This window comes from Nothoprocta perdicaria, unplaced genomic scaffold (genome assembly GCF_003342845.1).
Source record: "Nothoprocta perdicaria isolate Ctin4 unplaced genomic scaffold, notPer1 scaffold_147, whole genome shotgun sequence".
NCBI classification, from domain to species: domain Eukaryota; kingdom Metazoa; phylum Chordata; class Aves; order Tinamiformes; family Tinamidae; genus Nothoprocta; species Nothoprocta perdicaria.
In genome coordinates, this window is record NW_020454616.1 from 1,279,281 (window position 1) to 1,351,199 (window position 71,919).

Consider the following 71,919-nt stretch of genomic DNA (forward strand, 5'->3'; position numbering starts at 1 on the left):
GATGATGAAAATGATGATGGCAATGATATTTATTTTCAGCAGTGCTCTGAGAATTCATTCAATTTATATTTACTTTTTTTTTTTTTTTTCAAATTCCTCTCTGGAAATCACTGAAAACATTAGGGTCCTACCACTACCCCACCACATTATTAGCTGTAAACCAACACAAGTGCGTTGGACCCAAGCTTCAGCCCTACTGCACTTATTATCACAGAATCACAGAATGGCTGAGGTTGGAAGGGACCTCTAGAGATCATCTAGATCCAGCAGGGACACCCAGAGCACGGGGCACAGGGTGGCATCCAGGCGGGTTTTAAAGATCTCCAGAGAAGGAGACTCCACAGCCTCCCTGGGCAGCCTGTGCAGGGCTCTGTCACCCTCACAGTAAGGAAGTTCTTTCTTTCCGTCTTTCTTATTCTCACTATTTGTTCTGTCAGAAAACACCAGACCATTGGGATATGAAAATCATTGTTCAAATCACAGAATCACATACAGAATCAGAGAACGCTTAAGGTTGGAAGGGAACTCTAGAGATCATCTAGTCCAAACCCCCGGCACAGGGCGGCATCCAGGGGGATTTTGAAGATCTCCAGAGAAGGAGACTCCAGAACTTCCCTGGGCAGCCTGTTCCAGGGGTGGATCAATCAAAAATCAAAGTGCAAAATTAAAGTGCAAATCAGTCAAGTACAGGAGAATATCAGGAAAACCCAAAAGATTGGCTAGGTGCAGTAGCTCTCTAGGCTATCTACTTTGCATTTATATTCCTGACTTTCATGCCTTGTTTGCAGTATTAGGTTAGTCTCTTTGACATAGTATGGCTTTTCCTATGCAAAATTAGGCTGTAGCTTTTCGGGGTTCCTTATTATTTTGTATTGTTACTTGTCCAAAGAACTGGCCATGGAAAATTGCATCCTGTGTAGCCACTAATGGATTCCGAATTAAGAACGTGTTGAAGACAGTGGAAAGATTTTACACATCAACCTCAAATAAATACAAGTTTCCTGTTCTGCATCCTCTGAAAAGCTGTTCACTGGCAGACAAGAAATAATGAGGAGTATCATGATTTGGTATTTGGTAACCAGTACCTCATTACCGTGAGGAGGTAACCAGTAATGAGGTACTGGTTACCAAATTAGGGCATGTGCCACATGTTGGGAACTATTGCCTAGAAATCTGAATTTCCAAGGTTTGATCAGGAGTTGAACAGGTTGAACAGGAAATGAGGAGACTCCAAAGGGCACAACTGCCCCAAAGGCAGGATAGCTCCAGAAATAAGCGAATGTCACGGCTGGTGACCTGGAGCAAAAATGGGAGCAGAAGTGTCAGGAACATTGAGTCTGCTCAACACGGTGCATCCATCACACCTCTGAACACCAAGGAGCAAAGAAACACACGCAGAAGATACTGAGGGAGCAGACAGACCACCAGAAAGCTGGCGTAAGAGTCAGTTTTGAAAAACGCAAGCTCATTCATATACGTATGGAAGACACCTGGGAACCGGCTGTTGAAGAGGAGCCTAAGGGGTGAGGGTGGGCAGAAACACATGCTGCGAAGGGGAAAAAGGCCTGTGTGGTTTTTGGCAGCGCATTTAGGAGCGGAGATCCAGAAGAAGGGCGCTCAGAAGCGTGTGGTCAGACAGTAAATTGTAAGCTGTAGACAGCAGAGTCGCTTTATTTTATTCTTTTTCCCGCACAGCTGCACCTTGCTCTGAGGGAACCCAGCCACAGGCCAGGCCGCTCCAGGCGGTCACAACCGGTCAAGAAAAACAAGACACAGGGAAACCAGTTTCAAACGTGAGGAACGCAAAGAGCAGCGAGGCTGCCTGTAAGCAAATGAGCAAGCAAAGTAGCCGTAGCACGGTCCAGAAGCTGGGGGGAGGTGACTCCTTCAGGAGGCAGGATTAGGAAGAGCGTAGGGGCACTCTGCAGGCCGGAGCCCCTGCGGACACCTGCTGCTCCTCCAGGAGGCCCAAGGGAGCCCGTCCTCGTGGCAGCGAGGGCCGCGCAGCGGGGCGCGAGGCCGCGACGCCGTGGGGCAGCGCGCTCTGCTTGCAAGCACCTGCAGCGCCCCATGCCGCGCCAGCCTCCCCTGCGAGCGCCGGGCCGCCCCGGCCCTGCTTCGCTGGCACCCACACCTCGGAGCGCCCTGCTGGGCCGGGGCCAAGGCCAGCGCCAAGCGCCGTGCCAGACCTCGGAGGTGGCTGCGTGCGGGGTCGGGCTGGATGGCGGGGAGCAGGGGCCGGCATCGGCGGGAGACGCGGCGCGTTGGGGCCGGGCTGCCGAGGCCGCCGTGCGGCCGCAAGCCAAGGCGAGCGCGCTCACACGCTCCGGAATAAATCTGCTTGGTAGGGTGGAGTCTGCCTTGTCCTTGCACTACATGCAAATTATATCCCCCGCAACCTCGCTGCAAATATTTTCTGGTTTCTCACACCCTGCCCCGGGCAGGAGCCGGCTGTTTTCACTGCCGATCCGCTGGCTTCTCTCAGAGCTCCGAGTCTGGGCTATTTTGGCTTTAAAGACGCAAGAGAAAGTTGCAGGAAAGGGGCAAGTTGCAACGAAAACAACCCACGAGAGACGCCGAGAAGGGAGGCAGGAGCAGCGGCGCAGCGAAGCCCCGCGCTGCCCGTGGCCGCGCCGCGGGTCGCAGGCAGGCGCCTCCCGCGCTCCAGACCCCGCAGCCGCCCACTCGCTCCACAGAGCTGGCCGCCGCTCCTACCTGCTTGCCCGTGGCGGCCAGGCAGAGCAGCACGAGCCAGCGGCCGGCCGGGACGGGCATGTCGGGGAGTCCGTCTCTGCCTCCTCTTGTCGCTCCTCTTCCTGCCGCCAAACAGAAACTAGATCCTTCCAACCAAGTCCCCAAGCGCCAGCAAGAGAGTAAGGCGCATTTGAGCCGGTTACTTCTCCTTCTTCCTTTCCTTCCTCTCAGCTACACGAGGGGAGAAGAGAGAAGAAGAAAAAAAAAAAAAAAATAAAGCCTGGCTGTAGTTCCCAGAGCATTTCCTCAGACTTGACATGCAGGGTTTTTTTTCCCTCTTCTTGTCCCTCCCTTTCCTTTCTCCTCCCCCTTTTACAAGAAGTTTAGTCACGGCGCCCGCGTTCCTCCTCCTGCCCACGGCAGTTCCCTGCCCTTCTCCTGCCCTCCGGGGCCATCCACCTGCCTGCCGCCCCACGCATCCTCCCTCATCCAGCCTGGTCCTCCCTTGATGCAAAGAGGCACCTTCTGTCCTGCTGTCCGGACTCTTGATACTGAACTGCCCCTTTCCCCACTCTCCTTCCAGGGGACAGCGAGGTGAGAGGACCCAATGCCACACACTGGGTCAGTCCCAAGAGATGCCTTGAGCTAGTGCAGAGTGGCCCCCCCGCTCCCCAAAACGAGCACACTGAGGGCCCAGTGCCCGCAGTGGCAACAACCAGCTCCATGTGGGGCAGCCCGCAATGTCCCACGCCTGCTGGGAGCCTCGGTGCTCGTTCCCAGGAGACAGGGGAGCACAGGGCCACGTGGGAGCGCGGGTGGGAGGCCGGGCAGGCAGCCCCGCGAGCTTACACACCACGTTGAGGTAGGTCAGGAGTGCGCGGCCAACTTGAACTGTGAGTAAGTTGGGCTTTCAGCCATATATTTAGATTTAACTTGATAAAAAAAAAAGTTGTTTATAAGTTATCCTATGCTTGTAAATAAATAAATAAAACTGAACACAAAAATGAAGGGGTTGAAAAGCATTTGGAACTACTCTGCCCTGTTCTCTGCTCAGAGGAGGGATCTTCAAAGCCAGTGAAGATTCAGGACAAACAAAACAGCTGCTGGATTCCTCCCTCTTTGAGCTAACGAGAAGAGCTCACCTACACACCAAAAGCAAGCCCTGGCCTTCACTTCTACACCATATTTGGAGTTCAAAACATCAACTCTTTATGCGCGGCTCGTCCGCTGGCAGGTTCCCACCCTGCCCCGTGCAGGCCGGGAAGGGCTCAATGCCCACGTTCCCATGCGTCCCATGCCATGTCCTGGCGGGCTGGTGGCGCTGGCCCCGGCTTCACAGCGGGACACGGGGCACATTAACCGTGCTGGGTAACGTGCCGGGCTGTGGGCCAGGCGAGGGGTTCTGCTGCACATCCACTGCGAGAGCAGGTGGGCGACGGACCTGTTGGGGATTTTTAGCAAGCTGCAGAGCCCACTAACGTCACGGAACTGTCGCGAGGGCGCGGGCGGCGAGGCTGGCAGGGCCCGGGCGGCGCTCCTCGCGGGAGCGGGACGCTCGCCCCGCGCTGCAGCCTCGCGGCCCGGCGCCGGCAGCCGCGCACAGAAAAGCCTTCGGATTTACAGTACAAGGAAACGTTTCTTTCTAAATAGAACAGCCTGTTCTGTCTCTTCCTCTTTTTGCGTTCAGCACAATAGCGGGACTATGAGCAGTGCGTGTTTACCAGCTGCTGGCCCCCGCCGCAGATTTACAGGAGCAAAGGCAACGTCACGAGCATTGCGTCGGTTATTTTCCTCGTCTTAGCAGGAAGGTGTGGAGTGAAGGGAATCGCTCTTTGGTTCGCAAAGGGAATTGTGCTGCAGACAGCCCAGGCCTGCAGATCAGCTCGCTCGCTGCTGCCTTCTGCCTCCCCGTCGCACCCGCAGCGCTCGTTCCTCGGGCTGAAATTTCTCTGAATGTCGTCTCCCACTCGGTGAAAACAGCCTGTTGTTGAAAGCTCAGTCGTTTTCTTCCGAGCTAGAATTTGAGTTTTTGAGTCCAAACCCACAGAAGCCACTACTGGGTGCTTGGCAGTCTTAATTACAGATTGCAGCAGATTGTCAGAAACTGAAACACAGATACTTGAAAATATGAACAAAGGGAATCTATAGGAAAAAGCTCTTGCATTTTTCACACACGTTATTCTATGCAGTTCAAAGTTTTTTTTTTTAAGCTGTCAAATTCCTTTTACAGCTTTTTCTGTTGTGGATTTTTTATTACAGAATATCATTTTTTTTCTATAAATAATTACAGAATATCATTAACTTTTCAAAAACACACTTTTGAATAAAAATGGAACACTTGAATATTTCAAAGTCCTGATAGCGTGAAGGGGCCTCCCATTTCTGTCGCTCCCCGTGGCGTGCCCACCCAAACCACACTATCCTCTGTGGTGCTCTTTTTAGTGGAGAGAGATGGAAAACCATGTACTGCCTTACAGATGCAACAGATTCGATATGAGGGCACCTTCCTTGGTGCATTCTGCTGTGGAAAATAAATAGCAAACTTTTGATAACTTAGCAGTTCTATGGTAAATATGCATCTCTTTTTAGATATTAAAGCAGAAACTGCAGATAATATTTTAGAAGAAGTAGGTCAAGCAACAAAATACTACAACCTTTGTAACTTTCTGAAACCACTTAAGCGTCAGGATAAAAATACCCCTTTTCCAGGAGCTTTGGAAAACAGTGACTAACTCCCAGACAAACAGTGGATTTTCTGCCTGCCTTTTAAAACCTTTCAACACGAAAAGCAAAGATCAAAACCAGTTTGGTGGACAGAGCAATGCCCCGGGATGCGGAACAGCTTCACTTGAACCACGCCACTAAATTCCTCTGGCCCTTCCTGCACGAGAAGCGGGGAAGACGTTTTGATTCCTCAGCCTCCTGGCTGCTGTGGATTGATGGGGGGCCAGAGATGAGGGATTGTGTTGGATCCAGATCAAGGCACTAGGTTGGGATTTGGGGCTCTGAGCTAAGCGCAGCCTTTGCCAATACCAGCCCTTGCCTCTCGGCCAGGATGGGCAAGGGATGAAGCTGGAGCTCGGGCACAGTCAGCACTCCGGGAAGGAGCCGTGTGGGGCAGGGGCCACCTTGGAGGCTGCTGGCCACCTCGCAAGCAGCGCCGCTTCCGCAGCACCATCCGTCATGGGGCCAGGGAGAGCTGCCCCACGCGGCCTCCTGACCCACCGCAGGGGACAGCCCCGCTCTGCTATCAGTATATGGAGCTCCGTACGCTGCATTAAAGGAAAGAAAAAAAGTCAAGAATATTCACATATTCAGCACAGAGGCTTTGAGTTGAGGTCTTCAGTTATTTTAATAAGTGCATTAAAAATCTGTTGCTTATCTAGACAGATTCATGAACCAAAACATGCCATCAACTTGAAACTGTTTTTTCTTCCTGTGAAGGGCACATTTCCATAGCAGGCTATTGCCAAATCTCCTTGAGATTTGCAAGCATGCATATTGTTTTTTTTCAGGGCAAAGCAACCTAACCAAGTCTGGAAGTAACACTTGGTGCTGTTTACATGCAACACACTTTTGACAAGCCCACAAAATGTGTCGGTGTTAAATGCCTGTCCAAACCCTGAGATTTGCAGCATTCAGCAGCAAAGAGTTTGCTGCCAGCCACCACTAGCATGCAGTGTTTGAAGAGCAGGCACTGAGCTGATTACAGCATTACAAGCGCACATTGAGCCGATACATTATCCCCCACCGCAGTGGCAATACCTGCATTCTCCTACAAGGAAACACAAACTCATGGTGAATTTTTAACCCTGGGCATTTGTTGGTGCTTGTGAGGGACACGAGCCTGATGATCCCAGGGGGGACTGTCGCCTGCTCCCCCTCAGGACGAGGGCAGCACGGACAGGAGTCAGGGAGCTCTCCTTGCACTGCCCCAAAGCAGCTCAGCCTCTCGCCTGGCTGCAGAGCTTCTTTTGGGCCAGAAAAAGGCTGGCAACCTCCTCCCACAGAGAGCGCCGAGCCCCTGCATTCCTTGGGACACACCAGCTCCCAAGCCACCCAGCTGCTTCATCTAACAGCACACTAAACCCACGGTGAACTCTGAGAACTCACCTGAATGCTAAGATGACTCAGATTCAGATCAATAGCACGTATTCATTCTCCAGCAAAGGTTCAAGTTCATACGGAATCTTAGTGCCTATTAAAAATTATAGCTGCTCCTTCCCAGTTCCCATTTCCCAAGGCCCTCGCTGGTGTATTTGAAGCCAAAGAGCAACAAGTTCAGCCCATCGGTGACCAGCGCTCCGCAAGGAGCACACGCTGTAACCTCTGCTGAGGCGTCATTGCAAACACCATGTGTTGTCTCCAGCGGCCACCCAAGCCAAAGAGGATTGTATTCCCTTGGAATAGGGAAAATTCCCCACTGAAGTGAAGGATGAAGACCAGCAGCACAAGCCTACCACGTTTTGGGCATTAACGTGAGTTAGCAAGGACCCCACGGGCAGCACATGCAACAACAGAGCTGCTAGGAAAGGAACTGGGCAGATGACTGTCATCGTGCTGGTCCCTCACCACAACGCCCAAGTCATCTCGTTCAAGTCACCGATTTCTACAACAGAACTTCTCCTTCTGGAGGTTTCTGGAAACTAGACATCTTCGTTCTAAGGAAACATTTCACTGCATTGGAAGGATGATACTCACGAGTTGACAGCTAGCAAGTAACACGGCTGCCTCCAAGGAGGTGGGCTGCTTACCACGGATTGAACGAACACTGCAAGCAACGTCATCCTCTCCCACAAATTACCCATCACACGGAAGAGCACTGAACGTAAAGTGTGTGAAGAACCTAAAAAACACCTTAGAAACCACTTCTTTGGACAACAATTACTCATTCACAGGCGCTTGTTGAGATTAGTTAGAGCTTGGTGTATTATCATACAGCATTAAAATCCAGGACCTGATTAGCCAGTGACTACACGCTTCTCGCCTTTCTTTAACAACCTTCAATCTTTACAGTCTAAAACAAACCAGCTATTCATATCCTTTTCCTGATCTGAACTGGGGGGAAATTTATCCTAATGCCCTCAAAACCCCATTTCCTTGAAGCGCTGTTGCTCAGCACTATACACGCAATCCTGTAATCCGCCAATATTGGCATTTATGGAAGACAGTGCACCCCGAATCGCTGCCATGCCCATCAGCCAAGGACACGGGCACGTTACGAACTTCGCAGCCAACGAGGCACTGCTCCTCGTTTGTGGCTTGCTTACACGTCATCACAGAAGTTTACATGGGCAGTTACTCAAAACATGTTGACTGCAAGCTACTCGCTTTTAGAAATCGCGCTGATTATATGTAAATAAAGCTGCTAATCACAGCAGCTACTCGCAGAACAGAAAATGCCAACGATAATGCCATTGCCACAATATAGAGAAATATTGAACATTTCAGCTTTCTGTACCCTTTTAAATCATTTCACCATCCCTATGCATCAACTATCTTGATTTTTTCTTCTATGTTTTTACAAAAAAGGCTTCTTGTTCTTCAATGGATTTTTATTTTTTTTTAATGCCCTCATTTTCTTCCTCATTTTCTCTAGTCCTTTGAAATACTTTCAGTTTCCCTAAGCAGCATATAGTTTACCTATAGTGACAGCTATGTAGCAGCTATATATATATTAGCATTTTTTTTTTCTCTTCTTAAAGGGAAGGGGTGTGGGAAGAGAATGGGGAAAGAGGAACATGTTGGAGTTTGTTTTAGATAGAGTTTTCATACCCTATTATTTGCATAGAGCATACATATCTAAAAGTCTTACAATTTCAGAAAATGGCCTCTTCCAGAACAAAATTTAGGTGCAGTCTGAGTGTCATTTATATCATGATCCCTTCCATGTAGGCAACCCTGTATCTTCAGCCTGTTGATCATCATTACAAAAAGAGCAAAAGAGCCAATAGTTCAAATAAAGCACCTAGATTCTCAGAATTTCATTGGGGACAGCATGAGACCTTCATCCTGTCCCCCATTTAGAAAGTAAAAGGCTGTAGAAGTTCAGACAGATCTGATGAGTTAATGTTTGGTTTTTACAGAATCCGTATTTCGGCACTATTGTAAGCACTAACACACAACCTTTGGGGATTCATTCATTTCCAGGATGGATATTTGTCTTATTTCAAGTCATCATCTTCTCAACAAAGGTTTACTTATTTTTATAATTACAGGAAAAAAAAAAAAAAGTTAAGTAAAAATTGCAGTAACCCTTTTCTTTAAAAGATTCCAATTCTTTTCCATCCCACTCCTGAATACTTTCAGTGCAACTGCTGGGGATAAGGATAAAAGGGGAGGGGGGAAAGCAACTTCTTCCCAACCTCCTGGAAATCATTTGTAAAGTAATAAAACGTTTAAAAATCACCTGCAAGCAAGGCCTGGAGTTTAGGGGCATTCCTGCAGGCTGCCTGAACAAGGTGGCTGTCCCCGCAGCAGTTTCCCTCCTCGCGTCGCGGAGGAGCTGCCCTTCCTTGGGATCTGTGCCACGTTCCTCTCGGGCCCACGAGTACGAAGGGAAGCGCCGACTCCCACACGCTCAGCTCTGCAATGGGCTGAAGAAGGGTCCGGCACGAAGCTGCTCCAAGACACTGTGTTTGCACTAGTGAACTAGACACAGTCTCATTCCACAGTCGTGCACGGTTAGCCTGCTGGCACAGCTTTGGGCTTGTGCTAATTAGCCATTTTCAAGGGGCAGGTGACGAGTTTGTGCAGGCCAGGGACCATTCCCCCAGATGCATGAACAAATCTGCCCCGCTTCGCAAGTGAGGAGTTGAGCCATTAGGGGGTAATTTTGCACCGTTTGGTGTCCGGCCTCCAGAGCTGCCTCTGGCACCCCTGTCCACTGGCACCGCCAGGGCTGAAGGGATGAGGAGACATCAGGTGAGCACGATAGCAAAGCAGTGTAACCAGAAGCCAAATGAGCCAAATGTGCACATGGATATGGAATATCGAGCAAGCTGAACTCAGTGTCTGCTGTGTAAGAAAAAGTTACAGCTAAAGAATTTCTTGTGCTACACTTCTCTCCCAAAATACCCGTTTTGATGCAGTATATACGTATTTTTTGAGAGGACTATAAGAAATAAGACGAGGCAGGTATACAAAACTTTTTATTGACAACAGAACAAAAGAGAGGAAAGTCACCACTTGCCATTCCTCAGGAATGTCTCCATTTCACAGTCAGTCTGCTAAAAGTAGAGTCACTTCATGCTTACAAGCAACAAGGAGGCCCGGAGGCGGCTGCCACCCCAAGGAACACGAGTTTCGGCGACGTGGGAAGGGGCCGACAGTGCTCGAGCGCAGCAGGCCCTTCCCCAACACCAAGGCAGCTGCAGATGCACAGGCAGGAGGCAAAGACACAGGACAATTAGCAGCTTCAAATCATATCCATTAAACATCTCAAGTGCTACTACCCACCTTCTGTTGCAGAAGTTTATCCATTCCTCCCTCACTCCTTTGGCTTTCCCTATCCGTAAAGATCTTAGTACCTCCAGCTCAAGGGTACTGTGTCAGACAATGCCTGACCTTTTTACATTTTGCAACCTCTTTCTAGTTTATGCCTGCACTTGAATTTACTTTTAGAACTTCATACTGACAAAAAGAAAAAAAAAATGTTCCCTAAGAATAACAGGATTGGCCTGTTAATGCTTCCTTGCTAACAAAAATATTCATTATTGGTAGAGATACTGCTGGAAAAGTTGCTCTCATAAGGAAGGTAGGCAGTCTACATTACATTTTAAAGAAACTGCACTTCAATTTCATTAACTTCAAATATTCTGAAATGAAATTTGAACTGGGGTTCAATCTAAACAACAACACAACCTCTTAGCTTTAGCTGTCACAGTACAGAGTGCTGCACCACGTGTGCAGGGTGCAAACATTTTTGTCTTGCAGATGGAATTGAGACCCATTTGCTGTAGCTTATACCATTTCATGGTTTATCATTGATCATCTGCTTTTCCTTTACTTAGTGGATGTGCCTCAGAAAACATAGGGTAGTTGTTAAAGTGCTTTAAAATAAAATAAAAATAAAAAACCCTCAAAAATCACAACAGATGTGAAAATTTTATCTGAAGGATTTTGAACATCATTTACAATGTAAGCAATAAGCATCTGAAAAATAAGAATTCCCTGTAGACTGATGCAGTGCAAGCTGTCTCAAACATCAGCCGCTGCAAGTCCACTGAAGCTGCACACTACTTACAAAAACAACCCCAGAAGCACAGACCAATGCTGGTGGCTCTTCCTCTTCTTCTTAGAAACATAATAAAAAAAAAAATCTGCATTACTCTCTCATAATTTAAATACATAAGTAATCTCCACTTTTATTACTTCATGACACTGACTTCAAATTTACATTATTTTAAGTACCGTCATAATAGCTCCATGTATAATACAGATATTTGCTGATATCTTGTCAGAAAAAGAAAAAACTTCCACTATATAAAAAAAAAAATGCTGTAAAGACAAGAACACTGAACAGGGACTTGGTACAGACTATGATTGGAGTTTTGTATCAACCACAGTTAACCCAAAATTAACAGATACACAGCGAAATTCAAAAGCAGTGCAAATATCTTTGGAGGTTAGAATAAAATTATACTACAAGAACATAAGACATAAGAAATTAAAAGGCAAGTACTTCAAGTACAGGAACCAGTCTCTGTGAGGTCCTTCTTAGTGTTAGCTGGGAGCTCCTTTTCCCACCTTACTTCTTCCTCTGAAACACGTTAGCCAGCATGGCACCTGAGGTAGTCAGCTGGCCCATTTTGTTCAAGAACTTGGTCTTTGTGTCTTCGCTCACGAGGCTTGCTGCGATCGACATGGAGCTGGGAAAGCCAAGAGTTTAGTTACACTCTGCTGCTGTTCAGTGCTCACCTGAGCTCTCCTTGCATGATAAGGGGTTGCAAGATCATGAAAGGCCACTCCACGAAGGAAGACTGAGAAACTGCCCTTGCCAAAGCCAAATATAACACAGCGTTATGTGAATATGCCCCCACATAGAGGCCTGGGGAAAAGCTGCAAAATATTTTCCACGTGTTATTTTTTATCACCTTTGAAAGTCACAGCATTGGCATTAAACACTTCAGCAGTTGCTCTAATGACAGATACATTCATGAAAGATCAACCTGACCCTCTCGCTATAAGTCTGTCCTTAATCTCTCCATACAGTGTATAGTTATACACTGTATTATATATAAGTGTACACTTAATACTGGTTCAGATCAAGCACCTATGTAGCCTAAGCTACATCCTGCTTCAGTGGCCATAAGCAGACATACATGTAAAAGCATGGTAAGCACACAATGATCATATATATCTTCTATATATATATGTGTGTGTGTGCTTATATTTGGGTGTGTATATATACATGTGGTAGAGAGAGTATCATGCGTGTGATCACATGCATGATACTCTCTATAGGTATATATGTGTGTATATGTGTATATATATGTGTGTGTATATATACCCACACACATATGTGTGTTTATATACATACATATACACACACACACGCATGATACTCTCTCTACCATATGAGACAAATTGGTGCATATATCCCGTGTGCCTGATGCTTTCCTGGGAGCAGATTTACCCCACACTGGTGCATTACTGGTGTGTAACATCTGTGGTGCTTCCCCAGAACCATTATATTTAGTAAGGAGATCTTCCCACAGGCGAGCTGCTGTACACACCATAGAAACTGCTCTGCTGTCACATGCATGAGCCTTGTGCAAGGCAGCATGGAAGAATTCCTAAAATCTGCTCCAAATAAGCAGGTCAGTGAGGGATTTCTGGCCACAAGCCTTTGACACCAGTACAGAATATGCTCCAGAGATAAATTTTAGGCTGGATGCACGAAGAAAGAGAAGGGGAAGTCTTACCCCTGTGGTTCTTGGACGGTCTTGTTTTCCACTTTCTGTTCACACTCCTTGATCATGGAGCTTAAAATAACCTAAAACACACGACGAAGAGATATGACTTATTTTTCCTTTTACATTAGCATTTTGGACTTAGCTGGGGAGCAGATTTAGTACAAGAGTGTTACACAAAACAGAAGTGTGTAAAGAATTTCTCCAGTGTTTTTCATGTGCATTTAAACTGCAACTAGCTGATAAAGCCTTGTGGCTATCAAAAAAAAAAAAAAATTCAAAATACTTAACCAATTTTTTTTTTTTTTCTTTGCAATAGTTACAGGAGGTCAAGACTCTCTCCTCCTTTCCCTCACTTTATTTTAAAATAGAGGCAAAGCAGACTCACGTGTCATGCATTTCAGTATTTTCCTGACTCAAACAATGCTTTTGCTTATTTGCAAACAACATTGCTATACATTCTACCTCCACTCAGAATTAATGGACAAGACAATGGGAAAAGAAGAATAGAAAACATGGAGAAAAACAACAGGAAAAAAATGGAAAAAAGGGAAAAGTTTGGAAAACGAGCGCAGAAAAAAAACATCATGGGGAAATGAAATCACAGAAATCACAAACATGCCAGTGTTACTTATTCCTTAACAAAATAAAAAAGAATCCCCCCAACCCTAAGGCATCTTTTTGGTTTTCAACATGATGACTTTTCAACTCTTGCTGCCACCGGCGCAGCTGCTAACAGGGACTGCTCACCTCATGCTCTGGTGAGAGATGTTCCATATCAGTTCGTAAACACTTAAGTCCAGGCAAAAAATGACTGACCATTAAATCCTCTGAAATAACTAGAACGCAGGCTGTTAAGGCATTATAAATACTGTGTTCTGATATTATACACTTTTATCCCGCTGAACACACGGACAAGCTGTACTAACAAAATCCAAGCCAATGGGCAGGATCTGACACTTCATGAGATAAATGTAATAGAAAAGAGGAAGGTAGCAAATATAATTTTTTCCACATTTCATACATCATTCGTACATACACAGCATTTTTGTATTTAAAATGAAGCCACTGGTTAAGACTGGTTTTGATTTTTTTTAAAGGTGTGGTGACAATCAGTTCTATCAGCCTCATCTTCTGTGAAGATCTCTTTATAGGGGGCCCATCATATTTTGCCTAACAAATATTCGAAGACACACTTATTTTTTTTCTCAAATATTAATCCTTTTGCCCCGAAAGGAATTAAGCGTTAAGCTTCGCCCACAAAAAGGATACAACAACAGGAAAGAGCGCTGTAAGCTTCAAACAGGTGGGTAGCAATATCCAGTCTCTTGGAATCCACAGACTGCTGGTTGTTGACCAAGGCTAACTTGTGTAAGTGGGGAATAACAACTGTAAAAATAAGTATTACAATGATCTTAAATTGCTTTCCACGCTTGCTTAGCTCTAAACAATTATTAAGTGACAATGACGGGCATGTGACACTTTCCATAGATACCAATGTGAAATAACAGCTGCAAATAAGGGCTTTTGATTGGCCTCTCCTGGGGAGATTTATCTAATCCATCATTAAAATCTGAAATAAAGCTATTTTCACTTACATCACAGGAATTCTGGAATAGTAACAATTTATAGAAAATATTTTGCAACCCTGTTCCTCCACTGCTGCTGAAACTTTCTAAATGACACCTCTCAGTTAGTGAGAGATACACAAGAGAACTTTCACAGAGGGAACCAATCTGACGATGTCAGCCAGCTAACCCAGATGCTCACAGCTGCAGGTATGGTACTCCCCGAGGCTTCAATTACAAGTAACTTTAGGCTAGTAGATGGATTTGGTTGCTGCGTGTGCTTTAAGATGTGTGGGATGCTTGACAGCTAGAACACCCACGGCAGCACGGGAGGAAGGAGAGAGGCAGGCACTGAAAGTGTCTAGTAATTCAAAGAAAGCAGCTTCAGGTTTGCTGCACAATAAACTGAGCGGTCCCTCGGAGTTCTCAAATCACCACGTGCCAGGCCCATGTAAACACCTGTGTTTGGTTAAGTAAAAATCAAACGACCAGCCTTACATATAGGAACACATCAAACATTGAAAACACGGGTTTTCATGGAACATTTCGTAAGACTAGAAATCAGAAAGAGGAAGAGGCATCTTCCCGTCGGGGCAACTTACACTCATCTCTGAATCTGGGCTCAGCATTAGGTCCAACTCTTCCAAATGTTTTTATGATTTCGGTATGTAGAGAATGTTGGTCTTGATATTGAGGGTCTTCCAGGAAAGAGGCCAGCTGCATCTTCACTCTTTCCAGAAGCTTAAATATTCCCAAATAAAAAATAAAAAATGGCAGTACTAAAAATATATATGTTCACTTCAGAATATGTATGTAAACCCTCCACATTTCAGAACATAAACCTTGAATTTTCTATTAATTAATCTGTTCTGATATATCTTTTAAGGATATTCCAGCCTCTTTGATGCAGCTCTACCTTTTAAAGATTTTAAAGTGTCTTAATGCAACCTATCTGCAGCCAAGGCCAAGGGCTTCCACACAGACAGTCTGTCATTCTGAGGCCTTCTTGATTTTACTGCTCCCAGTATTTTTCCTCCTTGATTTTACTACTCCCAGCAACTACTCCCAGTTACTACTGCTACCACTATATCACTATCCTTGGAGTTTGCTGCTTAAGTAGAACTGTGTAATCAAATCACCTTAGCAGGGTATCTGAGACTTGGGCTCAGAAATTTTCTGCAGAAGACAAATGCAACGGTAAGCACCATAGAAAGATTTCTACACTTAGAAAGATTTCGAATGAAGACCAGGAAAATGAAGCAAAATACAAATACGCATAAAACGACAAAGTTTCCTATGTGCAAATGATACAAGTTTTTAATTTACATTTGAAGTAGTAAAAGTAACATTTTCTGATACATTTTGAAAGGAGATATCACCTCTATATTCCAAGATTTACTGTAATTAGTGCAACTTTTACAACACAGTAATTTTACTGTACAGCAATTTTTAACTGGCAACAAATCAGTGTTCTTTCTAAACTGATTACAGACATGCATTCCAAGCTACAAAATTGTAACTTATCCATCTTCCGAGTACTTATGAGTCATCTTTGACTTCTTGCTCACATTTCCTCAAACACATTCTTTTAGAATATGTTGAAATTACGGGAAGAATGCAAGCTCTGCAAAAAGTTGAGACCTTTAAAATCAATTTTTTTTTTGTATAGTTATTATTATTATTACATAAAACAAAATAGAGTATTTCTAGTGATTACAGCAGAGTCATGGGTGTCTTGTTGAGAATTCTCATCTATTACCACAATTTGATTATTCAAAACCAAACATACACATGGGGAAACTGCACAGAGATCTCAAGAATAATTTCAATTACTTCGCTCTCATCTCTTTAATATCATCCTAGACATCACGGGCTTTCTGAGACAGCTGCAAAAGACCATCAGGTATGACAAGAGCTATTAGAAACCTGTGCCCTTCTAGAGTTATAGCTTGAGCCAAGGAGCATATTCTAGGACATCTCCAATATTCCTGGATTCTGCTATGAGTTTCTGATTAGCATTTTGGAGAAAAGCTGCCTATTTTGATTGGAAATATTGGATTTGGATTTCTTAGAGTAGGTTTTAAAAGAAAGTATACAACATCCTCTCCTCCGTTTTCCTCCTCTACATTTTTTTTTTATAGATAGGGTTTGATACTTTGAAACAAAAATTCCCCTTAGCAAAGAGAGTTTTAGCTTCAAAAAAGAAATATAAACAAGGGAGAAAGAAATTAAGTACTCTCTCTCCTCCTGCTCCGAGTTTGTTAGTGAATTATTACATTTTATCAAAAAAAAAAGACCCACTTCTCATGCTAAAATGAAAACCCTCTGACAAGTAGGACAATCTTACCTCTCTCTGAGTAACTGTTTCCATGATGGTCCCAAAAGCAGGAATTGTTGCAATCCTCACTGAACTACAAGAGAAAAATAAGAGTTTTAAAATATATTAAGCACCAAGAAAAAAATGAATCAAAAATAAAGCAAACCCAGATTTAGTACTTTAAGATACATTAGTCTCTAGCAATGACAAAACAAATAAATAAATAAAAAAGCAGACCAGGAAAAAGACAGACAGGATTAACTCAAGGTCTCAATCTGAAACTCACAATTCAGGATCACTGGACAAGGTAACAAGGGCCGGAGCAACCCGCTTGTCAACTAAGGCTTCACTCATGCCTCGAAGAGTCAGCTGTAAACCAGTCAACATGCAATAAAAAACGGTTTGGTAAACTGGAAGGAGAACTGGGTTAGCTGTGACTGAGGATGGGCAGGCAGACTCTTGGGTTTTTCTCGGTTTAGTCACCCACACAAGACATTAAAATGATTAAGACTCTAATCATGCTCTAGTATTCTTTGGTAATAACCTGTTAGTCAGATTAGCAAAGCATCCCTCCTTAGCTTGAAAGAAATACCACATCAGAATGCAACGCCAGACACATCCAGGAATTCGAGTACTGCGGTTGCTTCTCGGAAATTGGATCCAGCCAAGATCATTTCCTTCGGCAGTACTGCAGATACTACTTAATTTTGCAAAAGTAAGTTTGATGGCTTTACAGAATCCATTCATATTCAGCTTGCTGCTAGAGATTATTATTTAAGTGTATTTTAAATCTGAGAATATTAAACAGTTTATCTAAAATTAAGCTTTTACTGTTTACATTTTTACTTAAAAATTTATTCAGTCATTCAATCCACTTTAGTTCTAGATGTTGCAATCAAGCTCCTTATTTACAAATAAATGATTTGGAAGTTAAATGTGCTTAAAGGCACATTTACACATTAATAATGTAAAACAATAATTCACACACAAAAGTTACCCCCCCTTTTTTTTTTTCCAGCTAGAGCAGGAAGCAGGACTGATGGTTATTTCTTCCCAAGTGTTAAGAGGGATGCTGGATGTATAAAGACAGTCGGGAAACTTACATTTCAGGGTCACTGGAGAGAGTAATGAGAGCAGGAACAACTCTCTGAGCTACGAGAGTCTCATGTACCCCCTTCACCAACAGCTGAATGGTCGGAGCAGGGGGAATACCACAGGTGACGCACGCAAAGAGTGAGCACAGTATCACGGGAAGAAGAACGGCACAGCCAAGAGAGAGAAAGAAAAAAAAACACAAAAAGCAAACCAAAATTAGAAGAGCTAAGCAAATACTGCTAGGCTGGAGCTCCGGAGGTGAAGGCAGGCGGTGCGGCCTGGCGCCGGCATCGGCCCCGCGTGCTCAGCCCCACACGCTCAGCCCCACACGCTCAGCCCCACGGCCCTGCCTCCACCTGCAGCTCCCCGCAGTCCTCACTTCATGGACCTCCCTCGACTCCGGGGCTTCGGAGCTCCTTGGAAGCAGCTCCTTAAGGCTAACTGCATCCAAGCAGCAGGGGGGCAACAGTCCGCCTGCCCCTTGCAGGGCCAGCAGGTAAAAACCTGAGGAAACATGGATCGTTCACGGGACACACTTCAACTTTTCCCATGTTTAAGGAAGACATGCACTTTTTTGCAATGCCTCACAAATATTAAAAATTGAGAACACTGAAATTCGTGTTTTTACCCATGAATATCTGGAAATCATTCACATTTAGTTTTTATTTTAAAGCATTCCTTACAGATGCCTTTAACAGTAGTTACATATAGTAATATATATATAACTAATATATATATATACACACACACTAGTTATTAGTTATACATATTTTCTCCCAATTTAAAAAAAAGGTCAAATCCCAAGCTCTCCCTAGCACTGAACAAAATCTATTTTAATCTGACATGGGAAAGTGGACATATTTTCATCTTGTCCCTCGTGTAAGGAGCTCTGCACGTATTTGCCATTTCCAAAGAACAAACAGAGCTCAGCAGCAGTTTCTGGAGGGAAATTTAAAGTTTATTTTTGACTTCTTAGCAATATTTTAGTTACTCAAATTTCTTCATGATGGTAAATTAAATGCTTGCTTTACTAACTTCATGTTTGAAATGTAGATTCATTCATTCAGTTCAGAGTTTGTCACGAAAAACTGGTGAGAGCTCACATTTTCACAACTTTCTCATGGAAGGTCATAGTTTAGGTCACATATGAGCAAGTGACAGTGCATACATGTATGCACGTGCACAGTGAACATATTATGGCTCCACATAGCATCTGGCAGAGGAAACACTGGGGCAGAGCCTTGTTAAGCTGTGCAGGGACGTGGGCATTGCTGTTGTAGAACTTCTACCGGGGAAAGGCTGCAGCTTCTTGGACTTTCACAAAGTATCACAAGGGGCCATCAAACATCTACATTTTGATGTTAATAAATTTCATGATCATCTGTAGTGGCATCAACTTAAAAAGTGCTCATGTGTTCAGCTGAAAGTGCTGTTAAGGAAATAGCTTACTATTGTGATGAACTAAGGTGACTTTACTTTCCTTCACAGGTCTGTTAGTCTGCTCTTTGATCAACACGGGGAATGCTTTCTGTTTCTGTTCTGGCCAACGGGGGACCTGAGCTTTCTGGACCGATCGCAGTTCGGAAGAAGCTTGTGGCTACTTCAGCGCTCTGAGCAGGAATGCTTGAGATTTGTATAATTAAAAGACAATTTAGCATCATCTCAGCTCCGTGATTATGTAGGTTACCAGATGAGTTGTAACCACGGCAAAGCCTGGTAGGCAGCATCATTCAACGTGCTTCATAACCGAACTGCCACTGAGCAGCTAAGCGCCCCCGACCTTAAACCCGAGCAGAGCAACAAAGCCTGCGGCTCAGCCACGTGCCTCATGTTCAAACCAGCAGCAGCCAAACCTGCTTGCGTCGCCATCCCAACGGGAAGCTCCTGCCGGAACACACGAGCAGGCGGAAGGGCAAGCAGAGCTGGATGGCCAAGCTGGACAGCAGCGCGTGCACTGGCGCCGGGCAGAGGCCGCCAGGCTGCATCCTGTGCTTGGAGCTCACTCTGGCATCGCTGTCGAGCGCACTAAGCCTCCAGACAGCGCAGCGCTGCGGCTGCTCGCCCGGGAGGGAAGGGGGGAAATGCCCGAACGCACCTCCGTGCCCTCCCCCTCCTCCTGCATTGGTGGCACCGTGCAGCGAGCCGAAACGCGCGCTGTGCTGCACTGCACACACTCCCCAGCGCCGCACGGCTCAGAGCCACGGTCACGCAGCCCGCAGCTGCCTGCTGCTGGCACTCTCCTCTATCTCATCGAGCATCCATTGGCTGGGGAGCGGCCTCCGAGGTGCCAGAAACTCACTGAATGCAGGAATCTTCCCAAAGCAAAACACATCATCAGCATTTGTAGCAGCGGCTCCTGCTAAATGTATCATCATGCATAAATAGGTATGCCATGGTTATAAAGATGGCAACGTAATAAAAGTGTTTTCAAGTGAGAAAAGTGTCTCCCATGAAGCTGCCTATGCCTTGGTAACAATTAAAGTGCAGTATGAAACAAGGAGTCAGGTACCACACAGGGCTGCCTACAAATGATCCACAGCTTGAGGTGCACTGCAAGGCTCCTCTGGTGAGAAATTTGTTGCAGACTTGCAAAGACAGAGGTACGGAGTATAATATAAAAGCCATGTCTTTGGAGTATGCAAAATGAATAAAAGGAACCACCTCTTTGTTCAGGGCTGGAATACATCCTAGTGTTTCTATATATGCTACATACATATACTTTTTTTTTTTAATTGCCATTTGATAAAATGAGGGCATGATGTGGGAATCAAAGCAAACTCAATGGTTAAAGGTAACAGGCAAATTGTTCCCTGAGCAAACTTACAGATTTTAAGAGAATGCTTACATGCGTTAAAGTTGCCACTGGTACGTAGGATTTTAATTTATATTTTTACAATAGCACCTAACTGACTAAATATATGTTTTGACCACCAGATCTATCACTAAGGAATCACTAGGACTAAACAAAAACAGTATTGAAAATCCATAGCTTGAGAATTAGGCTTCCTTATATTTATTTGCAGACCTGTCAGGGATTACAGCAGGTCTGTGAGACCTAAGCAAACACTTTGACAAGAGACTGAAATCTGGTTTGAACACTTTTCAGCAATGCATTTCAGCAGTTCTTTTTCGTAATCAGAAAGGGTTTTTTGGCATGCAGTAATGAGAATGCAACAGTCAAGCCAGGAGCAGACCACAGACACAGTTACTGCAGAGAAGCTTGCAGGGGCCTAATGAGATAAACACTGTTGATCAGAGACTAGACACAGAAGCAATCATGCAACACCAGCTTCCTGCTCCATCACACAGTACACAACCTTTTTAAACCACTTACAATTTAACATGTGCAGCAACATTACCTCAGTTAGTGCTTAAAAACACAACAAAACACCCCAACAGTTTTAAAAAGTTTGGATATCACTTACCTCAAACATTCTAGCAGCTGTGCATCGAACAAGAGCTGAAGTATGGACAACTCCATACCATAACACAGTTAACAGCAACTCGTGGTATGCTGGGTTTGCACTAGGAGAGAACAATTGGACAGATCAAAAAAAAATCCCAACTTCTAGAGAGATCCTATGTCTACAAAATGAAAACTGTAGTCTCAAAATTCCATTGCTTAAAAATCTAAAACTTAGAAGTTTATCCTTCCAAAAAGGCTTACATAAAACACAACATTTACAGTTACTGTCTCTAAAATAGGTTGTGTTTTGAAATTAATTCTTAAAAAAAAACTCTAAGAAGAGTATTTGCAATAAATTATGACATTGAATTTAATGCAGTCACTTAGAAAAACAGCTAACAGTATGGTGAAAAATAAATTTATTCCTATTTAATACTTAATATGACTCGTGTTAATTTTTACATTTTTTTTGGCACCTGATTGTTAAACTATAGATTAAAAGTGAGTATTTCATGAAACTATAGAGACAAACTGCAAGAAGACTCTCGATTTGCCTGAAGCATCACAGTTACTAAAATTGCAGCCAAAAACATATTATGAGCTTTTTAACAAAAGATTTTAGTGTCCTTAGGTCTAGTGAATTCCAAAGGGAATTCTTTACCCCAGTTCCACAAAAGAAGCTTTCAGGCTATCAAGAGGAGCGTGGGATAGTGACAGCATGGTCATCACATCTTCCAAGAACCCAACCAACAGCTTGCGGTCTTCTTCCTGAAAGGAAAGCACACGGCATTAAATGGGATAGATGTATTGCTGCAGCCCCCACGACCTGAAGCTATGAAAGAGGCGGAGAGAAAAGCAGACTGAACCTTTCTGATTGTTCACCACACACTGGTGTTCGTTACACATTTGTGAGGCCATGAAGGATTTATTTTTTCCTGCGAGTCAGCAGTAAATGCCAGGCAGTATCTACCAGGTGTTGGCAAATTCCTGCCTATTTCGGTATTGTACAACACCTCTGGAGGATTCCAGGTGTGCCCAAACTGCACATTACTCACAGCATCCACCTACGTATCTGGTTCAGAGAATGGCACAGAATTATGGTTTGCAAGGGCTACAGTTAAATGACTGAGACCCATTTACTGAACGGGATGAATAGCTTCAATAAAGACACATGAGAGCCATCAGAGAGTTAACAGTGGTCAAGATACCTGACACTGCTTTATGATCTACTGACTCCAGATCTGAAAGGTGGAAACCTATATTCTAAACAAATATGACTATCATCTAAACAGCTTCACTAATAAATACTACCTTTGAATATGTTAAAAGCTACCTATTCATTCAAGTATCTGCAAAGTCCAAGGATACTAAAAGCTTTCAAGATTCTTTTTTTTTTTTTTTTTTAAAGTTTCAACTAACAAATGAAACTACTCGAGAAATGAAGAAAACCTTCAAACCCACCTGAATGTAACATGTAAGGACCCCTGTTGCATAGATGGGAACTGTGGCTTTCGTCAGCACTCCATTACCTGCTATGGAATCTAATGAAACATTGAATATTTATTCATATATATACATATATAAAGAATTTTTGTGTTTTACATATACACACAGGTGTACAAAGAATTTCTTTATATATACAATATATATCTATAATTACAAGCATTTACTATATTTATACTATATTTGCTATATATTTGCTATATTTATATTATATATTTATTATATATGTATATATTTATAAACACATAAATTCATACATATATATCTGCATGCCAAAAATGATGTTTGACGGGAATTCTGATTTGAGATTTTTTGCAATTGGACATCACATCAAAATAGAAAGTCACCATGATTAAGATTGGATTGTTCAACATTTTAGAAAATGACAAACTTGAAAATTCTTGTCCAGCTGGATGTCGTTTGGACAAGAATTTGACAATTTTTTTTTTTTTTCTGCAGGTGAAGATCAATTTTGTTCACATGGGCAAAAAGCTACTTACCTATGTTTTCTTCAGACAGTCTTAAGATTTCCTGAAATTGTGGTTTGACCTATACAAAGGATAATGACTCCCATTTAACAACACCTCTTACCAATGTCAATCAACTTATAAAAATAATAAGAAGCAAGAAACAGAAAATAGGAGGGGAGGGGAAATCTTTAGAGAACACAACCTGGTTTTGTCAAAATTGGAAATATGACATAAGAGAATAAAAACTTCCACTGTGTTCCTACAATGAGGTAGCATTTACCACTCCTGATATCACGAACTGAAATCTCCTGGCAGTTTGCTCAGCGGGGCTTTCAGGTTTACAGCTTTATGTAAAAGCTTTATGTAAAGAGTGCTTTTTGTTTTTGTGTCTTTGCTGATTTCAATGAAGCTCTCTTCACAACACAGGTGTGATAGTTAGTATGAAGACATGTCTATAAAAGCTTTGGTTCCCAAGACACAGAAAGGGCTTTCAGAGACTGGACCTTGGCATTAGTATCCTCTATAAACACGGTATGAAGTACTAGCCCTGTTCTGTGTTATGATCTTCAGGTAGTCCTCTAGTCTTTCAGCATTTCCTTGTAGAATATTTAGAAAATGTTTCATTGAGGAAAAAGTGATTGATTTCCTTGATAAAACTTTTCATACATCATTAACAGAAAATACTTTGAGCAGAGAGAGTATTCACTTTCAATTATCAACCAAGTACAGGCTGAAACATTATATGCGTGTCAAACCCCAGCAAATACCCAGCTGTTCTGGAGGAGGAAAATTGTCCAGTCACCAGAATTAGGATAATCTCTCCCACTCTATGCCATGCACATGGCAAATACATGGAGCACAGTTAAAAACAGCCTTGTCTAAATGCCTCTTCGATAGGATGAAAGGGCCATTCTGAAGTTGTCAATGGATGAAGACAAAATAGAAAAGGATGTGAACAGAGAGTTAAAAGCAGCAAATTCAAAGTACAAACAGGAAGGCATTAATATGACAAGCAAATATAAACGGTCACATAAAACTTCTGTATTCACACATACCATGAGCGTGGATGATTTACATCCCCACAACATTCTTTTGGTAGAATATCTGAGGCACCGTCTTACCTTAGTGTTTGTAAAAATCTTCCCAAACGTCCTACAAAGCCGCCAGAAAAACCTAGAGAATTCATGGACACAGGCAGTTGAGGCTACGTTGATCTTGCCAACTATTTCGATGAGCCGTGGTAACCTAAAAATCAGGAACAAAAAGTATATTAAACACTACTCTGATCTTTTATTTCTCTCCAAGAAATAACATACATGCATATATAATACATACACACACACATATGCATAAATATATATATAATTTGTACTAGTAATTACACGTGTTTAACCTCATCGGTTCTAATAAAATTATCTATATACTCTCTGCAATTCCTGAAACTTGAACAGTGGTCTGAGTGCCAGAAAAGTCTGACCTACATTTCCCAACATCTGTTACTAGAGAAAACTGTTGTTTCAACATGAAACACTCAGATTGAAAGAAACTTTATTTCGACAGAGAATTGGCTACACTGCTACAAAGATGAAAGTAAGTTTTTCTGGAGCAAGTTATTACCTACTTGAACCATTATATAGCTGATATTTCCTGAATAAAATTAAGGTAAGTAGGAAGGTAATGTAATGTAGGCAATGTATTGTAATGGAGGTAATTAATGCAATTAAGGTAATGTAGGAAATTTAAAAGCCAAAGAAATTCTATCTTTTCCTCTTTCAAGCTTAATAGCAATTAGCTGAAAGCAGACTTCTGTTGTTAATAACTGCTAAACATAAGGATGCCCAAGAACTACAGAAACTTTGGCATGCTTCAGTACGGGAGCCAGAGGACCGAAACTCACAGCTGATTGACCACCCAGAGCAGAGTCTCCCAGCCGGTGGTTCCCTCGTGTTCCAGCTGATGGTCGTAGAGCTGCAGCAGGGCGGCCAGTTGCTCCCGGCTTCCAATGATGGTCGCCACATCCTGAAGAGGTGACACGGCTCGGGGAAATCGAGTCACTGAAACACCACAGAACAGGCCATCACCTACAGAAGAGCTGAATACACCTTGGAAGGGATGTCAGCGCAGACAGGAAAGTCAACCCGAAACCTTCTAGTACCCTTGCTTTTTAAAAGGGAAAATGCAGACACGGGGGATTGGGGAAGACCCCAAAGAAGGCTGGAACTTTATAGCAGAACGACTAGGAGGAGAGGCCTCCTGATGTCCAATGATACACTTTAATCAGCCTAGTTCAATCTTTATATACAAAGTATTTTTGACACTGGCACCCTCCCAAGCTTCTTAATTATTTAAACGATCAGAAGAATTTACCGATAAAAAGCAAAACCTCACAAGATTCTGGACCATTTAAGTATCTGGGCACTGAAGGCCAGCTACACCATGAACATCTTATAATTACACAGCTTCTCCTACTCTCAATTTATCTCAATCATCCATACAAGAACTCAGGAATGAAGTTAAAAGACATCATAATCTTTCCTATAGTTCCTGCAACTGTTTCCTCCAGTTCCAGCAACGTTCCTAGGTTAGTGGAAAGTGCATGAGACCTTTTTTCCTACACCTCCGTGAAAGGAGAAACTGTCGGACTGGGCTGAAGTCTGAAATTGTGATTTCCTTATTTAAACAGTAACAACTCGTGGAAAAAGTACTCATCTTCAGATGACTCTGGTCAGCTGAAACAGTTTAACTGAGTGGTGTGTGTAACACTTTTACATTAATACACATAGCATAATGGTAAAGTCCAAATAAGGATTATTTTGTTTCCCCAAAGGGTTTAAAAATCAGGAGAAACAAATAAAAACACTACAGACATAAAGAAAAATATGATAACCAGTCTGTGATAATCAGCTTGCTTAAACAGAGGAAAAAAAAAGCAGGGAAAAGAAAGCATTAGTAAGCGATTTGCTGCAGTACTAATAAAAAATGCATTTAAGAGACATATTAGAAAGCTTTTTTTCTTCCAGAATTCACTTGCTGGAACATATTTTATTGCAACTCACTGTATAATCAATACAGCGAAAAAGAAAAGCCACTGGACAAAGAGTAAGCATTCTGCCTGCAATATGTGGCAGACATAATACTACAGAAGTAATAAACGTGTTGCAGAAATTTTAGCCAAAACACATTTAGTTCTCCTTTATTTGACTGGCAATCATTTTGTGAACAGTCATGTCTTACTTTTTTCCTCCGTGTCAGTAACTTGATACTGATAATTAGTTGAACAATAGATAAGGCTTTAGGTCTAAGGTTGAATTATTCCACAGGAAAGATGAGTTGAAGAAGGGGAAAAGAATTAGAGAACCTTTTTTTCCCCCCCTGAAGTGGGAGGAGGAGAAAAAATGAGAGAATGAAGAAAAAGACATGACAAATCTTCCCATGCTGGAATCTGGCTGGGAAGAAAACAAAACCAACCCCCCAAAAAACACAAATAACAGCAACAAAACCCTGCATCAACTCAGCCATGTTAAAGAAAGAAATTCCACAAAATAACCAGTTTTATTTTTTGTTCTTAGTTTCTCTGAGAAGGCAGTATAAAAAGCAGGTGGATTAGAAAAGAAGCTTGGAAACAGAAATTTAAATTACTACTGTGTAGACAGGGTGGTATAGAAATTTAAAGTTTATATAGGAAACCAGCAATTGTTTATGTAGTAACCATAAATACTGATTAATTCTGTTTAATGCATCCTATGGTCTATTTCTGGACTTCCTTCTTTGCATTTGATGGTAAATAAGTGTTTTGAGGTTTGCCACCACATTATACTTGGTTTTTAGAGCACCTACTTTTCAGAAATTCATCACTCACCTTCTATCTGTGGCACTTCCCCCTGCAGTTTAGCTTTGCTCGTGAAAGGTGCATTCTGTAACACCAGTGCAAACAGTGAAGGAATCAATGACTGCAAAGCAGACAGATACATGTGGAGCTTATGTTCATCCAGGCCATGTTCTCCTTCCTGAAAAAAACAGAAATTTAGATAAAGCTTTCTCTTCTAATGGTCTGTTGCTTATGTACATGTTTATCATTTGCCAATGTCCTGATTTATCCTGAACAAGTTTACTTTGTGTCATTAATCAAATCTCTTGTCTCCCTTAAGACAATTACTCTCACAACACAGCCTTCTGCACCAAGTGCTTCATGTCCATGAACACACTGATATTCTGAAGGAAAAACTTCCAGTACCTTCTGGAAGTTTGATTCCTCAGTCTTAAGAGTCTAAAGCATCTGGAAGCTGAGGAAACTGGTCACCTGCACTCTGTAAATCAGCATCTTGGCTGAGTCCATTACTATTATAATATGCTGTCACCACTTTCCAGGTATCTACCAAACCAGATTTGCAGACAAACTAACCCAGAACTGCAAAGCACTTACTAAAACATTCTTCTATTTTTTAAAAAATTCAATAAATATTGCACTTTATTTAGCACTGTGTGACACGTAAAAACAATTTAAATCTAAGTCCAACATAGTTGAAGCAATGGAAAGTTTTGTTTCCTGAACACAGCCAGAAGTAAGAGTTTTCCAAACTGCATTTTGACTATTGGGCTCTGAAACAAATTGTTAAGAGAAGTTGGTTTTTTTCCTTTTTGCCCTTCCCTGCAAAGTAGAAGTTACAGAGCTTATGTTCTTCCTCAGAGAACAGAAATGGCAATGATTTACATTGCCATGTTATTTTAAAAGTCTACACAGGAAACAGAGATACAGAGAAAACTCTCCAATGCAGGACCAGCTGAACACATACCCTGAGCAGTTTTTCAATCTTATTAAGCAGCGTAGGTATAAGATGGAACTGTAGGTTTCCCAGTTCTGTAGTCCAGGCAGCGTAAGCAGGTAAAAATACCTGATGTGTTGCACTAACTACACGCTCTGAAGGGTCTCCTAAAGCCGAGAGCAGCAGTTCAAAACCCTGAGAAAACACAGTAAAGAATATAATTATTCTTATTAAGGTTTACAAACAAATGAAACTCCACAAAACATGCTCAAATCTGAAGCAGACTACCATCAATTTTTAAAAATTTTCATTAATAAAAAACAAGGTTGTACATGAGGGGGTCTTTGTCAACAGATAGTGCCATCATGCCTCTAAAGGTGAACAGTAGGCGGTCCAAGTCACACACCTACTTTTCACTTCTCTGCTTTCAACAACTGAAAGACAGGAAGAGACAAATCTACATTTTCAAGAACCTAAAACATCATTATACAGTATTAAGATCAAACTTTCGCCTGAAGTAACAATGATACTTGAAGTATTTGTTTTCTTTTTGGTCTTGGTGATGCAATAAAAAGCAACATTCATATAAGCAATCCAAATTTCTATTAAGTATCTCAATTTAATGAAAATATCTGAAATTATACACTCCTCTATTCATGAAATAACTATAGAACACAACTCATAGATAGGGAATCCATCCTAAATGATACCTGTTGGTATTTGTCCGGGTCATCAATGTATCCCATAATGATGCCAAGGCTTTTGATCACAGCTTCTCGTACCAGATCTGCCTTGTCTTCCATTAGCATTTGCTGAAGCATGGAAAGTACTAACGAACTACGGATTTCTTTCTGTTTGTAAACGAGAAACATACTTGTTAAAGGCAATGAAACTACATATAATTGCTTATATCATTTTTCAGAAATGCTTGCTCTTTTACTAGCGGATCTCTACGATTATTAATCACCCAGTCCTCACCACAAGAGGATGAATCAAAATCTAGTGTGAGTAGCCTTAGTAGAGATAGTAGAGAATAAGAGATCCTTTTATCCTAACTAAGCACAAAACCTAGGTCTTGAACTACTATAGAAGCAGGTACTGAAAACAAGTAATAGCCAAAACCTACCACAGGCCTAGGCTTGGACGAGCACTCAAAAGAGAATTTCTAATCAGTCTCTTGCTAAAGCAGAGAAATGGTTTTTGATTTGGGTTGCTTTCATCTTTTTCCACAAGCTCCAAATTGCAGTTAGCCACCGACCACATTTTGCCACTTCTTTCACTCTTGATGCCATTTACATTTCCCCTGGGTGATTTCCTTAATTGAGCCCATCTTTACCTCATCTTTATTGAAGCAAGGACAGCTTAGTCAGACCATGATGGTTATCAAGACATTTTACAGCTAGACTGAGCTGTCTTTCTTTACAACAAGCCATCTCTTCCTCAACTTCCTTTATTGTCTCTCATACATGATATACAATGCAAATGTCCACATAAACCCCAACCCGTAGAGAAGAGAAAAGATGTTTCTGTGACACAGTGGGCTGCCACTGTGACTTCCCTGGGAAAAGGGGAGGGTTGTTCACTATTAGTACTTACAGGAAGGTAAGGTGCCAGGGCTCCACAGGATTCTGCCACCAGTAGCCGCCTCTCCGGGTATTTGTGGCTGATCTGGTAAAAGGAAATGCAATGGTTATTGACTGTGCAGTAACCAGTATTCAAAATGTGGCTAGAATGAACTGCCACGCAGGGATAAGTGTGCCTCATTATAAACACTGGCTCTGTCCACAGAAGTGCCTATGGGCACTGAGCAGCCTCCAAATCTTGCACTGGGTCATAATGCAAAGGCAGCTGCTCTCTCTTCTTCAGTTACCCTGCAGACTGGAGCTCCCACTAAGAGGAGAATCTGCAAAGAATGTATGTGTGCAAACCTGTACATACATTTTTTAAAAAAGAGAAATAGCTTATAGGTTGCTAGACTGACATCAAACACACACTCTGAAGAATGAGAGTAACTTACAGCTGCCATTTCCCAAAACACTTGCCTGGTGGGGCCTTTCAGGAGCACAATTCCTCTAAGAACTACACAAGTGCCCTCTAGTGATCTGAGCCCACCAGTGTAGCACAGCGGCTCAGACAGCGCTGAGCAAGCCGGGTCTAAGGACAACACGCTTATCAGGTCAATAGTATTTGCTTGCTCCTGTATCCAAGTCCAGCTGAAAAACCATATGGGATGTGACTGGAAAAAGCTCCTGTTCCTGAGAATCTCTTAACCCTGCCATGCCTATCTTTTTCCTCTCTACTCAAAAAAACATTCATTCAAAAAGTTTACTTTATGAAATTGATATTGCCACTTCTAAAGCAAGTTTGCATCCCAATGCGGCCAGTTTTAATAGCGAGAAAAGAGAATAGCGAGAAAATGGATGCACAATGAAAGGTGATACATTTCAACATACTTTGTCAATAAAGAGAGGGACAAGTGAATAGAATCACAGGGTGGTTGAGACTGGAAGGGACCTCTATGGATCATCAGGTCCAACCCCCTGCTCCAGCAGGGACACCCAGAGCACGGGGCACAGGGCGGCATCCAGGCGGGTTTGGAAGATCTCCAGAGAAGGAGACTCCACAGCCTCCCTGGGCAGCCTGTGCCAAGGCTCTGGCACCCTCACAGTTAAGACAGCACAGAACAGGTTTACCCTGTCACATAAGATAAGGTATGTGCACACAGTACATGACTATTTCTTTTTCTTGCCATGCAGTTTTAATCACAGAAAATGCCCAGGTACCAATCATCTACTTCACCTTGGTCTTTATTAGTAAGATTGGCTTATCAGGTTCTTGAGACCTATGGAAACATTGGGAATAAGGAAAACCTACTGTTGGTTGAGGACGATCATGTCGGGGAGCATCTAAACAACCTGGACATACATAAGTCCTTTTCTAGGGGTGGAAGGAATTCATGGGCACTAACGGAGCCGGCCAATGTCACCGCAAGGCTGCCCTTCCTAACTGGGAAAGCTGTATTAACAATCAACTTCAGGCGAGCAATATTAGTGCAATATTAGTATTTTAAACTTTCTCACTCTTCTGATCCGATATCTCCAGGAAGTCTCCCAAGAGCGAAGTTCTACCTGGATCATTTGCAAGAAACTCACATGAGCAAATTGGGAGCCTCAGGACTAAACTGAAGTCTCAGGCACAGCAGAACCTTCTCTGAGAAGCTGTCAAATGTCTGGCATTCACCCTTCAATGGGGCACATGTAGTATTTTGGAAGCATGGAGATTTCATAAAAGAAAAATCATTATGAGCATGCAACGGACTGCGTGCCTAGTCCTACAGTATCACTGGCTGGCTTGGCAGGTTTCTTTAACCATAAGATGGAAAACGCTAATAAATGCAAATTCCCTACTGGCCCTAGACCTTCACTCAGTCTTCTGAAGCTCTGCCTAGCCGAGGGGAAATAGAAAAAAAAAGACTAGTTTCACCTAGTTGAGGTGGGCTGGCAAGACAATGAATGCCACTCCTGATGCTACAAAGACATATTTGACAAGCAAAACAAAAAAAAAAGATTCAAATGTCTGTAAGATTCATGGTGAGAGAAGATTAGTCTACGGCAAAATTAACATGAAATCTTTGTCATTTCTTTGCCTTTGTCCTTAATGACCAGAACTACGTTCTGTGAAAATCAGTCAGTCACTACCTCTGAGCAAGCTTTCAGCATCAACAGTAGCTGAACTAATCTCAGATGAGCAGGCTGTGAAATCACAGAATGGTTGAGGTTGGAAGGGACCTCCAGAGATCATCTAGTCCAACTTCCCTGCTCCAGTTGGGACACCCAGAGCACGGGGCACAGGGCGGCATCCAGGCGGGTTTGGAAGATCTCCAGAGAAGGAGACTCCACAGCCTCCCTGGGCAGCCTGTGCCAGGGCTCTGTCACCCTCATAGGAAACAAGTTCCTCCTCACATGGAGATGGAACTCCTGTGTTTCAGCTTGTATCCACTGCCCTTGTCCTGTCACTGGCCACCACTGAGAAGAGCTGGGACCCATTCTCTTTACATTCTCCCCTCAGGTATTTGTACATATCAATAAGATCCCCTCTCAAATCTTCTCCAGGCTAAGCAGGTAAACCACACATGCAGAGCTGCAAAGAGCAGGTAGTAACATCACGGAGACCAGCTCTGAAGTTCAGAATATTTGGGTGAAAATGCTGGATCTTCTGAGGGCCCACTCATTTTGTGTTTGCAAATACATTTTAGCTAACTGCACTGATGCTTTCAGAATCTACTCAGAATGCAGAAAACTATAGTCTAGATATTTTTGAGTTGCCCCTATCTCAGTTCCACAACAAGGATAATCAGCTGGTATTTGCTGGAGCTTTTTTCAATACTGCAAACAAAGTCTGGCAAAACGCATTAAATGCATGAGGAGATGGCATATGGCTTGGCAGCCTGCTGCACTGCACTCGGGAAGCTGGACGGATTTCCCTGATGCCTCAGCATCACACCAGCAAGAACCTGTTGGAAAGATGACGTGCTCTTACTGAGCTGGCACTGGCTCCTTTAAGCAAAGCCTAAAACACAAGTAAGCACAAATGCTGCTTCTATATGTACTTCTCCTATCAGAAAGCATTAATATTCTTGATACTTGGACTTTATTGTGAAACAGAGAGGCATCCTGAATGGATGGCTGAATTATGCAAGTGGAGAAGCAGCAGACAATTATCAGAGAAGAAAGAAGGCACTCAAGCAAACATTACTGCTCCCTCATTGCTTATTTGCTGACTCTCTTTGGGCAATGATAAACTCTCCTTTCTTTAGCGTAGGAAAATATCACGCATTTTCATCTGAACTCATGGTGCCCTGTTTCTATGCCTCAGATGAAACAGTAAGAACATTTCAGTTTGGTTGCTGGTTACTTTTATTAATTCACAGTATTTGTGGAAAGAGACACACACAGATTCTAGGGGTCACAGTGCAGGCTTCAGGCTGACCTTACAGGTGTAAAAACCCTTCCCCCTAGAGAGGGTATTTTATTTCTTTCTGGCTACTTTCATCTTTATTTTTCTTTTAAAAACAGAAATTAGCTCAAGTCCGGAAACTCTTCTGAGTATTTAATACTTACAACATAAAAATCAGTGAAGGACATCTTAGAATGAAAATGGATTTCTAACAGGTTGGTGTTTACTGTATGGAATTTACAAATGCACCTAACTCATAGGGGGAGTATTAGACCCCAATTAAACAACATAAATGCGTGTACTGTGCGTACATTCTGCATTTCAATACAATGAATGCAAGTATAGGGAGGTAACTCGAATCTTCAGATTGTCTTGGGCTGGTTTTGAATTTATTTCAATGTTATATAAATGTACATACACTGAGGCTAAAGATCACCCAAACATCTTTCTGAAAAAAAGTTTGAACTATCATTCCTAAAAAAATAAAAATAAAAATAAAAAAAACCCTCCCTTGCAGAAAACAGACAACCCCACCACAATCCTGAATTTGCAAAGCTGCAATTGATTTACCAGGGTAAAGCACAAAGCGTTCAGTTACCTGCTCCCAACACTGTGGTAAGAGCTCAGCTTCCACACGTGTCGGTCCAACGTGTCGCGCAAACGCCACACACCCAGTCAGTATCATCTGTCTGAAAACATAAATTTAAAGCTTTAACCTGTTTACAAAGTCAAAAAACAAAGCTCTATAATTGGCTATGCATTTATTACACCAGAAAGAAAAAGCAGAAGCTGTCAGACGAAGGAATTATTTTAATGACTGATTCCCAAGCTTGTTACACTAACGGATACTGTTTGGCACTCAAAATGTGATGCCAAATATCTCGGCATATACATGTATATGGACAAATCAATAAATGTAACATCTTAAATGGAAAGCTATTATTTATCTTCTTCTTAATATGCCTTTCCGGAAAACTTTTTTTTCCAGGAATCTCTGAAATGACTATCTCCCAATCTGTGAGACTGGGAATCTCTGACTAAATATCCAATTTAATTCTTACTACTGAATACTGTACTGAACTGTGGACTAATGCAATCTAAACTTTATCACAGTATCAATACGACAGTCAAGCACACCCACTATTTTTATTTAGAAACACTTGGATTTTTTAAATGATCCAATTTGTTCAAAACAAGTAACTTAGTTCTTCTTATGAAATTGTTTTCTATCATACCTAAGACAGAGGATACTGTAAACGCTCCAAAAACACTGGGCACTACTCTTGTCAAAAATCTTCCAAAGCCCATTGTAAAAGGGAATCAGTTAATCAATCAGTAGTATGGATGACTCAAGTATTTTGTAGCAATATTTTTAAGTGATTTGTTCTTTTCCTAAGGTCTTTATACAAATAGATTGTTGTTCTAGTAACTTCACAGGTAAATGTATATATTTAAAATTTGAGCATTTGTCTTGTTAGGGTTTTTGACTTTAATCTTTGTTTCCTGTTGGTAGGACTGGAATGATACCAACTTTGCAAGTAATTTACCAACTCCACCCAATTTTCTAACTATGGCAGCACTCAAACAAGCTTTGATCAGGTGAGGGGGCTGAAGGACAACAGAAGGGCAATGATTAGATAAGACTCAAGAAATCAAAACAGACTAGGTGATAGCGGCATGGAGGCAAATGCCCACGGTCACTCCGAGTTCGACAACCAGTGAAGCAGTTGCTCAAGTTCCTGTCTCGAGTTCTTGACCTACACACTGCACCTCATCACCCAACTGGGCAACAGAGCACATGTTCTGGGTAAGAGAACAACAATTCTGGGTAACTGAACACATGCTTATTAAATAATCACTGCAAACAGCAAATTATAGTAATTACTTGAAATATACTTCGCTAGAAATAAATAAAGGCATTTTTTTCTAAGCTTTCCCCCCATGCCCTTAAGAAAAGGTCTATGTAGTCTAATTTTGCAAAAATTAAGCCAGACATTCTTTTGCCTTGCCTATAAAGTTGGGATGTTTAATACATTTCAAAGAGAATGTTTTAAATATTTATACTGGCGACATGTTGCAATTCTCCTGCAAGTATATATATCCTGGCAATATTCCAGAAAATGGGAAGGTCACAATGACAGATCATTTAAAAACAAACAAACAAAAAACCTCCTTAATCTGAAGTGTTGCAAAAGTTGCAGTCTAGACCTGGTAGGAGAGAGGAGGCAGAAAAGCCTTTGTAGAAAGACCTGCTGTCCTAACAAGTTGTTTTGTTAACAATATGCTGGCAATGCTAGTCCTCAAACAGCTCGTTTGAGAGCATGCACTTATGACCCCTAATGCAGAAACTTAAGACTAACTTGTGTTTTAACCAGGTCCTAAGGCACCCCATCTGACGGTATTTGTCCCTTTGCAGGGGAGAGCTCTACACATACTTAAATAAAAACAACCACGACAGAGTCTATAAATAAGCAAAGTCTTGAAGATAAAAGTGCATTAATTAATACCATTTTTCTGGTGATTTAACCTGAAAGTCTTTGTTTGCTTCATCCTGTGTAAGACTGCTAAAATATTATTTGAACATACTTAGACAAAAGCCAAGCATATATAATACACACTTTGGTACATATATATATATAATATAAGCATAAAATAATGGCTGGAACAAAATGTTAGTATTTTCTGACTTTATTCAGAGTCTCTCATTTTCAAGAAAATAATAATAAAAAAAAAGAACGATATTCTGTCAAACCCTCCAGGACAAAACAAATGCATTTATAACATTATAAAAATATTTAAAATTGTTAAAGGCAATATAGCACCTGACTGAAGAATATCCAATACATATACTTCTGTCAAATAAGAGATAAGTCATTCATTTTAGATATAAATCTATTTCACAAGAACAAAGAAAAAAGAAGCCTAAATTCCGTTCTTTCATAGATATTGGAAAAGAAACTTACCTGCAGCTAAGTGGTCATATGCAAAATCAATCAGACCAGCAACCGTGTGAGCAAACAACTACAAGGGACTACAAAGGACAGGCAGCTTCCTGCCTGACTCAACCACAAAATAATCTTATCTTCACAAACTGCTGGGAGCGCTCAAAATACTTCAATAACAGTAGATATTTAGAGGCAGATTTCAGAAGAACAGAACAAAGGTTGGACCTTGATGTAATTTCAATCTGCACGGGGCTACCATGCTGCAAGTGCCTTTTATTTATTTATTGTCACGGAGCCACCTCTTTCCCTTGCATCTCATTTCTAATTTTACCATGGGAAACTAGAGAATTTCAGCTGCAGGGAAACTTCCAAGATGCTTTCTATACATTTCATTAAAGTCATATACTGAAGACAGTACAGGGCAAGGACAGATACAGATGCCTGACAAGACATTTTTAATTGTAAACGATGGAAGAAGCACAAACCACTTGTTTGAAAGTGAGTATGAAATGTATTTCACTATTACAGAAGAAAACACACCAGCTGGGATACTGCCTTTCAACCTTAAGGTCAATCTTACCAAGACTGGCAGAAGCAAAGTCTAACTTCTCAATTATTAGGCAAGAGCTAAAAACCAAGTAAGATTTGATTTTTACCTCTAAGTCTTAACTGAACAAACTTCTGTATATTTGTCAAAACCGCATCTTCAGTCCTCTGAATTTTTATTGCAAACGCCCAAGCTATTTTCCCACACTAAGCATAATAGTTACCTGATAAGCATAAGGACAATTAAGATCAATATAACAATTGTCTTGATGCATTTTGATTTTCATATCTACAATTATTAAAAATTAAGTTCTTAAAGCTTACTTTCACAAACAAATTCAGTTGATGTTTTATAAAAAAAGGAACTGAAAAGCTACACTGCCCTTTGCCAACCCTATCCCTTTATTTCAATAACTAGAAATTGCACACGAAAGTTGTTCATGAAAAGGGAAAGTACCAAAGGTTATGTAAATTTAACATTAAAACAGGAAAATGTCAGTGAAAGCTGATTAAAATAACCCAAGTAATACCCAGTTTCCATCACCAAGAAAAAGGTTCGTTCTTGCCCCGTAACGCCCAGCACAAACGCACCTTTGCTCATCGTCCGGTCGCTTGATCAAATTGAACAGTATGTGCAGAAGCTGGTCTCTCTCTTTGGGTTCAGGATGGAGGCAGGCTGTACACAGTATGAGTGGGATCAATTCCTAAGAAATTGGGAGGGGGAAAACCAAACAAAGTAAAAATGCTTTGGGCATATATTCATTTCACAGCAAAAGAAATTAAGAATATAAATCTAGACACGCAACATCAAAACAGTTACAGAAGACCTTTTAAATTCTTGATCTCTTACAAAGAGACCTAAAAGACCCACAAAGCTCCAAGAGTTAGAATGATTTTTATCCCAGGAAGAATTAGGGGAGAAGGAGCACATATCGCAAAAAGCTCTGCAAAGTCTGCAATTAACATATGCAGGTCTCCTGCAACTTGGAATACAGAAAAATTATGGTTTAAATTTAAATTTTCTTCATTTTCTTCTGAACGGAAGAAAATTCCATAGAAGATTCCACAGATTTAAACAGAGCTACTATGGAAAAGCTACTTGTGATGCCATGGAATAAAAGACAAAACCTCCAATTAAGCACACAGAATTTTGTGTAGGAGTTTGAATAAGCATCAAGAAACATACACATTAGGAAAGGTGACTGTAGAGAGATATCCTCTGTTTTATGACAACTGAGAACTGCGTGTTTTTTAAAAGGATTTTTTCCAATAATCAATTAACATCTGACATTTAATTCTCACTTTTTAAAAATTTTAGAGCCATTCAATTAGTATAGAGTATTTGTTGTGAAATGGAACATGTTCACTCCTCCAAATTCACTCCTCTCAGCTGCTGTGTGCCAAACTTTAGACTGAGCCTTATTTAATAAATCCCGTACTTTCCACCAGCAAAAAAGGCAGAGAAGTGCTGTCCAAAGCAGTTGTCCAAACCTTACATTTTTCAGTAAGACAGAGCACAGCAAGCATGTGGCTGGCTAAGGAGAAGAGTTAACAGGACTTTTATTGCTGTGGAGAATATACACGGTGACCAGTAATCAAGGAGAGGGCTTCCCGTACTATTTCACATGTTCTGCCTTCCTTGGCAAGGAATATCACTTGTGCTGACAGTTGAGTGAAAAGTGAGAAACTAAAACAAAAATCCTCCCTTCTCACTTTAATTTGGGATTTTAATGTCCTGTTCATCCCAAAGCTCCTTGTTTCCCTATTGCCCCTGACTTAGGGAAATGCAACTAACGCAATCAACAATACCAGAAAAAGTGGTTTTCAGACACCAGAAACTCTTCTCTGTTTAGAGAGAGAGCAGAATGTCGTTATAACCTGCTTAGCACTTGTGACTTGGTGAATGAGCCTGGAAATAAAATACCATGTGCCAGAGGTCTCACCTCGACCAGAAAAAGTTTCTATTTGGGGAAATAGGCAGTTTGTGCCTGCCCAAGCGAGAGCAGGGAGAAAATAAGATGCTTTGTCTTGACCATGATACAAACTGCATACAGGTGACACATGGAAAAAAAAGGAAAAAAAATGGGGAAAAGGGATATATTCTGTAACTTCTGAACAAAGTGCACTGTTGGAGCTGATGCAAGTTCTCAATAAAGACAACACTTACATGGACATGTGGACCTACTATTTATTATGGTCAAAGGGAAGGTCACTTTTTAAAGAGGAATTACCTCAGTTACTGGTATTACCTCAATTAGACGCAAAACAATTCTGACTACAAAATGTATTAAAAAATTTCACATATATATATATTTATATATATACACACACACCTTTCCTATACCAAGTTTTTGTCTGTTTTATTGACAATTTTTTATACAGAAGTAAGGTATTTTCTATCAGAGTTATCATCTGCAGTCTAATTTTCCTTTCATCATTCTAATAAGAGTCTAATACATCAAAGCTTCTCTGACTAATTAATGCCTTTATGCTGCTGCGCTCATAAGCAAAGTAATGCTTTCAAATAATAAATTTAATTAGAGTAGGTTTCAAGATTAGTAAACCTTGAAAGTGTTATAAAATTTTACGTTATTTCAAATACTAAATTTAATAATACAGCAAATAGGCAAAAAAGGAGATAAATTAAGAGCACATAAAAGGTACCTTTAAAGGTGCTTTGTAAAGGTGCTTTTAAAATTTTCCTTAGCGTCAATACTTATATTATCAACCAATATTACATGAAAATTTTTCTGCAACATAGTCCTTGAAACCAAGGGCAGAAAAATGCAGCAGAACTGTTATAGTTGCGGACATAAATAAAAGACTAGTGTAGTCTCTTGTACTACAAGGATCTATTTTGGGTTCAGAATTCATCCTTTTCACTTTCAAATGACAAAAGTAGCATTAGCACATGACTCAGAATGAGCATCAAAAACTTACAAGATTACAACTTCAAATTTAATTTTGGTTCATGGGGTAAGACTGCTATGCCAAAATCTAAATGGTCTCTCACGCAAAACCCCGAAATGGATAATTTTAATGTAGATACAGACTTGAAAACACAACAAACCAAGAAAATTCATACTTCTTTATATCCATTGTTCATTTGGTAATCCACATTAAAAAAACACCGCTAAAAAATTAGTGGCAATTGGCAATTTAACTCATAAGCATTCCATCTGCTTGCATATAAAAAATATATTATTTTCCTAAGAAACATTGTTAACAGGCCAGGCTAAAGAGTTGGGATTGAAGGGATTCTTTACAATCCAGAATTATTTCATTCTAAGAAAACTAACTTAACTATTCCTATCCAGGGGAAAAAAACACAAAGCAGAAGAGGCAGCTGAGAGCAGCAGTAGACCCATTTCCAGAAACAAAGTATGGGCCCTACCTCAACTTAAGTTTCAAAGAGCCAATATTTTATCCATTTTTCAAAGTACTAAGACTGATCAAAATCTGCATCAGTCTCAACATCTTCTAAGAGACAATTATGTATAAAAAACAACCAGGGAATTAAAGTGTCTCAATGATGTCAATAATACATATATATATATACACACACACACACATATATATACACACACACATATATATATGTCAATGATATATAGTTTCTATTCAACAACACACACAACACAATAATAATGTACACTCTACAATAATGCACACAACCTTAAATATACAGCTTTAGTTTCTGCTAGTAGAGTCAAGAATAGCATCAGTTCTAAGCCTGCAGGTTATATTACCTATTCTTGAACTTCGGACAGAAAAAAACTAAGTTCTACTCTTAAAAATGCCATAAATGAAGCCAAGAAATTAATTTAGTAGAGGATATTGAGTTTCTCCTTAATATGATGACTTTATTTTGTATAATGCAATTGAAAGCTTTAGAGGTATAAAAAAATCCCTGAAATAACAGATGAGTTGAATGATATATATACGCACACACGGGAAGTATTACTCTTGTTCTTAATCAAGAAACAAGATCTTGATATTAAGCCAAGAAGTTTCCTCCTGCTCAAACTCTTTTGAGACTAGGTACTCCAGAGAATGGAAACTGCATGAAAGCAAAGTACTCCTCTAACCTGACTGGAATATAAAGACTTTCAGATCCTACGAAGGAGGAGAAAACAGTTTTGAATTATTTTATCACAGAATCACAGAATATTCAAGGTTGGAAGGGACCTCTACAGATCATCTAGTCCAACCTTCCTGCTCAAGCAGGCACACCTAGAGCATGTGGGACAGGGTGGCATCCAGGCGGGTTTTGAAGACCTCCAGAGTAGGAGACTCCACAACCTCCCTGGGCAGCCTGTTCCACTGATCTGTCACCCTCACAGGAAAGAAGTTCCTCCTTACCTGGAGACGGAACTTCTTGTGCTTCAGCTTGTGGCCATTACCCCTCGTCCTATCGCTGGCCACCAGTGAAAACAGCTTGTCCCCTTCCTCCCTGCATTCTCCCTTCCTGAACTTATACATATTAATCATATCCCCTCTGAGCCGTCTCTTCTCCAGAGAAAACAGGCCCAGCTCACTCAGCCTCTCTTCGTACGAGAGATGTTCCATTCCCTTAATCATCCTGGTTGCCCTTCTCTGGACCCTCTCGAGAAGCTCCACATCCCTCTTATACTGGGGAGCCCAGAACTAGAAAAAGTTTTATATACTAGAAAAAGTTTTATAAATAGAGAGAGACAATCTTTAATGCTGGCCAAAGAAATTCAAGCATGTTTTAAGTGGAAAAGACATTGTAAGTGCATAGAGTCCTTAAAGACATATTTAAGGAAGTAGATTTCAATGCAAATGAAGTTTTACTAACCTCCTAAATTATCAGGAAATGGTATGGGAAAATTATATGGAGACTGCTCATTAGCAAAAAAGATTATTATAGAGCACATATGCAAAGGTTTTTTTGTTGTTGTTTTTTGTTTTTCTCCTTTGAAGAGCAGGTTTCTTGCATTTTGATACTGCATTTCAACTAATGCATAGCCAGCAATATCTCACGTGTGTGAATGCATTCACATACAAATTTCAATATTCACAAACATTTGCAAGCAGTTGCACTAAACTAGACAGGTGTAATGGAAATAAAATTAACTATCTTTAACAATACGTAACTTTTTCAAGACTACCAACTGTGTTTATGGGTATTAATGTAAGTATATTTTACCCTTTTGAGCTGCTTTTTTAAGAAATAATTAGAATCATCTCTTCATTCACCATATTTAATATTCCAAATTTTCCTTCTTTTGCATATGCCCCTAGAACCCAATTACAGATATCAAAGAACAAGCAGAGCTGCACCAATTCACAACGTAACAAGTATCTTTAGAAATGTATCAGCCACTGACTGGTTGTTCAGATGTCAACATTAATATCTACTAAAGCAATTACTAATAAAGTGAGGCAGTTTACTAGTGCCTTTAAGAAGGGGCAAGTCATTGATAGAAGGACTTATTAATCTTCGCTAAATGTTAACATCTACTTAAGAGACTGCCAGCTTCCATATAAAGGCAGTTTCTCCAAAACAAGAACGCAGAGCCTAACAACTTCAACTTAGTATGGAGCAACTAAAATAAATACGATGGAGGCTTAAAGAAGAAGAGATCTATCTCTAAATCTTCTAAATCTCTATATTTAAGAGATTTATCATAAAAATTATGTTTAAATCTCTCTGAACACAGACAGGGTGGGATCTTAAAAGCTACAATGCTACCATTGCATGCTTTCAGAGAAGACTGGTGATCCCTTTGTATTATAACCCAACCTTGCCAAGAACCATTTTTGAGTTAGAATCTCTTGGTATCACTACCACTCATCTGTAGATTTGTGGTAAAACTCTCCAACGTTAACTATTTTTGACGGGCAAGACAGATTTATGCCATGTACAGGTGAAGATAGTTTATTTCTTAACTATTTTTTTTTGTAACATTGGTACTGATAAAAATTAACAGAATGATTATGCTTCAAATCCCACAACTACACCTGAAAGAAGGTTATGAAACTGATAGCAATGTGGAGGTGCTGGGAAAAGCTACTTATTAAGGCAAAACTTTAAATATGAGAAGAGTAAGCATCCCACCCAAATTTCTTCCCCACCTTTCTTACTTGTGGAATCTTCAGATTCTGGTTCACATAAGGGAAAGATGCATGTAATCATATGCAACTCGGATTGTGAAACAAAGCAAGTAGGAAATAGCTTAGAGGGTCACAAAAATATTAAGTGCATTACATAGACTGTGATGCAAGCTGTAAAACAAAGCCAAAATACCAGATTCTGCCAAGCAGAGGAGAGGAAAGGAATAAGAAAATAGAAATTAAGCACTGATCCTGAAATAATTATTTTGGAAGAGTACTAATAGAGCAATTTCCAGATCATCTAGCTAGAAAACAAAATAAAACACCTTTTAAAAAGCTTTTAAGACTTTCAAGACATGCTGTGTCTCATAATTTCATTATGTCAACTACTCATAACTACTTGCATCCAATCAAATTTTGGATTATAGGATCAGTACAAATTTCTTAAGTTTTTTTTTTTTTTTTTTAAAAAGCCTTAGAATGAGCTTATGGAAAAGGCACTAAGTCTACCATACTGTAGGTCCCCTAGACAAGGACTAAAATTTACTCAACAAGCTGTGCATCTCTATACCCCTTCTTGCAGTATTAAATACAGACCTATGGATTTTTTGCTTAATTATTTCATTGGGTGCTTTTGATCACATGCAATATTTATAACAAACCAGTATGTTTTTTCTGTCTTCAATCACCACCATTTTTTTTAGATTAGTAGTGTGCACTGACCATGTAGAAGAGTAACTTCATTTGCATTCAAAATAAACATTTCATAGTTTTACTAAGAGTCATTAGAAATTTAAGGAAAGATTACATGGATTTGTTTTTTTGAATGAATATGTTATTTTGATGAACAACATGGGCTTGGCTGATACATGGAGCTTCTAGAGAAAGATAATATTTTCCATTGAAGTATGGAATGCTGCCAAAGAATCTGAACATCAATCCTTATTTAAACTAACAGACAGAATAAACCAATATTTGAAATTATGTATTAGTTATAAATAACTGGGGGTATGTTAACCACGGTCATCTCTAATGTAATAACATTTGTGGTACAACAAATAGATGGACCTACAGTAACAGCTAATCTTGCTTAATGCTAATAGGTGCCTTAAGCAAAGGAAGAAATATTAGGATACCATGCAGCTGTACTGAACTCACCTGGCAAAGGTGTAAAACCATTCTCTAGGAGCAGAGATGCATGCACAAAAGTAAGAATATGATTGCAAGTAATAGATTTTCATGAAATAGAAGACAAGATCTTCAAAATGAATACAAGGAAACATCCCAGTAAAGATTAAAGAGAGAAGGAGAAAAAAAAAAAAAAAGTAAATATATTGGGGTGGGCAGGGAGGGTTCCTCACCTCTCGCTTTGCAAGTAGGACATTAGGTACAATGTGAGGCAGGCAGCGTCCCAACATCAGCATGACACTTTTTTCACTATCAGCAATCCGAGACACCTAAAAGAACAAGTATTTTTTTTTTTTTAAATGAAGAACAATGGAGCAGACTGAGTAATTTCAAGGAAATATTTAATCAACATATACACAAAAAGCTGCAATATTTGGATCTAAATCAGGCCGACTCCAAAAGCATGAATTTGTTTGCAGAGATTCAAAGCCCCAAGTAATTACACAGATATCACTTCAGTCGTATCTGAAAACATATTCTAGTATCTTTAGCTTCACGCACATAAATTTATCTCTGTATATAACATTATATCAATATACCTCTTGAGAAGAGGCATACTGATGGGTTAATTATTCTCACTATGGACAATAAAGCCTCTTCTAGGCTCTCTGTCAGCTGGAAAACATACCTCCGATCCCAAACGGCTGTCTGCTGACATCCGACAGAAAGATAGTAGTGCTTGATGGAAAGCAGCTGATAATTTCCTGAAATATTTTCAAAAGGGAGAGGGGGAGAAACAAAAAAGATACAGATCAGAAAGATGACACTGACCAAGTCATTTCACTCTAGTTTAATCAGGTATGTAGGATGACGTTCAAACACCATGTTCTTAGTGATGTACAGCAGACGTTTTGTTTAAAATACCTTTGACTTCTACTATCTTTATTTTGCAGCAAGGGAGAAAGTGGGTGTCCTAATTATCAGGTTTAATTGCTGGGAACTAAAAGTAACAACTTCAAACTGCAACACCAACAAAAATAGAACTAAACCATGAAGGAACCTTCAGTAACACAACAGGAAGCACACGTTTTTCAAATGGAGAAAAATTCACAAGTAAACAGTATTTCTGCTCTGATTCAGCACAAAGTACTAGTAGCTGGTCACTTGCAAGCTTCAGGAATAAGAAAAAGGACAGTCTGCCAATTGGAAACTGAACTGTCGTGTTCAGATTTATAGTGCCTCAAAACTGCTCTTGAATGGCAGCCTAACCCCTGAGATTAACCCCTTATCTCTACAGGCACCGTCTCAGTCACGTGCAATGCTAGGAAACGTGGCCAAGCTACTGAGAACCTTAAGCACATACAAGAGCTTCATATTCAAAACTATCTAGTTGATGGAAAACAGCTTGGCAGAAATGCTCTCAGAAAACGTCGCTGGACTGACCGTTACATAAAACGGACCAGTGTCAGCAGCAGTGTCCTATTTTCCCCAGCAATTTTTATTTACTAGACTGAAGCATATTTACAGTATGCCTCACATTCTTAACCAAGCAAATACGAAGAATCTAATTTCCTATTTACATGTTTTTAAGCTAACCCATAAAGATATGGGTAAATATAACAGTGTTATCATTTTAAGCCATTAAAAATGTAGATTATAAGAATACACATGATAAACTCATATATTAATTAAAAACAAGCTTCCTTCTCAATAGTATTGGTTCTGAAAATCTGCTTTAAAGTCGCTTTGTTTTAATTCACATCAGCCTGATTTTGTAAAAGAACCCACAAAAAAAAAAAAAAAAAAATCACCACACAAAACCAAAAATAAATCCAATAGAAGACACACAGGGTAAAGAGTTGAAAAGAACCCTGGTATAATAGCAAGTTAGTCCTCAATTTGTTAAAGTATTTTTGAATGACAGATGTGACATTCAGAGGTTCTATTTTAAGATGTATTTACACCGAGAAGATGGGGAAAAAAGCTGCAAAGTAGGATAATAGTACTATAATAAACCTCTTAAATCTTGCCTGATTTGTATCTTGGCCATTTTAGACATCCAGAGAATGTTAAATTCTTATCCACTTGAAACCTTAATTAAAAAACAAACCGAATAAGGGCAGAGTTCCCTCCCCATTTTGCAAAGACTAAGCATGAGAGGATGGCACTGAATTGCCCCTCGGGTGAATTCACAGCAAGCTCTGGGCAGCCTGGATTCCGTGATGAGTGGTGGCTATATTTAGATTCTCAAAATCTTATCCTTGACAAAATCTAGTGAAATTTGAAGGCGATGCCTGGCTGGAGAGATGAATTTTGCACACCAATCAGTAGAAAGGCTTTTTCAAGGACCAAAAGATGCCAGGAATCAAGATGTCAAAATATAACAAAGCGCAATGAATATAAAAACTAAGCATCAGTGACCTGATACGTAACTGAGAGAATAACAAGTCAAGTTGTTGAAGAACGTAAGAATAACTGCTACACATAGAAAAATCATTTTGCAAATGCTTCAAACTACGGAACATCTGAAATAAACGAAATAAATGTATGCTAGGCATTCAAGTCAAACCACTGCTATGCTCTCTGCTGCAGCCTGTTATCCAAGGCATTTTTCCAGCGCTTCCCACGTCCCCGTTTCTGCGTGCACACACATATGGGCTGCGAGCAGTCACACAAAGCAGCCTCACTGCTCGGCCCATCTGGGCAAGGTTTATGCCAAGAATCCCATCTCGAGTTGCAATAACAACAGTCTTGCCTTTTAGGATTCAGTCTTAGGCTTTAATAGATCTCCAAACAAATTCACTTTGTATTAACTATGACAAGTCTTCTATGAGTAACCACCTCTAGGCTGAAGGAAATAATATCCACCCCTTACACAACACTTTTTCACCCACAGATCTCAAAATACTTTGAAAGTGTTCTTAGTGAAACAATTTCTTATATTTTTACACAACAAATTATATTTAAACCTAGAAAAGAGGGTTTGGTTTTTTTTGATTTCAGCCTTAACGCCCTTCTCTGATGATACAAAATTCAGTGCCCAAAACAGCTGCACGTTACTTATTCAGCATGTGACCAAGCTTGTGAAATCAGATTCATTCACTTGAAGTTTTTTTTTCCACTCTTATGTCCATGATGGACAGTAAAGCTCTGCATTCCTCAAAACCAGCTATCATTTCAACCAACAGTTTCTATGCCTTCTTATGCTTAAGACCCAGACATCACTGTGCTGATTGTTCCAAACCTCTTAGATTCAGTTCTGTTCCTCATCATTAAAACACATTCAGAAACTGGAAGTATCTAGTCCTTAACAGAATCATTGTGATAGCAGGCAATGAACGAGAATCTTCTTACTGCACGTGATGTTAAGTTTACAGTGGACACCAAGAAGTCCTTCAGCTTGATCTGCAGGCAGCTGTTTTGTTTAGGAAGAGTACTTGAGGTTATCATACTTTCAGCTGGCCCTGTATTTCCTCTGCTTCATATTTCTGATGTCTATTTCTAATTGTATAAACTAATGGCTCATGTAAATTAATTCTCTCAGACACTATCACTTAAAAAATAACCCCTAATATTGTGTGTTTACTAAGTTAAAAAAGCATATATACATAAATATAAAATACATATTATGATCACATAATTACATGAACTGTAATTATATTGCTCTCCATGATCCCTCTCTCCCACCTAAAACATGACTTAGAACCTGTTTCTTTAATGAACACTACACGGGTGGCTTCTGAAGTTACCAGGCTCAACCAGGGCATTTAAGGCTTTATTCAACCACATTTAAACCTAACTCCACACACAGGTCTACTTGAAAAGACCTGTGAGCAGCAAAACAAAGGAAGTCTCTTTTTCTAGAGATTTCACTTGTAAATCCCAGAGATACTCAGAGCTCCTTGCTCCGTGGATGCTCTTCTCCCTCCAGCCGTCAGCCTAACGCTCACACACTTCCCCTTCCAGCCTTACTCTGGGCAACCAGCAGCTTGCAATAAGCCATGGGGGAAGTCGGTGCACGAGTTCATGCTGCTCCATGTATATAAAGGTTCCAGTTTTGATAATCACACATCTAGATACTCAGTTACCATATGGAAGAAGCATAAAAGCCAAGTAATGCCAGAAAGCTTAAATAGAACCACTGCAAATTCAAACAAAAACTAAAGAAACCCACCACAATCAAACTAACAAATCCCTCAGTTTTACCTTTTTTGTTCATCTCTGGGAAATTCAACCACAAGAGGTGAATTTTGCAGTGTATTCTAGAATTTTAACTCACTGGAAAGCAGTTTTGCCTCATATTCTAACTTTACAGAAGTTATCACTAAAAAACTGCTCACTGCTCCTCAAGAAAAAGGTGTAAGAAATTAATGAAATCCATAGAAAATAATATACTTCAATTTGAAAATAAAATTACTAGCAGGCGTGGCTGCTCACATTTTAATTTTTAGTTTCTATTCACTTGCTATCTAGATAGAACATTACATATGCAGTTTTGTGCTTTGTACTATTTTGAGATGAAAAATAATTCCAGAAGAGCTTTCCTGTCTCTATTGACATTAGTAAAGGAATTAGCAAAGAAAAGCTAAGGAAATGAACAGAACACACAAAAAAAGGCTGCTAGTTTCCCTACTAAGTAACAGCAGCAAAAACACAGCCATCTACTCGGGCATCTTGTCCATACAGGCAATCTTAGGAGCCTTATGAGGCTTTTTGTCCCCATTACTCCTGTGAGCAACACAGTGGCTTGATTTCTTATGCACGGAGCAATTTACTTCCCTTCTCCACTGTAACATTCAAAACATCAGGGTTTGGAGTGACGGCATCAAGAACACTGGGATTCCCACAGACTAAACAACTATGGAAACAACAGGGCATGATAGCAGAAGAGGCCTAAAAGGCAAAGCAGGACATACCTCTATGCTTGTTATGGGGAGACTCATGATGAACTGATGGAAGAGGTTTTTAAAAAGAAAAATTAAAAAGAAAATGCCACAAATTTTTAAAAGGAAAATGCCAAAGGGGGCCTTCTCAGTAGAAATGGACACTGCACTTCATCTATCTCTAAGGAGGTTACAGTCATTAAAAATGTTAATTATTGACTTCCAGTCAGTGCAGCAAAAGTTGTATTTAACACCCTGCCAAACGGGTTTGGATTTAGTAGTAATGGAATTTGAATACTGTACTTTAATTAAAAAAGAATTACAGCTTTCTAGTGCAGACCTGCCCCAAATTCCAAACTCAAACAGAAGAATGTCTTCCTATTAAAAAGACTGCTCTGGAAGAAGTTTCCTTAGGAAGAAAAAATAATGAGGGAATATCCTGTCCGTTCGTTCACTGCTTTGATTTTAGCATATTTTTACTTACAAGGAACAAATGTGTGTTTAGAAACAAGGAGGAGGTAAAGAGAGACCCTTAAAAGTTAATATTAAAAATATACCTTTAATAAAGAGCACAGTCCCTCCAAACTTTAGGGAAGAGCATGAGTAACCTTCAGCACTAGACCCTAAAGGCACATTACATTTTCCATTTGCATTCAAAACAAATCATCTATGAACGCTGAAGCACTACCCTTAGGAAAGCATCCATCCTCATTACAGAAATTTTAAATTAAGGCACTTCAATTTAAAACTTATCACTAACCTATTAGGTTTATCAAAGTGGACTGGAGCCTTAGTTGATGGAACGTAAGAGGACATTTTCTGCCTTTCTTTACGGGGCGCAGAATTTAGTGTGTCATCCTTAGAAGTCCTCGAATCCCCCTCGGCTGATGCAGAAAGGTTTGCTCCCCCAGCATTTCCACCTTTACTGTCGTTCTCAGAGCTCTTGATGTCCAAGTACCGTGCGTTGTCCTCCGAGACCGAGAGAGGCACTTGTTCGGAAGAGGGGTGGGGAGCTACATCACAAACCGTAGAAACAGCAAAGTTCTCACTCTTGAGGAAATCAATTTCACTAAAAAGGAAAAAGAATGAAAATTGTTTTGCAGGTTGTTAGAATCACAAGCCTGAAGCATGTATATAAGGGCAACATACTAAATAGCTCTCTCAGACTCCAAGTAGTTGAGAAATTCCTTTAGCAAAAATAACAAGTATTGAAAGTAGCTGTCCAAGAGAGCACTAGTTTGTTAACAGAGTTCTTCAGTCAATCATCACTACAATAGGAAAAAAGGTTGCACTCAAAATGAGTGAATAAATGAAGTAGCATGAGTTTTGCAGATGCTTCTGGCTGAACTCTGAGGACTGAGGCACTGTTTCAATATACACAACTTTTGTGGGTGTGAATTCATACATCATGTAGGAATTAATATATACTATCTTATCTAATTCCAAAACAACAGCAGAGATTTGATAAACAAAAATTATACATTAGCCCTTACGCTGTGTTGGTGCATCTCTCTGAGAAATAACAGCTTATAGAATCACATATTTTGAACGAACTTCTGTGGGATTTTCCAGGACAGTCATTCCTACCTGTCTTGCTTTGCAGAAAGTAAAAAGGTACTGAAGCAGGTTACTCAAACAAATACTTAGTTCTATCAGTATTTGCTAGTCGCACACACTGAGTATTCGGGACTGAAAGACAGATGCTAAACAAAACACACCCAAACTGACTTTTATTTTCACAGTAGTAGATAAATCAAGCAGTTATGCTGAAAGAACAACACTGATTACAAAAATAAACAATAGAGGCAAATAAAAAGGAAATAAGTAATTTGAAGTCTTTTTTTTGTGCAAATCAATTACTAATATAAAAAAGAATGATTGCTCTATCTTGAATAGCCCATAGATTTTACAGATATGAATTTACATATTTTAAGAGATGGGCAAGAAAACGACTGAACATCCAACATCTAACAGCACTGAGCAAATGGATAACCACGTACCTCTCAAGCCTTTGGATTTTTTCCATCAAAGACCATTTCTCACTGCTTAACACATTAATTTCATCTTCTAGTTTCTGCACTACTAAACATTGCTAAGTACAGAACAGAAATAGGAGTTTAGTACAATGAAGTGAAGCAGCAGCCCAAAAATCTGAAGCATTTCTTCTGCACCTCCCTTACTTCTATTGATGGTGGTGTTGTTTCAAATACAGGAACGCTCCCAATTATAGGAGTAGTAGCTTCTAACTCGTCTTCCTCTACACCAACTGCTACATCCACGACATCTTTTGCACTAACATGATGATTTCCAAAGTCACGATAGAGTTGTAACAGGTCAGGTGGTTTTGGAATGTTCAATCCTACATCATCCCACAGTTCGAAATCCTTGAGAGGAATAAGACAATAAAAAGCTTACAATATACTTCGTGCCATTTTCATTTTCTTCCTCACTTGAATGTAGATGTATACTCATAGAACAGCAAAATAGTGTCAAGGTTGTAACAAAGTAGAAAGTAGAACCTTCCATATATTTGAAGAAGCTTTCCCCATGAAATGCAAGTCAGAGACATAAAACTGTCTTATGAAAAATGCATCGAAGAATAGCTATGCTCTGAAATAACTAGGACAACACATAACTGAGAGCTTCTCCAGAACATATTCAGTGTCACAGGATGACAAAATTGACTCAGATACACAGAGGATGACAAGCAAGGAGCATGTGTAATCATTCCATAGAGATCTGCCGAGCATGACTTAAGGAAAAGATGGCATTCAAAATATTTTATCTGGATCCTTAAGTTAAACTTAAGGAGTTAACTGAAAAATGTGTCAGCTTCTGTTTCAGAAGCTGAAAAAGCATGGACTTGCACTTAACTCACAGCATAATTAAATGTCTGCAACAAAAGAATTGAAACAAAACATAGTTACAACAACAAGTAGCACTACAGGAAACTACCAGAAGCAGCTTTTTAATACTTTATTTGAAAACAATACAAGGTAATAATACTTAAATATGAAGAGTGTTTTAATCTTCTATGCTCTGTCATCTACAAATGTTGGGGAAAAAAAAGCCCCAAACTGTTGTGCTCTGCAGCCATGCTTTATATATGAAAATGTTGACTTAAATGTTTTAGACTTAAAGCACTTGAATGTGTATGGTGTTGCTACCGTTGTTTCACGTGCATATACCTGCATGTACCTGAAATATCAAGTTCACAAGATCTGAGTATGAAAGACAGGCAAGTAAAACAATGCAAGGAAACCTTACCTGATCATGATTTTCATCTGAAAATGTTATCGATGTAAGCTTATAACTATTCTTCAATAAAAACTCATTAACTAGGAAGTTTAGAGCTCTTTTCTCAAGAGGTCTCATTGGCTCCTGGGGGAAAAAAGGAAACGAAAAAAAAGAAGGAAAACAGTATCCAAAGTCTAAGGTTCCTCTTCCTTTGGCATACTATGACTAGTACTGGGTAGCTGCATTGCAGCTCACTTAGAACTCAGCTTATCACCATCCACTTACCTGAATTTCAGGACTTGATTTATAATTTTTTCGTTCCTGCAAAGGAACTTCATTTTCTGGGAAGAGAAAGGGAAAAGGAGCTAAATTTACTCTTTTACACGGTATGAGCTCGACTACTTCTACATGGTTCAAAGTAGAGACTTAAGAAAAGGTTTATGTACACCACCTGCAGCCTGAGTCAGGTTGGCTCGGAGGGCCTGAATGGTGTCCTTGGCTTTCCGCAGTTCAAACTCCAGGACTGGACAGGGATTTGGATTAAACACACACAGGCATCCAACCAAGGCAAGGGAAACAAAAATAAAATATAAAAAGCAAGGATGGGTGTGAAAAAAATATACAGTTTGTATTGAACAGAAAGCATGCAATCTTTATGGAACTCATGAACACATGCAGCAGAGTTGATCTGAAAGCAAACTGGTGAATGGTTTTCACAGTTTTATTGCTCTTCAATTAGCTAAGTCAAAATTTCATGCTGTCTGACAAGGACTCGCTGCACAGTTGTTTCTTTCCCCTGCCTTTTTTTCCTTTAAAAATTTTTGCCTTATTATTGAAAAAAGTTTATGTTTTTTCCCCGTCATTCTTGCTCTCAACAGATCCTGTGACACCTAAAATTTCTTGGTGAGTGGGAGTACACAAAGAACCCAAGAGGACAACTTTTATCAAAACAAATACATGGTGGCACTGGAAGCTGTCTCCATGTAACAAAGCTGAAACAAAGTGATAGGTGATACTACTACTCCATTAAGAGTACTGAATTGGTTTCAAAATCCAAACTGTGCACTGCAGTTTTACAACTTTATGTGACTATATAGCAGAGCTTTAACCGTAATGCATTTCTTTACCAAGGATTACTAAACCTCTTTTAACATTTTTTTTTTAAATTACAGGTTTTCAGGAATGTTTAGAACCAATCTAGAATCATTTTGATTCCAGGATCTTCGTTTTGAATTCAGCTGAATACACGTAGACATTCACAAGACACAAACAAAGCACAACATGCACTTCCACAGTACACAGAAGCAGCTCACAACAAGAATGTCACTGCTTTGGGACTCTCAAAGGTTTCGAGTGAGTCTGGACCTGTACTGCACTTTATCACCTAGAATGAGCTTTAGAGAGTCAAAAATATCAAATTTTAGTTGCCCTCCACATCACTTCCGAATTTCTCATGTCCCTGGATTTCTTCTAAACTTTAAGCTTTCTCCTCACCAGAATCTCATGTGGTTTGATTTTAAGTTTACATCAAATTTAGTAACCTCTCGTAAAATAGATGCTTTTTTATTGCCATTTGCACATGTGAGGGAGCCTATTTAAGGAAATATTCGATAGTTTCCATGCATATGATTAATACTCTAACCAAATCCAAAATTCTAGCTACCAGAAAGGATGATTCTTGCGATCAGCAAGAAAAGATACACACTGCTACAATAGAAAGTGTTACCTAAATTATTCTAAATAATTATCTAATATTTACTTAATTTTTGATTCCCAGGTAAAACTAAAATTGTCGTAGCTGCTTTTAATAAGAATAAATTATGCAGATTTTTAATTATTACCTGGGAAAAAAGATTAACAAATTATTCTGAAAGACTTATAAATGACAATGGACCTTCAGAAATATTATGAGAAATCCTATTAAAAACTACAAATACATCCGTTTGCATTTTGAATTCTAAGAATCTTCTGGTTATTAACATGCATGGAGAGTCACCCAGTTTGCTTTTATCCACAAAAACTGAAGGAGTAACTACAATAGATCCCATTCTCTATGTGCAAGTAACTTGTTTGATGCACAGAATTCCACTGCAGTGATAGGCAAGCACAACTGCAGCTATAACGAATAAAACCTGTAAAATCTCTCTCTAGTATTCAGCAAGGCTGATCTGCAAATATTATTGTACAACAAAGTTAGAAAATGTCCTTGCAGTAAAGCATCTAATAACTTCTTACACTTGAATTACTTCTTATACTTCTTACACTTCTTACACTTGAATTACTAATGAACAGTTAAGATTCTAAGTTTAAGCTACTGATTTGTTATTTTTAAAATTGTTAAGATCTCTAATTGATTAATTCTTTCTCTTCTCTAATGATTTTTTCAAAGACCAGCACAGTTGCAGATCAGGAGTGCCCTGCATCAAAATGATATAAATGTAAAACAAAATTAAATGAAGAAGAACAAAACCATAACAAAGAAATGAGAAAAACTCAGGAATCTCATTGAGGGAAATAGGATTAAGACATATGTCTGAAGCAGTGAAAGCCAAAAAACTCAGGTCAGACAAACCCATGTCAGACGGCAAGAATTAATTTTCAGTGAACCCTGACGATGCTGAAATTTGCTAAAAGCCATTACGACGTCGCGTGTTGATCCTTAACAGTCGATTACTCTGCTGCATGTTTCCCTGCCTACAGTGGAAGACACTGAACATGGCATCTTTGAGAAGTTACTTGGCAGCTTGTCCCAACAGGCAGATCAGCCCAAAACAGTACCATTAGAGTAGCACCTCACAGTCATCACCGCAACCGGTTTAATTTGCAGTATACGAACCTCAACCATCCTTAAAGTCACAAAAGAGACTTATTTGAAGTCTCTTTTCAATTGCTTTAAACACATATTTGTATATCCATAGATCATTTTCTTAGAAAGTATTTTAAACAGTGACTAAAAGTTCTTTATTTTAAAAGCTACGGCAAAGTGCAGTCTTCTGTCACAACAATGATTTGACTCAACTCTTCTACCTACTTACAAGATCAACATTAGTTAATATCCATTTGCTGGGTATCTGCTGGACTATCTAACATCCCCCTTAAATAAAAAACAAGCTCTATCCCCTTTTCCTGCAACCATCCTCAAGTACTGACTTTTTAAACAAGCTACCTGTTGCCTTTATCCCGTTAACATAAAACGTACAAACGTTCACAAAGTTAACCCTCCAACCACACAGAAAAAGCCAGCTAGGTTTTAACCTCATGTTTGACTGAACTGGTAACATGGGTAAGTTCCCAATATTTGGTAAGGAGAGCTGATGCTCTTTAAGGAGGAGGCATGGAAAAGTTTTGTTGCGGACTGTCTAGGAGAGCAAAGAACCGAGTTTATCCTTCTCTCCATTAGGAAAGTAGAGAGCAGAAATTTGGAGCTGTAAGGGTCACTAATGTTCCTATAATGTACACAGTATTTTGCCTTAGGGAAGAGATTTTGCCTTCTGAATGTAAATGGCTCACTTGCTTTTTCTTCTTATAAATAAATAATTAGACTACCAATCTGAAAATAAAGCATTGAGCCTTTACCAGGTCACTGATTACAAGAGCTGAATCTTTCAAGGAATCAGCTAAGGATTAGACCAAGATTTTCAGATTAGCTATTTTTAAATACTTCACTTTTTACACAGCTAGTCTGATGCAATTTCAAAAGAGAAGTTCACATCAAGAGCAGGTAGCCTGTCTCCTCAGCTCAGAAATGTAAAAAACAAACAAACAAAAAAAAAACACACAAGCTTTTTCAGTGATTTCAGTGATCTTCAGTCTATCCATCTGCATTTATAAACAACTGAAGTTGCTGAATCATGAAAGAGCAGTTACACAGAAAAAGATGCAATTTGGGATATTAAACAGCAACATATTGTTGGACTAAGGTAAAAAAAAGAAGAAATAAGTTTTTTTTTTACTTTTTTTCAGTATTTACTTCTTTTGTATAAGCTGTACTTCTTCCAACTTTACTGGAATCTTATATTGTACATACAAATTATTATGTCAGCCTTTTGTTTATTTCAGGCAACAGTATAAAGGCAACTCCACACTGTGAAGCTACTAATGGCATCCTGGCATTTTCTTACAGGAGCACAGTTCTCTAAAGGACAGCTAGGTATGATGGCCTTATGCTCATACAGCTTTCCCTGAATTAAAACATAGCCTGTAACAAGTTTTGCTTGCCTTTTTTTGTTGTTGCTGGTTTTTCTTAACTGCCATTTTCAAGCTCTTCCTTGTTTATTATGAATAAAAATATAAAGGTCCTAAATTATGCCTCCAAAACTTGTAGAATATTTGTATGAGGGAACTGTATATTATGCTATGAATTAATTAGAAGAAACCTAAATTCCTTGACTAGGGTTAGCAATAAAGAGAGTAAAACAACATATTTCACAACCTGATGTTTCCCAATTCTCTTTTCCCTGATACAAGCCCCCAGAAGAAAAGAGGTAACCACATTTAGAGCCAGTGACACATTTCGGCACAAAAACAAACAGAATTGAACCAAAATATGTAACACAGCACTACAGATGACTATCAAGCTACACAGAGGTTTGGCTTAATTGAATATGTTATTGTAGAATTTGTTATTCTAAAAATGTGAAGCCCAAACATTGCTTATTAGGCTTTTTTGTGCTTGCAAACTATTAAGAGAGGATCAGCCAGAGGAAAGACCTGAGCTACAGCAAAATGGCCTCCGGGTCGAACTTTGGGAGACTTCCAAGTCGGCAGGAATTCGAGAAGGCCCCAACTGCTTAGCAGCCTTATGAGACCAAAGCCAAAGTGTTTTTAATTCCTCTCTAAATTGTGATTGCATGCAAATAATAGTATTTATTAAAAATATAAACAGAAAGGTTGCAGAGAAAGCAGCCATACTAATTAAATTCTCAAAAATAATCAAGGGATATGATCCTTGAGTGTGTCTCTTAGCTTCAAATCCTGACAGCAGTGATGTTTTATTTTACTTATTGGAAATACACAGTCTTAATGACAAATCCACGCTGATTCAGGAAAAGTCAAGAACACAAATAACTGGAGTTAGACCACACATATTATATTACTAATTAAAACACAATATTGCACTTCCAGAATTACAGATCTTTGAAACAGCCTTCAGAGGCAGGTTAGCAATACTGAATATTTTGAATTATGGAAAGCAGAATATTCAAAGTACAACTGCAGTTAAGGACTACTTCAGCAGCATATATCATAAGCCAGATTTTGCTCAAATAAGGAATTGAAAATGCAAAGTTTTTGCAGCTCCTTTTGAAATCACATTTTGTGTGTACACTGAAGTATTTTAAGCTTTCTACAGCAACTTTTGTGCAAAAGTCAGCTTATTGCTTAGGTAGGCGGTTTTATTCAGAATTCAGGTGAGAGACTTTTTTTTATAAGAGTTTTCCAAAATAATCTACTTAATTCAATCATAATTTCTTAAAATAAGTAATTTTAATATTTAATTTTAAGATCAATTTATTTCATACTGGAAGGTAATCAATTGATCAAGTTGCCTTGAAAATGGTTGTCAATTCTCTGACTGATCCTTAAACAGCTATATCCAATTCAGTGACTAAAGCTCCACACATAGGTTCAACCACTTCTCTCAATAATACATTGGCAAAACAAACAAAAGGACAGACTACAAAGATGGAAACTAAACAAAACAAAACACTATCAAGATAAGGAGAAATACTGTTCTTTCTCCAAACAACCAGACACTATTTTCAAATATACTGATTGCTACTATGCTAATGAAATGCAGAATCACATAGAAGTACTTACCTGAATACTTGCTATTTAGAAGGATTTAGTATTTTTGTATGTTCTTAGAGGGGAAAAGAAACCCTCAACAGTAATGCTAATGATGGTTTTTAAATATGACATATCAAAAGGGGTTAGTTAAGAAAACAAAGTCAGGGCATTAATTTAAGTACATTACTGCTAAAACAACAAATGAAATGGTAAATACAGGAGTTCTGTGATTACTGAACCACATAAAAACTTACCTGCTACTCTTTCATCTGCTTCCCTATTGCCATCATCGGAGTATCTTGCAAAATCTAAAGAATCAAGAGTACTGATGCTTCCAGTGCGATCTTAAAGGAAGGGAAAAAAAGACATCTGAAAAGTGGAAAAAATCTTAACAGAGTTGACTAGCTTTAACAGAAAAAGTCAAAATATCATTTCAGTAATTGTCAAGTAAATGTTTGTGCAATTCAAACTTCACTCTTCTTTAAAAGTCTGTCGCTGGTATTTTTAGTAGATAAAATAACCATGATGAGAGCAAGACTGTAAAGTTCCTGGAAAAATAATAAAATAATCATCCAAAAAAATCTGGAAAAATAATTCTAACAAGATCAGTGAACAGTCACGTTAATAAATTCCTCCCTCCCTTTGACTCCCTGAAATACAGCCTTTTACCTTGCCTCTATGTCAGGAAGAAACTGCCCAAGCAAAGCCCTGCTCTAGGAATTAGCTGTACAAAAGCAAACAGATATAACTGCTTTGCAACAAGTTCCCATTTTATGGGAACTGCCCCAGATCCTCTACTTCCTTTTCCTTTCTTTTCTATTTTAGAGCACTTCAAGGCGGACAAGTGTTTCTCCATACTGTCTCCTGACTCTAACAACTAACTTCAATACAGACCCCACTTCACATGGGATTTACTAAGTTATGTATTAGCTAGCAAAGTGAAAATAAAGCAATTGCAGTTCATGGTACTACAGTTATAAGGTACTCTAGAATTTAATTCCTACTAACAAAACATTCAACAAATTCGATAAGCAACATAAAGTACTAACATGATATTAACATTTTTCAATTCTAAGTGAAAAAACAAAAAGTTCGCACACACACTTTTGGCAATTTCATGTCTGAAGTACACAGAGCCTTTTTAACAGAAAAAACAAGTAAAGAAAAGCTCAAATAGTGACAGAATCCCAAATACAGTGAGCATGTTCTTAATACAGTTGCATATTGAACTATTATACCAAGTATCTTAGTATCTTTTCTTCCTAGTGGTTTTTTCCCCCTATATAGGAATTAATTTCTATACACCTCTGCAGAAAAATAACTTCAATTACGAGAGAGCACTTGTCACACTAACAAAGAACAAATTCTACATGGCTGTCAAGAAAAAAATAAATAAAAAAACCCACTGTCAGTGCTGTCAGGGGGAATAAATGCAATCTCGTTGCCTGACAGTCAAAGTCTGCTTTGACTAACATCACAGAAGGTAAAGTATTTAAACTTGAGAAGAAATTAAATTGTGCATTGCATCAGAAAATTTAGGAATCTATTAAAGGAATGTATTAATGCTTTTTTTTAATGCTCAAGTCTTATGTCCCTTTGACATCCTCTCTCTATGTGGATTCTGACTGATTAAAGCATCTACACCTGTTTGAAAAGCTTTAGAGAATATGTAGCTTGCCAACTTAATCTATCTTTCACAGTACCAAAACTAAAGTATTTGGCAAACCTAATTCGTCTTGTTGATAAAGACACAGATATTGATACTGCTCAGTATTACTTTAGTCATCCACATTTGTCTTCTGAGCATGCAGGCTTTGTAAACCAACCAAGGAAATAGCTCATTACTCCTGAAGAAGTCACCACTTAGTACTTAATTTCAAACTTTACTGTTTGATTGAAGGTTCTGACATTATTTACCACACTACAATGACAATGCATTTAATAATTCCCTGTAAGCTGTTTTTCAGCAAATATAGCTTAGTTTAGCAGTACAGTAAAAACTTTACACTGTCCCCACAAAAATATGAATTTTGAATGCACAGAAAGTCATCAGATCTGAGTTTTCAGAATGCCTTCAGAACAGCATCTTGTTCAGCATCATGTGAAGCCCTGCTCCAATTTCATTTGTAGCTGCAAGTTTCCTCAAAGAATTTTTGAGGTCAGATTTCAGCCTGAAATTCATAAACTGAGAACATATGAAGAGGAATAACAACGAAAAAGCATATTTAAAGTGACTCTATCTTATATAGCATCACTGTGGCAAATGCAGCAACACGATTCTTTTTTCTCTTGCACTCTTGACATGTTCTCAACGTGACTTCATGTTTCCCTTGCACGGCAGCCAACTACTTTTTCAGGTGAAGTTGATCACATCATCACTACTGAAGCACCCAAAGCAATAGGCAGCAAAGGCACTGTCATGCAGCCAGCAGCACATCTTCAGGGCAAAAGGTCCTTCCCCCTCCCACCCCAACTGATAAAATAACACTCCAGCCATAATACACACAAGCTATTATTTGCCAAAGTGGCGAAACACATTTGTTGAAAAAACAGTCAATGTGCTAACAAGGATTCATGTCATGGCTGGTGCCCTGTACAATTAATTCCCTTTCCTGATCTTCCTATCTGTCTCCAAAATACCCATCTTGGGCCTTTTCACTGTCCTGCCTTCAACATGCTTTGCTGAGCATACCTAGCCAAGCGACCTCCCCCATGTGTAGATCACCTTCCTTCTGGAAAAGATAAATGAGCCCATGTTAAGCCTGGCGCTGCCGTTACTAAGCCAAGCCAGTTTGGGTGCTAAATCCTCACCCCATTCAACCTAAGCATAATGACAGTTTTCATTTTACGTATCCCATTGCACTTGCAAGAACAGGAATCCAAATCTGCACTGAGGTCTGCGTAGACTAGCCAGAAGGCAATGATCACCTGCAGGCTGAGGAGCATCTTCTCCTCAAATTACTGTTCCTCTGGACTATACACAAAGCAGAAATTAAATGGTATAGCTTGAGTAACGTAACAAAAGGTACCCGCCACTGCCTTGCTACATGAGGCATAACCACAACACGAGCTGTGGCTGGAACGGGGGTTTCTACTGCTAAGGTGAGAGGCCACCAGCGCTGCAGCCCTTCGGTGGAGAAGCACCCTGGCCAAACCGGCTTTACAGGCCCCAGGGATTCACCCATCGGTGCTGAAGCTTCTCCTTGCTGACAGGAGCCCCAGCTAGGGGAGCCCTGTCCTGGCGGCACGCCGTGCTGTGTCCTGTGGAGGCGTTGCTTCCCGCAGCAGGTGGCAAGGGGATGCAGGAGCTGCTCCCTTCGGCAGGGAACAGCCGCTTGCTTCTGGTGTCGACCTGCGCCTGGCACAGCCCAGGTTGGGGAAGAGCTCCAAGCAGAGTCGCCTGGGCTGCTGCATGAGGACAGGTGAACTTTGGAGCAGGTTTTTTACAACTTATTGGAGCTTTGAAGGTAACAGAACTGACTTCTACACAAAAGCAAAACCAGCACATACCAACAAGCAGAGAGAGATTTCTGATAGGGGCTACTAACATCTTGGCCCATGACACTACCTGGGGTGGCAAGGGCAGAAGAGACAGGCAGGTGAGACAAATAACTGAAAACCCTGCGGAGGCAGGGGAGTGGAAAGCCCCCGGCCTGGCTTGGCTTGGATCTGGTCTGGCAGGCACGCATGATCCGATACCAAGAGCAGAGTCACCTGCCATGCCAGAGCTGCGCCGCAGAGCACCCAGGCCGGGCAGAGTTTGCCGAGCACAGCTCCTCACATGCGGGACATTAACCGTGTCAGCTTATGCCACTCCCTACTGCTTTACTAAGAAGGCCTCACAAGAAGTCCATCCTCCAAAAAATAATGAGGTAACATGTTACCACCTCATATTTTATGCTTCCATAAACAAGGGCTGTGTCTGCACAGCAAGGAATTTAAGACCAAACACATTTTTATCCCGTGCTGGCAACACGCTGGCCTCATTCAGCGGGAAGCCTGGCCAGGCAGTGTGTGTGAGTCCAGGCAACATGGCTGCCCACAGGGAAGGGCGAGCGCCGCCATTTTGTGCACGTACAAGGAGCTGCGCTCCACTGTACGCACCTGGAGTATTTTAACCACAGTTAAAGATATTTGGCTAAACACAATCAAAGCAGATCTTGTAGGGGGAAAACTGATGCAAAGAAGAGATATGCTTTGGCCAAACTGTCACCCTTCTTGAAAAAAACTATGCTGACATTGTGATAGGAAGACATTTTGCAGTCATGATACACATTCTTAGCAACAGTCTCCTACATATAGATTTTTAACAGTCCCAATTTGGGTTTTCTGAAATAAAACATGTTTCTTTTCAGTCAGCAATTCCATTCCACTAAAAGCCTTCTCAGTGAATAGGCATGGTGGAAAAATAACTGCTGATAGCTTGGCATTCCAGAAACATCAGAACAGCACAAGAAAAGCTTTGACAGGCAGGAAGAAAAAATCTCCAGCAAGGTTGTCACCTAATATGATGAGATGAAGACCGATGCCCCAGGTACACAGAAAAGATAAGTAGCCCAGGCTCGGGCTTTTCCGGTCTCCTCCTCCCACAATATGCCAGAAGATAGTCTGGGATGGTATAGAAGCACCTGCATGTAGTTACTATCCCTCACCACATACAATAGAAAACAAAACCTAAAAAGCTTAGAAGCATCATGGATCATTTGATTTTTTAAATCTTTTATTGCATCCAATTGTTTTAATATACAAAAATATAGCTAATATTGTATATTATAAATGCTTATCATCATTACATAATAATATAATAAAATACAAGTAAAATGTTTTAATTTCATCTACAAATTAGGTTTGCAATGAGGCTCTGCTCATGAACACATACAATCTCTTAATATCCTTCCTCATCTTAGAGAAAGAAAAGTTTAATTCCCTTCTTATTCCCAGAACGGTCACCTCCATTACATGTCTGCTCCCAGCTTATGTTCCCTTGGTTTATTCAGCTCCCTTTCTTACTGAAAGGGAAGCACAACCATATGAAATAATAAAACCACCAAAACTCTCAAAACAAAGTGCTACAATCCTTTCCACTGCCATACATGCCAAAAGAAATATTTCATTTGGCATTATGCTAAAAAAAAAAAAGTTTTTTTAAATAAAAAATTTAAAGCTTTTTATCAGATTGCCTAAATGGACACTTACAAGACTAATAATAACCAGCATTCTACAATATGTGAATTAAACAAAAAATGTGTGAAGAACCAAAATTAAGTAATCTTTACATGAGCACTATGTAGTAAAACAGGTAGAAGTACAAGTTACTTACTAATGAAAACGCTCAAGAGATATTAAGACAAATCTCTAGGAGACCATATTTAAAAAATTCATTCACTCCTAGAACACCTAAATTGTTCACAACAAATAAAAACAAAACCCCACAGCCTAAAATGATCAACAAGCCAATAAACTGCCACGTTTTCTAAAATGAAAGGAAATTATACCAGCAAATACTACAATCTAACCAAACAGAGCATGTGAAGACCACTAAGTCCCTCTGCATTCCTTGGAAGTACAACCAAGGAAGAACAACCAAGGTTGCGTTCCAAGGAAGTACCACCAATCCACTTGGCAGCTCTAAATATATGTTCTCCCTCATACTGGAAAAATACCTGTAACCTTCAAACAAGAGCGTTATCACAATTTGAACTGATTATAGAGCAACAACTGACTACTAGAAGATTACTTTTGAATAGCATACATATAGAAGAACAGGCAGTGCACAGGGATTTCCTCCCAATAAAGATGAAATGTAGTTTTCCTTTACTGGGATATTCTATATAGTAGGACAAAATTCTTTCAATTTTAAGACAAAATGTGTATATTATGTAGGCATTACCTAGGGAAAAATAGCTGCAAGTAAGCAGACATGTCTGCTTACTATAAGTACTTATTATTGGAAGTTATTGCCTTTTTTTTTTTTTTGGAGATCATTAATGCAAAACACTTTATAAGGGGAAAGAAAAAAGTCAATTAGCCCAGATAATAACTTATGTCTTGCAAGATAGTACAAAACCATTGCCCATACTTCAGAAATCAATCCCAGCACATTACTATTTGGATAAGAAAACTCCTACTTAAAAAAAGAAGTGTGTGCGTGTATGTGTGCATATATATTATATATATAATTGAATATTTGATGATTTGATATTTGATTTAAAAAAAAAAAAAAAAACACCCTGCCATGGAACATTCTTCACACTATTGACTATAACAAAAGATTTTACATAGAATCATAGAATGCCGAAGGTTGGAAGGGACCTCAGAGGTCATCGAGTCCAACCCCCCTGCTCATGCAGGGTCACCTAGAGCACGTGGCACAGGGCTGCRTCCAAGCGGGTTTTAAAGATCTCCAAAGAAGGAGACTCCACAACCTCTCTGGGCAGCCTGTTCCAGTGCTTTGTCACCCTCACAGTGAAGAAATGCTTCCTTAAGTTCCTGTGGAACTTCCGATGCTTCAGTTTGAAGCCATTTCCTCGAGTCCTATCACTGTCCACCACTGAAAAGAGGCCGCCCCCCTCCTCCTCACTGCCTCCCTTGAGGTATTTATACACACTGATCAGGTCCCCCCTCAGCCTCCTCTTCTCCAGGCTGAACAGACCCAGCTCTCTCAGCCTTTGCTCATAGGGCAGATGTTCCAGGCCCCTGATCATCCTGGTAGCCCTGCGCTGGACTCTCTCCAGCAGCTCCACATCCCTCTTGTACTGGGGAGCCCAGAACTGGACGCAGTACTCCAGATGTGGCCTCACCAGGGCTGAGTAGAGGGGGATGATCACTTCCCTCGACCTGCTGGAGACGCTTTTCTTAATGCACCCCAGGATCCCGTTGGCCTTCTTGGCCACCAGGGCACACTGCTGCCTCATGGTCAACTTGTCGTCCGCCATGACACCCAGGTCCCTAAGAGAACTCCCCTAGAGAACTTTGAATATTCATGCAGCAGAGCTCCAGCAACTCTGCTTCAACAGGCTTGAATCAGACATGAATTTTTACTTTAGAGAAGGTTAAAATGCTTTAACATTAATAAGAATTACATAAGCAACTTTATGTAGCAGACGTAATTTTATCTGATAATGGCTAACTCAGATCCATGCTTAGTAAAAGATAAAAAACATCCTCTACCACTGATCTACCTAAGATCCACTGACTATTGCTAAGGTGACTTTTAAGGCAGCTTTAGAAAATACAGTGAGATAGAAAATACAGGTTGAGCTTTAGAAAATATAGAGAGGCTTCTACTGCAAAGCTTGGCTATTTTAACTGTCTGTAGGACCACACTGTGATTGGATCTGGGTTAAACCCTTGCTTCTCCTAATATACACATACAGTGGTTTTTGGTTGAAGAAACCTACTGAGCCACATTTTCCATCAAAATAAAAACAAAGTCATTTCTTAGTGGGTCTGCAAATATAAAAGCTGAAAAAACTCTCTGTACACTGAACATCTGGAACAGCAAACGGTGTAACACATTTTACATATTACAGATTGCCTTTGGCTTTTGGACGTCTCATCTGATTTCTCATTTTTCAAAGGAGATGGAAGCAATTCAGCAAGTACTCTGACAATAAATCCTGGGTGACAAGTTTCCTTAGACACTAATCAGATCTGCTACCTTTTTTTCCTTTTTTTTCTCCTCCCCTATGTGCTATAGGTACAATAAAAGAGTTCTGAAAAATAGTTCAGGTTAAGGCCTAAGGAAATGCAAGTATGCAAAAATATATTTTAGATCTATTTCTCTTTGTTTTAAACAAGTCAGCCAATTAGCCATTTTACCAACCCCTGAAATACTTAAAAATCGCAATAAACTAACCTTTCCAGCCCATGGAACAGATGGTCTGCTCCCTTTTAGAAATACCTGTCTACGTAACCAACACCTTCAGCTATCCTTTACATCACCATGGAGAGAAACGGCAGGACCTAAGGAAACTGCAGTCAAAGCCTATGTGGGACAAAGAATGAACTTTCCCTTGTTGTACATGTACATACTTAACATACTCCTTGGTGCTGAACTGCAGAAGTGTATGCCAGTATAAGCCGATAGGCAATTGGCATAATCTTGTTTCACATTTGTGAATGTTAAAAAAAAAAACAGAAGTTATTTTTATGGATTCCTTTTTACATCAATTAAGAGGGGAAAACAACATTGACACCTCAAAAGTGACGTTATTGATTCAGAGCTTGAATACGTGGCTGCATTATGTAGCATCTGAAATGAGTATATTGTGCAGTTCACAGTGTAAAGTGAATTAAACTATTTAAAAAGTAATTCACCTCAAATGATACTGCAAGTTACTTTATGGCATGTGTGACCAGATTTCACAAGACAACTGTTGAACAACATTATTTTGAAGTCTGAATATGGCTGTTGCCTTTAAAATTTGTGCTGTCTTTCTGCCTGTTCCAAGCTTATCCCTGCTGGCTCAGCCAGCAATGCAAACTTGATCCACGACAGCAGATATTTGATCTAGCACAAGCTCTACAGGGAGGAAACAGACTTATTCATCCAAATTTTAAACCAATTTGACCCTACAAAATGAACTTATATTACATCAACACACAGCACACTGCTATGGTTACTCCGATATGAAACTAGGAGCCTGAGGGTCTAATTTCTCATATCATGCACTGCATTTTAAGCGCCTGGCTTATCAACCTTGCTTTGTAACTGCAGATGACTCTTGCCTTGTCCCAGATGTTCCCACTTGGTATGAGCCTAGCTGAATTTTCAAAGTTGGTGTGTGCTGAAAAAAAATCTTCTTAAACTATCATCAAATGAAGTCAAGATAAGCAATGCTATTAGAATAAATTTAACTTTTGGAACAGCCAGAGCTTATAAATCACCCAGAATTCTTCAAGGGTTTTTTAAGATCATCGGGTAACATTAGTCCATGAGAGGAAATCCAAACCAGACAAAACAGATCATCAGTATATTCATCTTTTTCACCAGATACATCTAAGAAAAAAAAAAAAAAGAAATCAAAAGCTAAAAACTGTAGATACGGTGCTAATCCCCTTGGAGGGAGGAGTCTTCCTGCAACACAACAGTTTGTAAGAAGAAGGAAACAGAAATAGAAAATAAATAGATCCTGCAACTTAACACAGAAGTACGTCACCCACAAGTAACCAAACTGTTGGAAGACTATCAGATACAGATGCACCCGATCTGACTTCACAGAGAGCCGCACCAGAAAACAAACGTCCTGCTGCTTTGGCTGAGTATATTACATAGACGGCCTCGGGCAGCAGCCAAATTCATGGCGGGAGGGACTCAAGCTGGCCCTGCAGAAAGAGGTCTGACTGCTGCTGCAGGGAGCACTGAGGTCCGGGGAGGGGAGCTTGGGCACAGCAGGAAGCCCAGCTGGGCTCCCTACCTGCAAGCTGCAGCTTGAGCCAGCAGAGCTTCCCAAAACGCAAGGGCTGAGTGAGGAGCATCCACAGAGGTGCCTTCCAGCTCCAGAGCCTTGCAGGCTTTGGCAGAAGCCAGAACGCAGCAGTGGGGTCCAGCTAACTCCATATGCCTCATCCTTCCCAAAAAGAATCGCATGGCTTGCACTGCAAGGACTTTTCCATGCCCTGTTGGGACCTAACTCTCTGCATTGTCTGTGATAAGTCTCTGGACTTATCACAGTCCAGTCTTTAACTGGTTGTCCTCGATGAGAGACCAAAGGATAATGTGTAAGATGGCACCCATCTTAATTCTCAAGTAGTGCTTTCGCTCAGCTTGCTTAATATTTCCAATTCTATTACATTCCCCTTTCCTTGGTTTCTTCATTTATCTCAGGACAAGAGTAAATTTTTTAAATTTTAATCAACAATTTTTAATCTGTAAAGAATTAGACTAGAAATAAACTAGGATATTTTTACCGTGATCTTTCTTTAATTGATAGTCCTGTCAAACAACAGCATGCAGACAGATATCTTTCTAAAGAGTCTGACAGTTCCTAACTCTCCCCCAGCATCAGAAAGTGCCTATTATTTATATAAAAAGTTCTAATTCTGAGTTTCTACATGGAAATACTTCCTCCAATTCAAAAGCAAAGCCATTAGATGTATTGTCATCCTACAGTGCTATGCTGTAGGAAGGGGGGGAAGTAAATCGCCTCTCCCCTATGTTGCGCAGGAGGAAGAGTCCAGTGTTTGTCAAAGGCCTTTTCATCTCGGTCTCTTAAAAAGGCTTTCAGTGTTTATTCAACAAACTTAAAATGCACTTTGTGTCATGTCTCAGGCAAGCACATCATGAACAAAAATACAAGGCTTTGTGAAATGTTTTCCTGAAATCACTCAAAGGCTTGAGCTCATGCCAAAGGAGAACCCAATTCAGCTTCTCAAACCTGTTCTGTCTTTGCATCTCTAAAATATGGTAGAAAAACAAATACAAATAATACATTTAAGGTAAACAGTTAAGACGCTGAATACACAACAGCGTAACGTTTTAGTAGAATAACTTTTATGACTAATCTCCATATTCTGATAAGGAAACAGACTTCTGATGCAACGTTTTGAATACTGAAAATCCTTACAATGACTATATGTATGTGTGCATATAACTCATATCTTATTCCAGAGCTTAATTTGAAGCCATGATTTTTTTTAACTGCCTTTCTACCTTTTCATTAACTCACGTTTTTATAGGACACACACCCAGTATTTAGAAATTTTAACCCAATCAAGATGAGGGACTTTGCACGTAGATGAGCTTTTCAGATGCCTGCGAATACTACACAAAGCTGCTAGTAACAGGCAAAAAATCTTCTGTAAGATTTCCAGTAAGCGTTCTCCCAGCACAACAGAATCTACAGGCCATATCTTCAACAAAGAAAAAGATAAGTGTCAGAAGAAAAGGTAATTTGATACCCTTTAGCCAGGACATAATTCATATACAGTGGAGCTTAAAAGGCTTCTAAGGGTTGTTTCTGATGTGCAAATTTTCAGCTAATGTTACTGCCTTAATGTCCTTATTAAAAGTACCTTTCTCATAGGCCTCCTTTTCACTCACGAGTCCTGCTACTGCCAGGGTGTTTATACAAGTAGGTAACCAGACCGCTCACATCAGAAGGTCATCAGAACGACTGATATTGCCTTCTTCCTAATTCCCAATCTTACTAAGACTGTCATTTAAACTAAGATACAGCAACCTGTTTTGCAAAAAAGTGATGGACACTGATCATGACAAGGGCCTGACAAATCACTTTCTCTTCAATTCAGATCTTGTTATCTAAATGCTCCTTTCTCACAAGAACATCTTGGAGCTGCTCTTGCCATGCATCTTCTGCCAGCAGGATCCATCTGAATTTCTAAGGCTATAAGCAAAACCAGAGAGACAGCCGAAACAACAAAATCTCAACTAAAACTAGACATTTACTACACAGGAGCAAAATCAACTTCACATTTTTGTGCTCAAAAAACTGAATTAATAAAGTCAGAAGGAACTCCACAGAAAACAATAATCTCTTCAGAAATAAAGCATATCCTATTAAACAGATGACTTGCATTACAAATTTTGAGAACATGGAGCTTTTATGGCCACAAATAAGAAAATAAATGGCAGATTTTAAGACTAAAGATAGTTCTAGCAGTATAAATTGCATCCTTTTGCATAAATTGCAAAGGGCATTTGCTGAGTAGAGGACCTGAAGGGCACATCACCAACCATGACAAATAAAGAAAATCTGCAACTAGTACTGTCCTCAGTAACTGGTAATGGGGATGAGACATTTGAAACAGCATTATTTAAATGCTTCATTTGTACTGTACTTGCAAATACAAAGATAACAGAGAGTGGACACAAATTTAAACTTAATACATGTAGGTGCAAGTACCACTATGCAGACCATAGCCTTGTAAAATATTATAAGTCTAGCACAGAGTACGGGTTTCCAGACTACATATTCCTACCACTAGCTTTAGAAAAGTGGCATCAAAATGCTTAATGGAGCTACTGTGATTGAAAACAGCAGTGGAAGCTGATATAAAATAAGTTGGAGAAGATAAAGCAGAGCTATGAGTGAAGGATGAGGACTACACACAGGTGCTGGGTCTCCAAATGGACAGTGCTGACTTCCTCAATCACAAACTGATTAAACTAAAAACAGAGTAGTGAAGAACACAATTGCATGACTTTCATCACAACAGAGCTCAATCTGTTCGCAGCTGGGACACATAATTGCTGCTGGGAGAGTGAGGATTGTGCAAAAATACAAGAAACCTCAGTCATGTGGCTACTAAATGCTTATGTAATCAAGTACTCTGAAGCACAGCTCAAAGAAAAAAAAACAGAAAAAGAAAAAACAGCTTTTAAGTCACTTGCTGACCACATGATAATGCTTTTTCTAGTTCCTCCATTTCAAGAAAATCTCTTCATAGGAGCTTAGCAAGAAGACGAAAGAAAACCAAGCAACAAAACCCAAGAGATTCCAGCATACACTTAGCTTTTAGTTCGCCTGAAAGGGTCCCGAGAACCTTGCCTTGGACCACGCAGAAGGCCAGGCAGCATTCCAGACATGCTTCACATTCAGCAACCGTTGCCTGTCATGCTACTTCTGCATCCATTCACATTACTAAAACCTCAGTGTACCACTATAGGGATTTACCCAACCTGTGTGAAAGAAAAGAAAAAAATACAGGTGCAAGACAAATGCTGCAAAATAGCTAGGACTTAAAACACCAACAGAAATGGGTTTTTTTTTCCTTTTATTTTGAGGACATTAAGGTTTTTCTCACTTGGACATCTGATTCAAATGTCCTTTAATGATAACCCTACTAAACTCACCACCTTTCTATATTAGTAGTTTCTATGAAGAAATCTACCCGTCTGTTACTGATTATCTTTTGCTGTGCAGCAAACACAAAAATGAGTAAAGGTAATTGGATACTGTTCACTACTTTCACTTAAACTCCATGCAAGTCTCCATGAGAAGATCCATCCAACAGCTTAAGGGAACACAGGACCAACCGGCTAGACTTCTTAACAGAACTGAGTTCTTCAATTAAATGAGGATACTACATGCAGGGTATTACTTTAACTAAACCTAATACCCGATGCTTAAGAGGGAAGTGAAAAACAAAAAAAGCAACCCTTGCACAAGGATCATATAATTTTTAGCCCAGTGTGTTTTGCAATCTGTTCTTTAACATTTGGAAACCGGTTTAAATTCAGGGGCTGGAGATTTCATTATCTCTTGTTACCATTAACCACAACCAGGCTGAACACCCCTGACACAACTAGGACCTCTATGCTAGGCTCAGATCGCAAAGATGCCTGATTGCAGTAATTCCAAAAATCTCAGAGTTGCACTGAAATATACTTTATTTTGTTGTCCTGGATCTGTCAGCCTTCAATGTCACTCCATTTTCTTTTGCAACATCTTTGAGACAAAGAAAACCCCACAACTTTCAAAACGCCCTCTAAAATTGCACTTCCACTTAAGCTTTAACCTAGTGTTTATTGCTGTCTTCATTTTTATGGTGCCTCGGTGCTAACATACTGCTCCAAGGTAAGTTGTATTTCTTCTCTTTGCCTTTTTTACTTTTTTCCTTAAATAGTGAGGTGCTACTGTAACCCACCACACAGCCTGTCAGCCCAGCGCTCATTAAGGTGTTCTCAAGTAACTTAACACAGATGTAAAATCCTGAGAAGTGACTTTCTGCATGTGTGACACCCCCATTACCCAGGCTGCAGGTTCTTCCAACTCTGCTGGAGCCTGCACACCTCAAGTTCACGTTGTGCTAACGCAGTGAAGAGAATGTTTAGCCAATCCAATGAATTGATTGGAATCTTACCCGAAGCTGCTTTTAATTAAACAGATTTAGGTCCTTGGCAGCCTCAAAACACAAACTTTCCTAACATTCTCCAATCTCATCCTGAAGGTGACTGCAAAACACAAACTTTCCTAACATTCTCCAATCTCATCCTGAAGGAAAGACTCAGTCTTTCTAAGCTGGGTATAAAATCCTACATATTCATAAACAAGGTAACTCAGGTTTAAACACCATAGAAAGAACATAAACGCATATGAACATGCCATTTCCAGCAGATATTAAAAAAACAGTAACAAACTTAAAGTCCAGCTATATCCTAAGACAGCCATTCAGAAATGTCATTTGTCATTTCAAAATTTTAACTGCATGTCATTTCAAGAATAGTTTTTAAAACAAGCAAAAGAATGGCATTACTTTAAGAAATGCCACATGCAAATACCACAACCCACACCCATACAGCTATCTCTCTCAACTGTCTGTTGACCATTCTGTTTTTTTTTCTGCGAGTTCCTTAAGCCTTCAGCAGGCAGGTAGCGGGGCAGCTCCTCTCTCAAAGTCACTTACATAAGCTACGTTAAAGATACAACGCGGGCTTCGCTTTTAAAGCACTTTCTTCCTGGACAGAAACGCCTCAGAAACGAGCGGCCGGGCACAGCGACAAGACACAGCAGCAACTTCACGCAGAGCGATTAACTCGGCCGCTCAGCGCCGCAAGTTCCCACGCGCGGCCACGGGCCGCCTTTCCACGCGCCTCCCCTCCGGCCGGCTGCGTTAAACGGGCGCGTTTGCTCCCCACGCCCACCGCCGCGCCCTCCCGCCGCTA

The 71,919-nt window shown here is 40.0% G+C and overlaps 2 protein-coding genes across 2 annotated transcripts in view; both read right to left on the minus strand.

Annotated features, from left to right (window-relative positions):
• Nucleotides 1-2,775, minus strand: part of TNFRSF11A (TNF receptor superfamily member 11a) — a 26,239-nt gene extending 23,464 nt beyond the window's left edge. Inside the window, exon 1 of the mRNA XM_026034564.1 lies at nucleotides 2,716-2,775. Within this exon, the coding sequence (XP_025890349.1) occupies nucleotides 2,716-2,775 (60 nt within the window). The remainder of the gene's footprint in view (nucleotides 1-2,715) is intronic.
• A 7,364-nt stretch (nucleotides 2,776-10,139) lies between these two features.
• On the minus strand, nucleotides 10,140-58,146 carry RELCH (RAB11 binding and LisH domain, coiled-coil and HEAT repeat containing). The gene is made up of 29 exons (XM_026034565.1): nucleotides 58,089-58,146; nucleotides 57,545-57,634; nucleotides 51,955-52,026; nucleotides 51,789-51,844; nucleotides 51,534-51,647; nucleotides 50,447-50,650; nucleotides 50,267-50,358; nucleotides 49,027-49,335; nucleotides 44,072-44,147; nucleotides 43,617-43,712; nucleotides 36,769-36,881; nucleotides 33,285-33,375; nucleotides 29,327-29,398; nucleotides 28,441-28,581; nucleotides 27,761-27,925; nucleotides 26,827-26,974; nucleotides 24,865-25,021; nucleotides 24,089-24,212; nucleotides 22,998-23,046; nucleotides 22,456-22,535; nucleotides 21,656-21,762; nucleotides 21,014-21,113; nucleotides 16,780-16,862; nucleotides 16,524-16,587; nucleotides 14,779-14,917; nucleotides 13,881-13,997; nucleotides 13,359-13,447; nucleotides 12,621-12,691; nucleotides 10,140-11,564 (listed from the first exon to the last, which is right to left on the minus strand). Exons 1-29 carry the CDS (start codon nucleotides 58,144-58,146, stop codon nucleotides 11,444-11,446), a joined length of 3,198 nt encoding a protein of 1,065 aa, XP_025890350.1. The 3' UTR covers nucleotides 10,140-11,443.
• Between the last annotated feature and the right edge of the window lie 13,773 nt (nucleotides 58,147-71,919).

What these genes read in the sequence shown, in the direction of transcription:
- RELCH (XM_026034565.1), bottom strand. Translation starts at nt 58,146, where the DNA reads ATGGAGAAACACTTGTCCGCCTTGAAGTGCTCTAAAATAGAAAAGAAA. An exon ending in GGAAGTGCCACAGATAGAAG is followed by an intron (nt 25,022 to 26,826) that starts GTGAGTGATGAA and finishes GTGGTGTTTCAG; the next exon opens with TGACTCGATTTCCCCGAGCC. An exon ending in ACCGTCCAAGAACCACAGGG is followed by an intron (nt 11,565 to 12,620) that starts GTAAGACTTCCC and finishes TGGCTTTCCCAG; the next exon opens with CTCCATGTCGATCGCAGCAA.